Below are 64,245 nucleotides of genomic sequence, written 5' to 3'. Positions count from 1 at the left end.
CAGATCAAGTGTTTTGTGTGGCCAAAATTCATGCAAGATAAAAAGGAGAACTGAAATATTCATTTTAAGAACACTTAATATGTCTTCTGACATTTACCAATATGTGTGAAAGTATTCCTTGCACAGAAAGATGATTGAAAATGATTGCATAGCAAAGTGGTTGTACAGTGTATGAAAGGAAGATATAAGTAGATTTGTGTTATGTAAGCATAGTAAAATGAGAAAATGTATTAGATTATGCAGAGATCTTTTCAGCAGAGTACTGTAATTGTAAAACTTGTGTTCTGGAGAGTGGAATTGTTGGTTTTGTGGTCGAGAGTCCCCTACTAGAAGGCGTACTGCTTGTGTATGGGGAATTGAATAATGTAGAAACATTTTGGCTGGAGACTTGATAAACGACCTCAGAGCTGCTGGAGGAATGAACAAGATAGATGGGAGTAGGTTATCCAGAAGTTTAGAGCTTTGAAATATAGGGTTATAGTGAGAATCAGCATAGCCGTTTGTATTGACGTGTATTGGGGGTGGCATGGTTATATTCAAAGAATGCATAGTGAGGATGGGTCGGTTATAAGTGAGGATGAAGGTCCAGTTGAAAGTTAAACCATGTGTGTTAAAACAGACATGAAACTGCGTTGGTGAGAGGGACGAAGAGAAGGGTGTTAAGTGCTTTAGCAGGTTCCAAGAAGGATACTTTTAAATTGAAGAGTAATAAGAGAACCGGAGAAAAGGAGATTATGATCTTTAATATGAAAGATGAGTGGGCCTTGCTTGAAAGTGTTCTTTCCAACAGTAATATGGGTGACAATCTGTCTCTCTCACTCTCTCTTTCTCTTTCTCTCTGTGCATGTGTATTAGTAACCCATGGGGATGAAGTAAGGACCAGATGAAAGAATATTTTGAAAACCTGATGAATGGGAATAAACATGTAGAGTCACTGTAAATACAATTGGTTGAGGGGGTTTGCGGAGAAGGAATGCAGTGCCAGGAAACGTGACACTCGCACAAGTGAAGAATGCTATGAAGCGGCTGAAAAATGGGAAGGCAGGTGGGGTTGATGAGGTGTATGCAAAGATGCTTAAGTGTAGTGGTGAGAGCAGCATGAAGTTCTTGTTGGAGATATGTAAGAAGGCATTGGTGAATGAAACTGTCCCTGCAGAGTGGAAAAAGGCTGTGACTGTACCCATTAAAAAATAAAGTTGAGCGAAGTGGGTGCAAGAATCATCATGGCAGAAGTTTATTGAGTGTTGTAGGGATGGTATATGGAAAAATTATTATAGAGAAAGTAAGAGAGATATCAGAAGTCCTTGTGAATGATGAACAGGGTGGTTTTAGGAGTGGCAGAGGATGTATGGATCAGATATATGCAGTAAGACAGGTAGTGGAGAAGGCTTGTGAGAAGGACTATAAGGTATGTATGACATTCATGGATCTGGAAAAAGCATACAACAAAGTAGGCAGAGAAGGCTTGTGGAAGGTTTTGTGCATGGACAGTGTAGATGGTAAGATGCTAGGTGCCATCTGGTAGTGAAGCATATGTATGGGCAAATGGGCATCTAAGTGAATATTTCATGTTAAGTGTGGGCGTGCGACAAGGTTGTGTGATGTCCCCATGGTGATTCAATATACATATGGATCGGGTGATGAGAGAAGTAAAAACACAAGTAAAGGAGATGGCATTTGTAATGAATGGTGATGGATGGAATATCTCAAATTTGTTGTATGCTGATGATGCAGTACCACTTGCAAATACCGGACGAGAACTTGGTAGACAAGTGCAGAGTTTTGCTGATATCTGTGAGTGTTGTGCCTTGAGAGTTAATGTAGAAAAGAGTAAAGTTATGGTTATTGAGAGAGAAGGTGACTCCCAGTGTGATATTACAGTGAATGGAGAGAGACTGGAATTGGTGAACAAGTTCAGTGACCTGGGAACAGTGATAGAAAAGAGAGGAAAATGTGGAAAAGAAGTGTAAAATAGAGTGACAATGAAGGAAAGTACATGGTGCTATGAAAGTTAAGAAACAGAGGCTTGAGTGTTGCAGCTGCATGAGGCTTACCTGGAGGAATGTTAGTGCCAACTTTAACATATGGATGTGAGACTATGGTGTGGTATGAAAATGAAAAATCAAGAGCGAGAGCAGTGGAGATGGGACTCCTGAGGAATGTATGTGGAGTGCAGAGAGTGGACAGAATACAAAATAATGATTCTTGAAAGATGTGGAGTGAGGAAGTTTGTGGACACCAGAATCAAAGAGAGTGTTCTGAGATGGTATGGTCATGTGAAGAGAATGTTTAACAATACAGTGGTGAAAAAGGTATATCAGAAAGAATTTGAAGGAAGGAGGAGGCGAGATAGACCAAGGAGAACATGGAGGTATATGGTGGATGGCTGCGTGAGAAGACGTATGGAAGTCGGTGATGCTAGGGAACTGACGAGATCGAGCAGGCAGGATGAATGTTGTGAGAAGTGCATGATGAGCAATTTGGCACCCCTTTTTAATGTGGCAACGTTTGGATTGACTATTGGATACGTTTATGTGAAGAGATAGAATGTGGTGAATGTTTTTGATTTATCTTAGAGCCAGGATTCCAGGGGCTTGAATGATGAGTGAATGGAAGCATGGCCTATTGAATTGGGCAAATTAGGGCTGTTTGGACGTTGCTACACTTCACCCTGCCCTAGGGTGGGATGATGATGATATACTGGATGATGATGATATACTGTAAATTATATATGTGTATGTGTGTGTGTATCTTCATCATCATCATCATCACCTGGACCTTTCCCACCCTAGGGCAGGGTGAGGAGTAGCAATGTCCAGACTGGCTAGTTTGCCCAGTTCAATGTGCCACGCTTCCATTCGTTCATCATTCGAGCTCACAGAATCCTGGCCCCCATCAGATAGGCCAAAAACCTTTCACCATGCTCTGTAGCTTCACTTACTGGTATACCGGTATATAAAATCCATCCATCATCCATCATCCAGTCTTGTGCCTCCCCATTAGGAGTGTAGGAGCCCGGGGCTAGGCAAGTTGGTCCTGACATTTAAGATGAGAGTGGCCAGCCTCACTCATCCCCAAGTGGCATTACATGAGCAGTAAACCCCAACCACCCTTGGAAATCAACCTACGCAGGCTCAATCCGATTGGATCTCCTTAATTACCCAGCAAACCACCAGGCGCCATAATTTGGTTATATGGTTACCACCCAGCGTAGTAAATGGTTTCCTGGTGTATAGGAAACCATTTGGCTTGTCAATCAGTGTAGAGTCACCTATAGACAGAAGGAAGAGGAAAGAGTGAAGGAAACAAAGACAGAAGGGGGAGTGTAAACTCACCTCTAGGCAGGAGGAGGAAGAAAGAATGAGGGAAAGAAAAGGAAGGAAGAAAGGAAGAGATGAAAGGGCAGGCACCCAAAGCAACACTACATTGAGTGGATGATGAGCACCCCCACTTACCATAATCTGTATACCGATACACACACACACACACACACACACACACACACACACACACCACAAATTGACTTAGGACCTACAAACAGAATTGCTATGGGAGAGTTGTCTGTCTTTCCTTTGTGTTTCCGCCTCTACCAAGTGAATTTTTGGGGCAAGAAGTAACTTGCAACTCCTCTGGTGTTGGCGGGAGGTGGTCAAACACACAGCACGTCAGTGCTTGCCCAGAAATGAGAGTGGGAGTATACTGTTCTCATCGCTCCGAGCTTGCACCTCCCTCTTTTCTCATATGCTTTACTGTTTTCCCTGTTGTTTTCCAAGAGTTGAGTTGTCATTCCTGGAAAGTACTGCTCAAGGGATGAGAGGGTCCGTATCATTGCATGGAGGCAGGATATAATGTCCATCAACGTTATTTGTGAATGTACTGGATGCGCAAAGTCGACCGTCATGAAGATTCTTGCTGCAGCACGCAGCCTGCCACCTGATGTCGTACCAGAGCACAAACATGGCGGTGGAAAGAAGAGGACGACTTTCAGAGGTACAGATACACTTCTGAAGAGGGAAGTAATCAAGAATCCTCGACTGACAGTAGCAGAATTGAAAAGAATGCATCCCCAGCTGTTACAAGACGTCTCAATTCAAACTATCCTACGCTGCTTGCAGAAGAAGTTGGGTTTGCCAAGCCACACTGCAGCCAAGAAACTGCTTCTCACTGACTGCATGAAGAAGCAGCACATTCAGTTTGCCAAGAAATATGCACACTAGACTTCAGATGAGTGGAGAAAAGTTATGTTTTCCGATGAAAGCACATTTCAAGTGTTCCGGGTGCGAAAGCACATTTCAAGTGTTCCGGGTGCGTTCTGCCAAGGTTCGTCACCCTGCCTCCCATAGTCGATATGACCCAGCTTACAATGCCGACTGTTAAGCACCCACAATCAGTAATGGTATGTGGGTGTTTGTCAGGTGAAATGGGAAGGGGAGACCTCTACTTTCTTCCTAAGAACTTGATGATGAATGGTGGCTGGTACATTCAAGTTCTGAAAAATCATTTGTTAAACTTTTTTGCTATTCATGGGTGCAACTTTTTCATGCACGATTCAAGTCCATGTCACAGGTCAAGAAAGGTGACAAAATGGCTTCAGGATAATCGGATTGAGGTCTTCGACTGGCCTGGCAACAGTCTGGATCTAAATCCGATAGAAAACTGCTGGGCAAAGATGAAGAAAATCATGGCAGAAAAGAGACACCCAATGTGGACAACCTCAAGACTGAACTGACATATGTTTGGTGCAAAGAAATGTCCTTAGATTACTTTAGAGATCTAAGTGATTCCATGCCAAACTGGATCCAGCTGGTCCTGAAAAACAAGGGAAACATGATTTCATATTAATGAATGGCACTTCATGAACAAATATTGTGATATACCATGATTTCTGTGTTTTTTAATATCTTGTGGGGGGGAGGTTCTAAGCCAATTTACGGTAGCTCTGTGTATATATATATATATATATATATATATATACAGGTAAGCCCTTAATTCACGCGAGGGTTACGTTCCCAGACCCTTTGCGTATGTGGTAAATTCGCTCATATGTTCTGTCCTTGTGTGCACATAATTACGGATGTCTACTAATTTTATTACATCTGAATAATACTGTTTATGCACTACATACACCTTATAAACTAGCATAAAGTATGAAAAACAACAAAAATGTTATGAAATTTAACACTGAAACCTGACAAGCACAGGCGTAGGTGGAGACACTTCTGCAGTCTGGTGCACAAGCCCTCACTGCCTCCCATATGCTACATTCTGCATTCTTTATTGTCCAAACAGTTGACTCATTCACCCCAAACATACGGTTCCAAGCCAGTTCACAGGCACAGGTGGAGACACTTTAGCACAGTCTGGTACACTGGCCCTCACTGCCTCCGGTATGCTACGTTCCTCCTTCTTTATTGTTGGAACAGTTGACTCACCCCAAACACACGGTTCCAAGACAATTCACCATGAAGTCAATTCACCATCAAATCATGGACGATTCCCTGTCATTCTATAAATATAGTTATTATTGATTAAGTAATACTTTAATAACTAATTTTCAGGGGGATTTTATAACTCGTATAAGTAAAAAACTAGTTGTAGTATCCTTAGGGATTCTGTGGAGGGAGGGAAGCCACAAACACGCTTGCTCTTGGGAGAATTTATTCTGACTGTCTTGCTAACCACGAGCCTAAGTACATTATTGACTTAACAAGCCTAAACATATTCTCCTTGGTAAAAATAGCATAATCAATAAACATAATTAATGAAGGCAGAATGTAGCATATGGGAGGCAGTGAGGGCTTGTGCACCAGACTGCAGAAGTGTGTCCACCTACGCCTGTGCTTGTCAGGTTTCAGTGTTAAATTTCACAACATTTTTGTTGTTTTTCATACTTTATGCTAGTTTATAAGGTGTATGTAGTGCATAAACAGTATTATTCAGATGTAATATAATTAGTAGACATGCGTAATTATGTGCACACAAGGGCAGAACATATGCGCGAATTTACCACATACGCGAAGGGTCTTGGAACGTAACCCTTGCGTGAATTAAGGGCTTACCTGTATATATATATATATATATATATATATACACAGAGCTACCGTAAATTGGCTTAGAACCTCCCCCCCACAAGATATTAAAAAACACAGAAATCATGGTATATCACAATGTTTGTTCATGAAGTGCCATTCATTAATATGAAATCATGTTTCCCTTGTTTTTCAGGACCAGCTGGATCCAGTTTGGCATGGAATCACTTAGATCTCTAAAGTAATCTAAGGACATTTCTTTGCACCAAACATTTGTCAGTTCAGTCTTGAGGTTGTCCACATTGGGTGTCTCTTTTCTGCCATGATTTTCTTCATCTTTGCCCAGCAGTTTTCTATCGGATTTAGATCCAGACTGTTGCCAGGCCAGTCGAAGACCACAATCCGATTATCCTGAAGCCATTTTGTCACCTTTCTTGACCTGTGACATGGACTTGAATCGTGCATGAAAAAGTTGCACCCATGAATAGCAAAAAAGTTTAACAAATGATTTTTCAGACCTTGAATGTACCAGCCACCATTCATCATCAAGTTTTTAGGAAGAAAGTAGAGGTCTCCCCTTCCCATTTCACCAGACAAACACCCACATACCATTACTGATTGTGGGTGCTTAACAGTCGGCATTGTAAGCTGGGTCATATCGACTACCGGAGGCAGGGTGACGAACCTTGGCAGAACGCACCCGGAACACTTGAAATGTGCTTTCGCACCCGGAACACTTGAAATGTGCTTTCATCGGAAAACATAACTTTTCTCCACTCATCTGAAGTCTAGTGTGCATATTTCTTGGCAGACTGAACGTGCTGCTTCTTCATGCAGTCAGTGAGAAGCAGTTTCTTGGCTACAGTGTGGCTTGGCAAACCCAACTCCTTCTGCAAGCAGCGTAGGATAGTTTGAATTGAGACGTCTTGTAACAGCTGGGGTGTTGGGTCTGGTTAGTACTTGGATGGGTGACCGCCTGGGAACACCAGATGCTGTTGGCATCCCTACGTGTCAAGTGGGGTTGGTGGAGGATTAGTGCCCCTCCCTGTAAAACAATTAACTCTAAGCCCATGGCCACCCCGTTTGGGATACATGGCGTCTGGCAATGAATGAATGAATGAAAAAACTATACTATACACTTACATATCAATATATATATATAACACTAGTGTACTGTACTTGCTAAATAAACTGGTATGTAAATAAATGATGGGGAATCGTCCTGATGGAGAATTGTCGCCTGCATTCTTCCCTTAAGTTTGTCCAACGCAACTTTCTGTCAGCAACATCACGTTACAGTCCGTTTTGGTGTGTTACCACATGCATCACTAGCACTACGCTTAGGCCCCATGTTGCCAGACAAGTCAAGCAATCACTGGAAGGCAGAAAAATAAGCCACAAATAACGATTCACAAATCATGCATGGTTCGACCGTCGGATTCAAACTGACTGTGTGGTGCATTGGTAGACCGACCTCCCACACACACACACACACACACACACACACACACACACACACATATACATATATGTATGCACACAGGCAGCAGGTAGGCATTTTTATATTTTATTTATTTCTCTTGTATATTAAAATTATTTATTTGAATACTTTAATTTTGTTTTAATTATTGTACGAAAAATTCGTGGATAACCGAAATCGCGTGAAAAAAGTTCGCGTGAATTAAGGGCTTACCTGTATATATATATATATATATATATATATATATATATATATATATATACAAAGGTCACAGAAGTTGCTGTACCTTCTTCAGATGAGTTAGAGACAAGTGAGATGAATTTATAAGAATTTTGTGATGACAAGAAGGTGCTTTATGAGTGAAATGTGAGAGCCTTTTTACTTGATCCACGATTGTCTAATGTTTTTCAGCTACAGTCATTCTGCCAAAGAAAGTAGCCTTATGTGATCCTTCAGTACAATGGGCTACCGTAGCCTAGCCTCTTGAGTATCACGAAAAGGGGAATTGTAGATGGTTAATTTCTTTTTGCATTTACTGAGGATCATTTGGCTGTGCAATCTAATTCTTATGTACAGTGTTGTATGCAACTTCATGTAACATGTGGCTGAGGAGAAAGTTTGCTCAGAACTTCCTTGTTCGTTCAATTCATGTCCCATAAATTATAAACACATAGCACCTAATTTTGAGTATACTGCTGTTCCTGAAGATGCTTTTACAGATATCATTGTTGTGAAAAATATGAACATTGCAGCTAAGTACAATGGAGTCTCTTTTATCCGAAAATCATGGGACTTTCAATGTTTCGTTTAATTGATTTTTTTGGAGGAAAGATACTGTAATAATATGTAGGATACAAGCGAACAGTATTGTACTCACCCATCACCCATTGCTGGCGACGTCTTGTCCATCACCACCACCAGCACCCCAAAAGCCACTCAGCCATCACCAAAACACTTAATACACTGTAGTAACTATGTATGTAACTGCACTTTTGTAACTGTAATAGAAACTGTCAACTTAAAAAGATCTTCACTCAAATAAACTTAAATAAACCTTCACCAAAACAATTACGTCATTCACTATAAGCAAATAAAGTCTTAAACGCTGGCTCTAGTGACTAGCGGAGCAACCGTAAACTAACGCTAGTGGTGCGAAACAAGCCAGCCATGTTTGAATTTTTGGATAGATTTCAGATTTTTGCGGTTAATCAAAATGAGAACTTTTTAGTAAAACTTACGGTTAATGGCATATTACGGTTAAAAGAATTTTGGATAAAAGTGACTCCACTGTATATGACTAACATCACTTTTCTCATAGGTCTTGTGTGTACAGTAGGTGTTGAGCAGTTCCGGAATCTGATTGGATACACATTATGTAAGATATTGGTAAGTTCAACTGATTGAGTGTGAAATGTGCATGATGGAATTCCATACAGATCAAGTGGTTTGTGTGGTCAAAATTCATGCAAGATTATGTGGAGGGCAGCAATGTTCATTTTTAAGAACACTGATTTTCATGCTCTTCAACATTTACCAGTTACTCGGAACCCCCTCGCACATAATGACGCAGGTTGAGTCAAAGCAGTGTTAAGCTGAAGAGGAACTGATGACGCACTATGATGCACTTGTCATTGTTGGTCCAAAGGATGCCAATTAGGCAATTGTGGACAAGATATTCACCAAAAATTAAGTTTTAGCCTGAAGCACATCAATCGTTAGTCCATCATTGGGGAGGGTGTCTATTTCAAGGCCAACACTCTCATAGGGGAGGCGGTTGCTCAATTGGTAGAGAGTTGGCCTGCTGTTTTAACAGACCCTGGTTCAAATCCCGCTGGAGCAGGGAACAGTTTAAGGATTTGAATTTCATAAATATCAGACTTTACTGATCTACCAGAAGACCCACTGACATGTTGTAAAAATACCCCCGCTAATACCAATACACCAGTCCTGTATGAGACAGCCCTAGCATGTATTTAGTATGGATGGTGGGTGTTAGCGCTGAAATGGTGGCATGTAGAGGTGTATGGTACATAGGAGGACTATTGGGCCTAGAAAGCAGGCTGTGAAGCCTATGCCCAGAGTTGGTCATATTGTTTATTTAAAAAAAAAAAAAAAAAAAAAAATGCTTTCTCGACTTCGAGTAGGTGAGGGGTGCTCGCGCGACTTTTAGCAATTTACTCAAAACTATTGGTTGTATGAAAATTCCAAAGGCACCTCATGGAAGCTCATAGAATTCTGCATGTAGACATTTGCTTAGCTCATGCATGGTGCAGGCAAAATATTGTGGTAGGATGTTGGAAGTTATTTTCACTGTTGAACATTATTCTCACTCCATTTCAGTATTGTACTTTAACTTACCAGTTTTGTGTATTTTTATTAGCTTATTGGTTGCATCAAGTTAGTCAAACCGCTGATACCCGGTGGTTAGAGGTTAATGTGATATAGCATAAGGGCTATGTAACATAACAGTTGTTAACACCAGAATGGTAATGTCATTATTCCTCTGTCATATTCTGTGTATACTGGTGTACTGCTGTTTGCATTAATGCTAATTGGTGAAGCATTCATCTCAGTAACTTTCATTTCCATGAATGGACTTCAACATGGGTCAGTACATACCTGTATATCCATTGTTTTCTAATGTCTGTACAAAGAGTACAACTCTTTTGAGTCCTCCTGTTACTGTCATTTTCTGCATCATTCATACCTAATTTTAGGCTGCTTGTGTTTGGCACATGGTAATGGTACAGTATGGGATTATATGTTTGTCATCAGTGTGTCAACACATCCTTAAAGGTAGATCAGTACAATTTAACCCATTAACAGCGCAAAATTTTTGATATATGTCCCCCATGAAAAGGCAGAAATGTAACTGAAAACTGAGTTGCTTGAAAAGTGTCCCTACTGCCCTGAATAGGTGTGTAATTTGGACCTCCCCTCTCCCAGTCAAGTCTTGGGGTCCATATCTTGATTTAACTGATGTTAAGTATCAATGTAAGTGGTAGGTGGGGGCGCTCACCATCCACTCACTTAATGTAGTGCTGCTGTTGGGTGTCTGTCCTTTCCTCTCCTCCATCCTTCTTTCCTTCCATCCTCTTCTGTCTTTCCTTCATTCTTTCCTTGTCCTTCTGCCCACGGGTAACTTTACCTCTTCTGTCTGTCTTTCCTCTTCCTTCTGCCTGTGGGTGACTCTACACTGAGTGACTAGCCAAATGGTTTTCTGAACACCAGGAAACCATTTACTAAGCTGGGTAGTAACCATATAACCAAACTTTGGCGCCTGGTGGTTTAGTGGGTAATTATTGCTCTCCAATCGGATTAAGCCGGTGAAGGTTTATATCCAAGGGGTGGTTGGTGTTGATTGCTCATGTCATGCCACTCAGGGATGAATGAGGCTGGTCACTTTCATCTTCAATGTCGGGACCAACTGCCTAGCCCTGGGGTCCTATGCTCCTCATGGGGCAATGTAGGATTGGATGGTGGATGAATGGATGAAGTATCAGTGTAATATCTTCACCTTCTCCTTTGGATGTAATCACTTAAGTCATCTGGTTGACTTTTACTAGTTGTGGTGGTGGGCATGTTGGGAGAGCTTATTCCTACTTCAGTCTCTTGGCATGTGCTGTGAGAATTGAGACATGGAATTAGGGTTGCCAGAAGTAGCAAGCTTCATGATAACATCCATGCCATTTCAGCCACATCTGTTGTTATGTTGGAACAGATATAAGGGGAAATTAAAAATTTTATTTGAAAAATCAGTATAGTAGGTGTATAATCTTTAGAGTTTTACCATTGGTTAGGAAAAAAGTGATAAATGCACCTTCTTCAAATATGAAAGGCTGGCAAGATGACTGATTGTTCAGTGAGGTTAATTTTTTTCCCATCAGATTTTGATCGTTGATAGATGAGTTAGTTGGTAAGGGGTAAAGAACATCTCACGCTGGCAGTATGTCATTATTTAATTCCATGCACAGTATAGTGATTGTCGTATTTGCAATCAGTTTTATATACGAGTAAAATAGGAGGTTTGCTAGTATTAGCCTTCGTAGTTTACTTCACATACGGTTCGGAATCAGAAATGCCAACTGAATTGAGTTATCCTTATGTCATATAATTTCTCATCCTTGTACCTAGGAGTACAGATATTAGCATGTATACATGTGTATTGGCTGATGCAGTTATGTAATTGCTGAAATTGTTAAACCTTTTTATTTTCAGGCTATGACAAAGATGTTTCCTTATGGATTGGAATGGGTGGACAAATGTGAGTTTGACATACCTAAAATACCTGTTACAATAAAAGTCCTGTAATCCGAATCGCGGGGGACCAAGGGTATTTCGGACTTTTTTGTGTATGGGCGGGGGGGGGGCTATTTGAAAACATTGGAAACATGTACATGAATATTAAATATACAATAGATTATTGCTTTACTCTCTGGAAATCCATAGAAGTGTAGATGAATAGTTGCGGGCAGGTACGTCCAAGGGCAAGTCCAAACCAGATAAATCCTTATATAAAGCCGAGAAAATTTAAAAAACAAATGAATGAAAGCCCAGAAATTTAGAAAAATTTTGCCTTGACAGATTTGGAGTATTGGGGTTTTGGGGTTATTGGCAGCTGGATTAGAGGACTTTTACTGTAGTTGTTTAAGATGATGATTAGATTTTAAAAATGATAAATAAGGATTATATATATAGTGGGAATCTATCTGATATCATTTCACAGTTATGAAGATGTTCTTTTTTTTCTACAGACCATTGATGGTATTTGTCTTTTCCAGTGCATTGCAGATGAAACTTGCTGAAAATCCTGCCTGTCAATGGCGCCATTTCTGGTTGAATGACATGTTTAAGGAAGGAAGAAGTGATTAATATGTATCAAATGATCAAGAGATTTAAGAGAGACTTTGGTTGCACCAAGTAAGTCAAACCATCAAAAATTTAATGAACTTCATGTGTAATGTTATGATGAACTCTATCTTTATTTTGGTTAGACTCCTGAATTATTTCTGAGGATAAACTAGGGCGGTCTGATATTGTGGTAGAGAAATGAGTATGTGTTGTAAATTTCGATATTATAAAAGAAATATCTTCTTTTTATTTGCAGATGATGATGGTTTCAGATAATGGTACATCCTTTTGGTTGAGGGAGAGCATCATCAAAAGGTAAGTGCTCTGCTGTATGTGGATTATTCATTATTTAACCTAGGTAATAGAAGGAAAAATTTTTGCTGGGACTTTCAAGCTACTCCAAGTTGGTTTGTTATTGCTGGTGTCAGAGTAAATGGAGGTTTTCTAATCATGCAAAATGTGATTCCTTGAGAATGAAGTGAGACTGGCATTGGTGGTAGATTTCAGTAACCTCTGTATGGGGGTGGGGGGGGGAATGTAAAGGAAGTGGACAGACAAATTAAAGAAAGGTGACAGTTGCTTTGAATGCCATGATACAAAATAGGGTTGCAAAAGTGCCAGCTTTATTATGGGTCTGGGTGTTAACTGAGTAAGGGAAGATTTTGGAAGTGCAGACTGAATGGGGTAGAAGAATCTGAGAGTAAATGTGAATAAAACAAAAGTGATGATATCTAGGTCTGGTGGTGGTACTGTCAAAGCAGTAGGGATGTGACTATGTGGAGTTTGCCTCAAGGGTTTGGGAAGTAGCTCCATGTTATCCAGTGATTGTGATAAGTGGGTGCATAAGAGATGTAGTGGTATTGAGGTAGACTGTAAAATAATGCTGAGTGCAGTGTATTGGGGAGAGCATGCAAAGATTGACAGGTTTGAAAGGATTGACCTTGTTGGAGAGTCTCTTGAGAGTGTGTGGAGTTTAGTTAATTGGGGGACAAAATATGTGCTGGAGGTGGGACCAGAGCTAGCTCTGTGGCTAGGGTAAGAAGCGGTTGGAGGAAGTTCAAGGAGCCTGTTGCCCCTCCGAACATATTCGGAGGGCTATCCCATCATGCTAAGAGATCCATATATGTTGCATGTGGTAGAAGTGTAATGCTTTAAGATGGTGAAACCTGGGCTGTAATGAAAGATGTTTGTAGGCTCAAACATATAGAAATGACTCATTACATGAATGTGTAGCGCTACCTTGAGTACAACACGTGGGGTGCTAGGATGTAACTGAAGAGTTGAGACGAAGGATGGAGCTTGAATGTATTGGTATTGTGATGAGGAAGGGTAGATTGAGATAGTTTGGGCAAGTTGAGAGGATGAGGATGACAGTTGGGTGCTGTATGTGAGAGGTGTGAACATCAAGGGTAGGGTTATGAGAGGCAGACCAAAAAAGACATGAGATGAGGTTGTGGAGCGTCACCTCAGGGATATTAGACAAAATAAGGAGGCTGCCAGAGCTCAGGCAGCATGGAGAAATGCCATTAGGTGACCAAGGCCAACGCATACTTAACGATACAGTAGTTGGAGACATTGCCCTCTTGGCTAGTGCCACATTTTCTCTTTGATGCTGTCAGTCATTTTGAGTTTGGGGTTCTATATTCAGAATTGCTGAAATTGGTTGACTTTTACTAGTTGTGGTGGTGGGCATGTTGGGAGAGCTTATTCCTACTTCAGTCTCTTGGCATGTGCTGTGAGAATTGAGACATGGAATTAGGGTTGCCAGAAGTAGCAAGCTTCATGATAACATCCATGCCATTTCAGCCACATCTGTTGTTATGTTGGAACAGATATAAGGGGAAATTAAAATGATTTTATTTGAAAAATCAGTATAGTAGGTGTATAATCTTTAAGAGTTTTACCATTGGTTAGGAAAAGAGTGATAAATGCACCTTCTTCAAATATGAAAGGCTGGCAAGATGACTGATTGTTCAGTGAGGTTAATTTTTTCCCCATCAGATTTTGATCGTTGATAGATGAGTTAGTTGGTAAGGGGTAAAGAACATCTCACTCTGGCAGTATGTCATTATTTAATTCCATGCACAGTATAGTGATTGTCGTATTTGCAGTCAGTTTTATATAAGAGTTAAATAGGAGGTTTGCTAGTATTAGCCTTCATATTTAACTTCATATACAGTTCGGAATCAGAAATGTCAACTGAATTGAATTATCCTTATGTCATATAATTTCCCATCCTTGTACCTAGGAGTACAGATATTAGCATGTATACATGTGTATTGGCTGATGCAGTTATGTAATTGCTGAAATTGTTAAACCTTTTTATTTTCAGGCTGTGACAAAGATGTTTCCTTATGGATTGGAATGGGTGGACAAATGTGAGTTTGACATACCTAAAATACCTGTTACAATAAAAGTCCTGTAATCCGAATCGCGGGGGACCAACGGTATTTCAGACTTTTGTGTGTGTATGGGGGGGGGGCTATTTGAAAACATTGGAAATATGTACATGAATATTAAATAAACAATAGATTATTGCTTTACTCTCTGGAAATCCATAGAAGTGTAGATGAATAGTTGCAGGCAGGTACGTCCAAGGGCAAGTCCAAACCAGATAAATCCTTATATAAAGCCGAGAAAATTTAAAAAACATATGAATGAAAACCCAGAAATTTAGAAAAATTTTGCCTTGACAGATTCGGAGTATTGGGATTTTTGGATTATTGGTAGCTGGATTAGAGGACTTTTACTGTAGTTGTTTAAGATGATGATTAGATTTTAAAAATGATAAATAAGGATTATATATATAGTGGGAATCTATCTGATATCATTTCACAGTTATGAAGATGTTCTTTTTTTTCTCCATACCTTTGATGGTATTTGTCTTTTCCAGTGCATTGCAGATGAAACTTGCTGAAAATCCTGCCTGTCAATGGCGCCATTTCTGGTTGAATGACATGTTTAAGGAAGGAAGAAGAGGTGATTAATATGTATCAAATGATCAAGAGATTTAAGAGAGACTTTGGTTGCATCAAGTAAGTCAAACCATCAAAAATTTAATGAACTTCATGTGTAATGTTATGATGAACTCTATCTTTATTTTGGTTAGACTCCTGAATTATTTCTGAGGATAAACTAGGGCGGTCTGATATTGTGGTAGAGAAATGAGTATGTGTTGTAAATTTCGATATTATAAAAGAAATATCTTCTTTTTATTTGCAGATGATGATGGTTTGAGATAATGGTACATCCTTTTGGTTGAGGGAGAGCATCATCAAGAGGTAAGTGCTCTGTTGTATGTGGACTATTCATTATTTAACCTAGGTAATAGAGGGAAAAATTTTTGCTGGGACTTTCAAGCTACTCCAAGTTGGTTTGTTATTGCTGGTGTCAGAGTAAATGGAGGTTTGCTAATCATGCAAAATGTGATGTCCTTGAGAATGAAGTAATGGAGGTTTTCTAATCATGCTAAATGTGATGTCCTTGAGAATGAAGTGAGACTGGCATTGGTGGTAGATTTCAGTAACCTCTGTATGGGGGTGGGGGGGGGGAATGTAAAGGAAGTGGACAGACAAATTAAAGAAAGGTGACAGTTGCTTTGAATGCCATGATACAAAATAGGGTTGCAAAAGTGCCAGCTTTATTATGGGTCTGGGTGTTAACTGAGTAAGGGAAGATTTTGGAAGTGCAGACTGAATGGGGTAGAAGAATCTGAGAGTAAATGTGAATAAAACAAAAGTGATGATATCTAGGTCTGGTGGTGGTACTGTCAAAGCAGTAGGGATGTGACTATGTGGAGTTTGCCTCAAGGGTTTGGGAAGTAGCTCCATGTTATCCAGTGATTGTGATAAGTGGGTGCATAAGAGATGTAGTGGTATTGAGGTAGACTGTAAAATAATGCTGAGTGCAGTGTATTGGGGAGAGCATGCAAAGATTGACAGGTTTGAAAGGATTGACCTTGTTGGAGAGTCTCTTGAGAGTGTGTGGAGTTTTGTTAATTGGGGGACAAAATATGTGCTGGAGGTGGGACCAGAGCTAGCTCTGTGGCTAGGGTAAGAAGCGGTTGGAGGAAGTTCAAGAAGCCTGTTGCCCCTCCGAACATATTCGGAGGGCTATCCCATCATGCTAAGCGATCCATATATGTTGCATGTGGTAGAAGTGTAATGCTTTAAGATGGTGAAACCTGGGCTGTAATGAAAGATGTTTGTAGGCTCAAACATATAGAAATGACTCATTACATGAATGTGTAGCGCTACCTTGAGTACAACACCTTGGGTGCTAGGATGTAACTGAAGAGTTGAGACGAAGGATGGAGCTTGAATGTATTGGTATTGTGATGAGGAAGGGTAGATTGAGATAGTTTGGGCAAGTTGAGAGGATGAGGATGACAGTTGGGTGCTGTACGTGAGAGGTGTGAACATCAAGGTTAGGGTTATGAGAGGCAGACCAAAAAAGACATGAGATGAGGTTGTGGAGCGTCACCTCAGGGATATTAGACAAAATAAGGTGGCTTCCTTAGCTCAGGCAGCATGGAGAAATGCCATTAGGTGACCAAGGCCAACTCATACTTAACGATACAATAGTTGGAGACATTGCCCTCTTGGCTAGTGCCACATTTTCTCTTTGATGCTCTGTCAGTCATTTTGAGTTTGGGGTTCTATATTCAGAATTGCTGAAATTGGTTGACTTTTACTAGTTGTGGTGGTGGGCATGTTGGGAGAGCTTATTCCTACTTCAGTCTCTTGGCATGTGCTGTGAGAATTGAGACATGGAATTAGGGTTGCCAGAAGTAGCAAGCTTCATGATAACATCCATGCCATTTCAGCCACATCTGTTGTTATGTTGGAACAGATATAAGGGGGAAATTAAAATGATTTTATTTGAAAAATCAGTATAGTAGGTGTATAATCTTTAAGAGTTTTACCATTGGTTAGGAAAAGAGTGATAAATGCACCTTCTTCAAATATGAAAGGCTGGCAAGATGACTGATTGTTCAGTGAGGTTAATTTTTTCCCCATCAGATTTTGATCGTTGATAGATGAGTTAGTTGGTAAGGGGTAAAGAACATCTCACGCTGGCAGTATGTCATTATTTAATTCCATGCACAGTATAGTGATTGTCGTATTTGCAATCAGTTTTATATAAGAGTAAAATAGGAGGTTTGCTAGTATTAGCCTTCATAGTTAACTTCACGTACAGTTCGGAATCAGAAATGCCAACTGAATTGAATTATCCTTATGTCATATAATTTCCCATCCTTGTACCTAGGAGTACAGATATTAGCATGTATACATGTGTATTGGATGATGCAGTTATGTAATTGCTGAAATTGTTAAACCTTTTTATTTTCAGGCTGTGACAAAGATGTTTCCTTATGGATTGGAATGGGTGGACAAATGTGAGTTTGACATACCTAAAATACCTGTTACAATAAAAGTCCTGTAATCCGAATCGCGGGGGACCAAGGGTATTTCAGACTTTTTTGTGCGTATGGGTGGGGGGGGGCTATTTGAAAACATTGGAAATATGTACATGAATATTAAATAAACAATAGATTATTGCTTTACTCTCTGGAAATCCATAGAAGTGTAGATGAATAGTTGCAGGCAGGTACGTCCAAGGGCAAGTCCAAACCAGATAAATCCTTATATAAAGCTGAGAAAATTTAAAAAACATGAATAAAAGCCCAGAAATTTAGAAAAATTTTGCCTTGACAGATTTGGAGTATTGGGGTTTTTGGGTTATTGGCAGCTGGATTAGAGGACTTTTACTGTAGTTGTTTAAGATGATGATTAGATTATAAAAATGATAAATAAGGATTATATATATAGTGGGAATCTATCTGATATCATTTCACAGTTATGAAGATGTTCTTTTTTTTCTCCATACCTTTGATGGTATTTGTCTTTTCCAGTGCATTGCAGATGAAACTTGCTGAAAATCCTGCCTGTCAATGGCGCCATTTCTGGTTGAATGACATGTTTAAGGAAGGAAGAAGAGGTGATTAATATGTATCAAATGATCAAGAGATTTAAGAGAGACTTTGGTTGCATCAAGTAAGTCAAACCATCAAAAATTTAATGAACTTCATGTGTAATGTTATGATGAACTCTATCTTTATTTTGGTTAGACTCCTGAATTATTTCTGAGGATAAACTAGGGCGGTCTGATATTGTGGTAGAGAAATGAGTATGTGTTGTAAATTTCGATATTATAAAAGAAATATCTTCTTTTTATTTGCAGATGATGATGGTTTGAGATAATGGTACATCCTTTTGGTTGAGGGAGAGCATCATCAAGAGGTAAGTGCTCTGTTGTATGTGGACTATTCATTATTTAACCTAGGTAATAGAGGGAAAAATTTTTGCTGGGACTTTCAAGCTACTCCAAGTTGGTTTGTTATTGCTGGTGTCAGAGTAAATGGAGGTTTGCTAATCATGCAAAATGTGATGTCCTTGAGAATGAAGTAATGGAGGTTTTCTAATCATGCTAAATGTGATGTCCTTGAGAATGAAGTGAGACTGGTATTGGTGGTAGATTTCAGTAACCTCTGTATGGGGGTGGGGGGAATGTAAAGGAAGTGGACAGACAAATTAAAGAAAGGTGACAGTTGCTTTGAATGCCATGATACAAAATAGGGTTGCAAAAGTGCCAGCTTTATTATGGGTCTGGGTGTTAACTGAGTAAGGGAAGATTTTGGAAGTGCAGACTGAATGGGGTAGAAGAATCTGAGAGTAAATGTGAATAAAACAAAAGTGATGATATCTAGGTCTGGTGGTGGTACTGTCAAAGCAGTAGGGATGTGACTATGTGGAGTTTGCCTCAAGGGTTTGGGAAGTAGCTCCATGTTATCCAGTGATTGTGATAAGTGGGTGCATAAGAGATGTAGTGGTATTGAGGTAGACTGTAAAATAATGCTGAGTGCAGTGTATTGGGGAGAGCATGCAAAGATTGACAGGTTTGAAAGGATTGACCTTGTTGGAGAGTCTCTTGAGAGTGTGTGGAGTTTAGTTAATTGGGGGACAAAATATGTGCTGGAGGTGGGACCAGAGCTAGCTCTGTGGCTAGGGTAAGAAGCGGTTGGAGGAAGTTCAAGGAGCCTGTTGCCCCTCCGAACATATTCGGAGGGCTATCCCATCATGCTAAGAGATCCATATATGTTGCATGTGGTAGAAGTGTAATGCTTTAAGATGGTGAAACCTGGGCTGTAATGAAAGATGTTTGTAGGCTCAAACATATAGAAATGACTCATTACATGAATGTGTAGCGCTACCTTGAGTACAACACCTGGGGTGCTAGGATGTAACTGAAGAGTTGAGACGAAGGATGGAGCTTGAATGTATTGGTATTGTGATGAGGAAGGGTAGATTGAGATAGTTTGGGCAAGTTGAGAGGATGAGGATGACAGTTGGGTGCTGTATGTGAGAGGTGTGAACATCAAGGGTAGGGTTATGAGAGGCAGACCAAAAAAGACATGAGATGAGGTTGTGGAGCGTCACCTCAGGGATATTAGACAAAATAAGGAGGCTGCCAGAGCTCAGGCAGCATGGAGAAATGCCATTAGGTGACCAAGGCCAACGCATACTTAACGATACAGTAGTTGGAGACATTGCCCTCTTGGCTAGTGCCACATTTTCTCTTTGATGCTGTCAGTCATTTTGAGTTTGGGGTTCTATATTCAGAATTGCTGAAATTGGTTGACTTTTACTAGTTGTGGTGGTGGGCATGTTGGGAGAGCTTATTCCTACTTCAGTCTCTTGGCATGTGCTGTGAGAATTGAGACATGGAATTAGGGTTGCCAGAAGTAGCAAGCTTCATGATAACATCCATGCCATTTCAGCCACATCTGTTGTTATGTTGGAACAGATATAAGGGGGAAATTAAAATGATTTTATTTGAAAAATCAGTATAGTAGGTGTATAATCTTTAAGAGTTTTACCATTGGTTAGGAAAAGAGTGATAAATGCACCTTCTTCAAATATGAAAGGCTGGCAAGATGACTGATTGTTCAGTGAGGTTAATTTTTTCCCCATCAGATTTTGATCTTTGATAGATGAGTTAGTTGGTAAGGGGTAAAGAACATCTCACTCTGGCAGTATGTCATTATTTAATTCCATGCACAGTATAGTGATTGTCGTATTTGCAGTCAGTTTTATAGAAGAGTTAAATAGGAGGTTTGCTAGTATTAGCCTTGATATTTAACTTCATATACAGTTCGGAATCAGAAATGTCAACTGAATTGAATTATCCTTATGTCATATAATTTCCCATCCTTGTACCTAGGAGTACAGATATTAGCATGTATACATGTGTATTGGCTGATGCAGTTATGTAATTGCTGAAATTGTTAAACCTTTTTATTTTCAGGCTGTGACAAAGATGTTTCCTTATGGATTGGAATGGGTGGACAAATGTGAGTTTGACATACCTAAAATACCTGTTACAATAAAAGTCCTGTAATCCGAATCGCGGGGGACCAAGGGTATTTCAGACTTTTTTGTGTGTATGGGGGGGGGGGGCTATTTTAAAACATTGGAAATATGTACATGAATATTAAATAAACAATAGAGTATTGCTTTACTCTCTGGAAATCCATAGAAGTGTAGATGAATAGTTGCGGGCAGGTACGTCCAAGGGCAAGTCCAAACCAGATAAATCCTTATATAAAGCCGAGAAAATTTAAAAAACATGAATAAAAGCCCAGAAATTTAGAAAAATTTTGCCTTGACAGATTTGGAGTATTGGGGTTTTTGGGTTATTGGCAGCTGGATTAGAGGACTTTTACTGTAGTTGTTTAAGATGATGATTAGATTTTAAAAATGATAAATAAGGATTATATATATAGTGGGAATCTATCTGATATCATTTCACAGTTATGAAGATGTTCTTTTTTTTCTCCATACCTTTGATGGTATTTGTCTTTTCCAGTGCATTGCAGATGAAACTTGCTGAAAATCCTGCCTGTCAATGGCGCCATTTCTGGTTGAATGACATGTTTAAGGAAGGAAGAAGAGGTGATTAATATGTATCAAATGATCAAGAGATTTAAGAGAGACTTTGGTTGCATCAAGTAAGTCAAACCATCAAAAATTTAATGAACTTCATGTGTAATGTTATGATGAACTCTATCTTTATTTTGGTTAGACTCCTGAATTATTTCTGAGGATAAACTAGGGCGGTCTGATATTGTGGTAGAGAAATGAGTATGTGTTGTAAATTTCGATATTATAAAAGAAATATCTTCTTTTTATTTGCAGATGATGATGGTTTGAGATAATGGTACATCCTTTTGGTTGAGGGAGAGCATCATCAAGAGGTAAGTGCTCTGTTGTATGTGGACTATTCATTATTTAACCTAGGTAATAGAAGGAAAAATTTTTGCTGGGACTTTCAAGCTACTCCAAGTTGGTTTGTTATTGCTGGTGTCAGAGTAAATGGAGGTTTGCTAATCATGCAAAATGTGATGTCCTTGAGAATGAAATAATGGAGGTTTTCTAATCATGCAAAATGTGATGTCCTTGAGAATGAAATAATGGAGGTTTTCTAATCATGCAAAATGTGATGTCCTTGAGAATGAAGTGAGACTGGCATTGGTGGTAGATTTCAGTAACCTCTGTATGGGGGTGGGGGGGGGGGAATGTAAAGGAAGTGGACAGACAAATTAAAGAAAGGTGACAGTTGCTTTGAATGCCATGATACAAAATAGGGTTGCAAAAGTGCCAGCTTTATTATGGGTCTGGGTGTTAACTGAGTAAGGGAAGATTTTGAAAGTGCAGACTGAATGGGGTAGAAGAATCTGAGAGTAAATGTGAATAAAACAAAAGTGATGATATCTAGGTCTGGTGGTGGTACTGTCAAAGCAGTAGGGATGTGACTATGTGGAGTTTGCCTCAAGGGTTTGGGAAGTAGCTCCATGTTATCCAGTGATTGTGATAAGTGGGTGCATAAGAGATGTAGTGGTATTGAGGTAGACTGTAAAATAATGCTGAGTGCAGTGTATTGGGGAGAGCATGCAAAGATTGACAGGTTTGAAAGGATTGACCTTGTTGGAGAGTCTCTTGAGAGTGTGTGGAGTTTTGTTAATTGGGGGACAAAATATGTGCTGGAGGTGGGACCAGAGCTAGCTCTGTGGCTAGGATAAGAAGCGGTTGGAGGAAGTTCAAGGAGCCTGTTGCCCCTCCGAACATATTCGGAGGGCTATCCCATCATGCTAAGCGATCCATATATGTTGCATGTGGTAGAAGTGTAATGCTTTAAGATGGTGAAACCTGGGCTGTAATGAAAGATGTTTGTAGGCTCAAACATATAGAAATGACTCATTACATGAATGTGTAGCGCTACCTTGAGTACAACACCTTGGGTGCTAGGATGTAACTGAAGAGTTGAGACGAAGGATGGAGCTTGAATGTATTGGTATTGTGATGAGGAAGGGTAGATTGAGATAGTTTGGGCAAGTTGAGAGGATGAGGATGACAGTTGGATGCTGTATGTGAGAGGTGTTAACATCAAGGGTAGGGTTATGAGAGGCAGACCAAAAAAGACATGAGATGAGGTTGTGGAGCGTCACCTCAGGGATATTAGACAAAATAAGGAGGCTGCCAGAGCTCAGGCAGCATGGAGAAATGCCATTAGGTGACCAAGGCCAACGCATACTTAACGATACAGTAGTTGGAGACATTGCCCTCTTGGCTAGTGCCACATTTTCTCTTTGATGCTCTGTCAGTCATTTTGAGTTTGGGGTTCTATATTCAGAATTGCTGAAATTGGTTGACTTTTACTAGTTGTGGTGGTGGGCATGTTGGGAGAGCTTATTCCTACTTCAGTCTCTTGGCATGTGCTGTGAGAATTGAGACATGGAATTAGGGTTGCCAGAAGTAGCAAGCTTCATGATAACATCCATGCCATTTCAGCCACATCTGTTGTTATGTTGGAACAGATATAAGGGGAAATTAAAATGATTTTATTTGAAAAATCAGTATAGTAGGTGTATAATCTTCAAGAGTTTTACCATTGGTTAGGAAAAGAGTGATAAATGCACCTTCTTCAAATATGAAAGGCTGGCAAGATGACTGATTGTTCAGTGAGGTTAATTTTTTCCCCATCAGATTTTGATCGTTGATAGATGAGTTAGTTGGTAAGGGGTAAAGAACATCTCACTCGGGCAGTATGTCATTATTTAATTCCATGCACAGTATAGTGATTGTCGTATTTGCAGTCAGTTTTATATAAGAGTTAAATAGGAGGTTTGCTAGTATTAGCCTTGATATTTAACTTCGTATACAGTTCGGAATCAGAAATGTCAACTGAATTGAATTATCCTTATGTCATATAATTTCCCATCCTTGTACCTAGGAGTACAGATATTAGCATGTATACATGTGTATTGGCTGATGCAGTTATGTAATTGCTGAAATTGTTAAACCCCCCTACCCCTGGGGGTAGGGGGGTTTCAAGAATACTCCCCCAGTATCCCTGCTTATCGTACGAGGCGACTAAAAGGGTTGGTGGTGGGTTACTGCCCCACCCCGTAAAAAGAACTAACTAAAAAAGCAAATAAAGCGCCTCGGACCCGGACGGACCATACGTTGACGACTAAGGAACGGACAAAGGACATTCTTAGGGTAGGAACGTGGAATGTGAGAGGAGTGAATGATGAAGTGAAAGAGAGAGAGATTGTCCAGGTGCTTGAGGATGCAAAAGTGGATATATGTGGATTGACTGAAACTAAATGGAAAGGTGAAAGGATGAGAGAATGGGAATACGGTGTAGGTATATGTGCGGGAGTCAGTGAGAATGAGAGGGCAAGAGAGGGAGTATGTCTGATGATAAGCAAGAAGTGGAAGGAGAATATAAGAGAGTATGGAACAGTGGGTGCAAGGATTGTATGGGTGAGGATGAAAGTAGGTATACAAGCATGGGCGATTGTATGTGTGCATGCTCCAACAGAGGATCGAGTGGCAAGAGTGAAAGATGAGTTTTGGGAGAGAGTAGAAGCATATATGGACAAGTTTGAGAGGAGCGAGAGAGTGCTGTTGATTGGAGACATGAATGGCAAAGTCGGGAATGTACGAGTGGATGGAGTGGTTGGTCAGTGGGGTGTGCCAGCTGAAGTAGATGGGAATGGTAGTGCTTTGGTGGACATCTGTGCTGGTAAGGGGTTGGCAATAGCCAACACCTACTTTCGTCATAAGATGATCCACCGGTATACATGGAGAGTAATGAGGAGGATGGATGGTGAACTTGTTGAACGAAAGGCAATGATAGACTACGTGTGTGTGGATGAGCGAATGAGAAGACAAGTGTTGGATGCAAGGGTGTGGAGAGGGTGGGGGAATGGAGTCTCGGACCATCACTTAGTGATGGCCAAGGTAGAGCTGCAAAGAAAGTGGTTGAGGAGACGAAGGGGAAGACAGGAGGAAGCAGCTCCTGTGAGAAGAGTGAAATTGCAAGATAGTGAGAAAAGGACAGAGTATAAGAGCATAGTGGAAGAACGATTGGGAAGGTATGAGCTAGTGCAGATGGAAGGGGTGGAAGACGTATGTAAGATATTCACGGAAGAGATAAGCGCAGCGTGTGAGGCGGTTTGTGGAGTGAGGAGGAGATGCAAGGGTGTGCAAGGGACAGCATGGTGGAATGATGAGGTGAAACGAGCTGTGGAACAAAAGAAGAAGACATATGGTGAATGGTTGGCGAGTAGAGGTAGGGGAGAAGATGAGAGAGAGAAGAGAGAGGTATATGTGAGCAGGAGAAGGGAGGTTAAGAGACTGGTGAAGGAGAGTTAGAAGAAAGTGGATGAAGAGTTTGGGAGGAATCTGAGTGTGAAATGGAGGGAGAGTAAGAAATTGTTTTGGAAGGAGGTAAAGAAAGTAAGGCAGTGTGAAAGGGGAAATAGTAGGGGAGTGAAAGATAGGAATAATAGATTGTTGGTGGAGAAGAGAGAGAAATTGAGGAGATGGAAGGAGCACTTTGAGGATTTGTTGAATGTAGAGAGTGACTGCAGTGTGAGTATAAGTGGTTGGGGAATGGCTGGGAGAAGAAGAGATGAGAGGAGGGAGGAAGAGATCAGTAGGTCGGAAGTAGTGGAAGCGATGAAGAAGATTAAGCTGGGAAAGGCCCCAGGAATTGATGGAGTGTGTGGTGAAATGCTTAGGTATGGGGGTGAGATTGTTGTGGAGTGGATATGGAAGTTGTGTAGATTGGCTTGGGAAGAGGGAAGGGTTCCAGAGGACTGGAAATCAGGTATAATTGTTCCTCTGTACAAAGGAAAAGGGGAGAGAGAAGTATGTGGTAACCATAGGGGTATTTGCCTTCTTAGTGTGACTGGTAAAATATATGGTAGAATACTCATTGATAGGGTTAGGCATATGACAGAGGAGCTAGTTGGAGAAGAACAAGGGAGATTTAGGAAGGGAAAAGGGTGTTTAGATCAGATATTTGTTCTAAGATGTTTAGTGGAGAAGTATCTAGAGAAGGGAAGGAAAGTGTATGCTGCCTTCATGGACTTGGAGAAAGCTTATGACAGAATAGATAGGCAAGGTATGTGGAAGGTATTAAGAATATATGGAGTGGAGGGGAAACTGTTGAGTGCTGTGAAGAGTATGTACGAGGGAGCTAGGGCTACGGTGCGAGTGGATGGTGAGCTGAGTGAGTTCTTTGATCTCAATGTGGGACTGAAACAGGGGTGTGTAATGTCTCCATGGCTGTTTAATATATATATGGATGGGGTTGTAAAGGAGGTACAAGGTAGGGCAGTGGATGTGGGGGTGTCCCTAATGAATGAGGGTGAGATTTGGAAGCTTCCGGTGTTGCTGTTTGCTGATGATACAGTATTGTTGAGTGAAGATGAATGGGAGTTGCAAGGTTTGGTGAATGAATTTGGGACAGTGTGTAGAAGGAGGAAGCTGAAAGTTAATGTAAACAAAAGTAAAGTTATGGTGTTTGAGAGGAATGAAGTCACAGAGTGTGCAGTGAGGTTGGATGGTGAGGATATGGAGAATGTGAGTGCATTCAAGTACTTGGGTAGTGTGATGAGTAAGGATGGAACTTTGAGGGATGAAGTACGTGAAAGGGTACAGCAGGGAAGAAAGGTTGTTGGTACACTGAAAGCAGTGATGAGAAATAGGGAGGTGAGTATGGAAGTTAAGAAGTCACTGCATGATGGTATTGTGATCCCTACCTTGACGTATGGAAGCGAGGCGTGGACATTGCAAGAGGGGAACAAGTCAAGAGTGAGAGCAGTGGAAATGAGTTACTTGAGAGGAGCATGTGGAGTGACGTGGAGGGACAGGTTGACGAATGAAGAAGTGAAGGAACGTTGTGGGGTAGAAGTGGATGTGATTGAAAAGATTAGGAGAAATACACTGAGGTGGTTTGGACATGTGGAGAGAATGGAGAATGAAAGACTGACTAAGAGGGTGTATGTAGGTGAGGTGGAGGGAGGGAGAGGGAGGGGTAGACCGAGGATGAGGTGGAGGGATGGAGTTGAGAGGTATATGAGGGAGGGAGGGGTGAGTTGGGGGGAGGGGAGTCAAATGGTGGGTGACAGAGTGACTTGGAGGCGTTTTGTCTGTGGCCACCCTTTGCGGGATTAGGGCATCGGGCTATAGATAGATAGATAGATAGACAAAGATGCTTCCTTATGGATTGGAATGGGTGGACAAATGTGAGTTTGACATACCTAAAATACCTGTTACAATAAAAGTCCTGTAATCCGAATCGCGGGGGACCAAGGGTATTTCAGACTTTTTTGTGTGTATGGGGGGGGTGGCTATTTGAAAACATTGGAAATATGTACATGAATATTAAATAAACAATAGAGTATTGCTTTACTCTCTGGAAATCCATAGAAGTGTAGATGAATAGTTGCGGGCAGGTACGTCCAAGGGCAAGTCCAAACCAGATAAATCCTTATATAAAGCCGAGAAAATTTAAAAAACATGAATAAAAGCCCAGAAATTTAGAAAAATTTTGCCTTGACAGATTTGGAGTATTGGGATTTTTGGGTTATTGGCAGCTGGATTAGAGGACTTTTACTGTAGTTGTTTAAGATGATGATTAGATTTTAAAAATGATAAATAAGGATTATATATATAGTGGGAATCTATCTGATATCATTTCACAGTTATGAAGATGTTCTTTTTTTTCTCCAGACCTTTGATGGTATTTGTCTTTTCCAGTGCATTGCAGATGAAACTTGCTGAAAATCCTGCCTATCAATGGCGCCATTTCTGGTTGAATGACATGTTTAAGGAAGGAAGAAGAAGTGATTGAAATGTATCAAATGATCAAGAGATTTAAGAGAGACTTTGGTTGCATCAAGTAAGTCAAACCATCAAAAATTTAATGAACTTCATGTGTAATGGTATGATGAACTTTATTTTGGTTAGACTCCTAAATTATTTCTGAGGATAAACTAGGGCGGTCTGATATTGTGGTAGAGAAATGAGTATGTGTTGTAAATTTCGATATTATAAAAGAAATATCTTCTTTTTATTTGCAGATGATGATGGTTTGAGATAATGGTACATCCTTTTGGTTGAGGGAGAGCATCATCAAGAGGTAAGTGCTCTGCTGTATGTGGATTATTCATTATTTAACCTAGGTAATAGAAGGAAAAATTTTTGCTGGGACTTTCAAGCTACTCCAAGTTGGTTTGTTATTGCTGGTGTCAGAGTAAATGGAGGTTTGCTAATCATGCAAAATGTGATGTCCTTGAGAATGAAGTAATGGAGGTTTTCTAATCATGCAAAATGTGATGTCCTTGAGAATGAAGTGAGACTGGCATTGGTGGTAGATTTCAGTAACCTCTGTATGGGGGTGGGGGGGGGGAATGTAAAGGAAGTGGACAGACAAATTAAAGAAAGGTGACAGTTGCTTTGAATGCCATGATACAAAATAGGGTTGCAAAAGTGCCAGCTTTATTATGGGTCTGGGTATTAACTGAGTAAGGGAAGATTTTGGAAGTGCAGACTGAATGAGGTAGAAGAATCTGAGAGTAAATGTGAATAAAACAAAAGTGATGATATCTAGGTCTGGTGGTGGTACTGTCAAAGCAGTAGGGATGTGACTATGTGGAGTTTGCCTCAAGGGTTTGGGAAGTAGCTCCATGTTATCCAGTGATTGTGATAAGTGAGTGCATAAGAGATGTAGTGGTATTGAGGTAGACTGTAAAATAATGCTGAGTGCAGTGTATTGGGGAGAGCATGCAAAGATTGACAGGTTTGAAAGGATTGACCTTGTTGGAGAGTCTCTTGAGAGTGTGTGGAGTTTTGTTAATTGGGGGACAAAATATGTGCTGGAGGTGGGACCAGAGCTAGCTGTATGGCTAGGGTAAGAAGTGGTTGGAGGAAGTTCAAGGAGCCTGTTGCCCCTCCGAACATATTCAGAGGGCTATCCCATCAGCTAAGAGATCTATATATGTTGCATGTGGTAGAAGTGTAATGCTTTTAGATGGTGATACCTGGGCTGTAATGAAAGATGTTTGTAGGCTCAAACATATAGAAATGACTCATTACATGAATGTGTAGCGCTACCTTGAGTACAACACCTGGGGTGCTAGGATGTAACTGAAGAGTTGAGACGAAGGATGGAGCTTGAATGTATTGGTATTGTGATGAGGAAGGGTAGATTGAGATAGTTTGGGCAAGTTGAGAGGATGAGGATGACAGTTGGGTGCTGTATGTGAGAGGTGTTAACATCAAGGGTAGGGTTATGAGAGGCAGACCAAAAAAGACATGAGATGAGGTTGTGGAGCGTCACCTCAGGGATATTAGACAAAATAAGGAGGCTGCCAGAGCTCAGGCAGCATGGAGAAATGCCATTAGGTGACCAAGGCCAACGCATACTTAACGATACAATAGTTGGAGACATTGCCCTCTTGGCTAGTGCCACATTTTCTCTTTGATGCTCTGTCAGTCATTTTGAGTTTGGGGTTCTATATTCAGCCAAGAGTATAACCAGGATCAAAGTATCTCATGAGACCTTAGTTAGTGAGGCCTTCAGTACCTGGCACACCTTCTATCTGGCCTGGATGATTACTACGTCTTTAGAGTGAATGGCTGTTGAATTTTCACATGGTTACAGTGATTCCTTGATTATTCAACTCTCTTAAGTCCCTGGATTAGTCCACATGTAACCATGTACATTATAGTTTGTCCTGTTCATTTGTAAACTGCATGAGTGGGAAAGATGTCTGTGTGTGTTTTGTGGGAGGTGTAATTATATAATTACTGTACTCATTTGAACTTTTGTTTTATTTCAGGGTTGTCATAAAGGGGATATTTTGGCAGTGTAATGGGATTGGACTGTGGTGAGTAGCGACATAAAACATTTAAATTATTTGTTAGCCTTTGATATGATGAAACAAGGATAAATGCATGAGAAATAAGGATTATTTATCAAGTGGGAATCTATCTGATATATGACAGAAACGGCAGGGTAATTTACTTTGTTTTCAAACTTGTATTACTGTATAATTTTTTGCCTTTCCATTGTTGCAGAGATGAAGCTCATAAAGTATGTCCGACAGTGACAAGGTCCCAATAGGGCAGGCTTCAATGGGATGATACTTCCAACTGGTGGTGTTGGGTGTGGACCCCAAAACAGTGACCTGGCACCCTGGGGAACAACTCCATCAGAAGGGATATTGGAGTGTATCAGGTAAGAATCATCCCTTTGTTAATTGTAAAGTTGGAGAAGGTTTAAAGTTATGTTGCTTAGGAATGTTAGAAATGAATCCAAACCAATCATTGGATGCAAATCCCTATGGGCCACATCTGTTTGAGGGCCTTAGTAAAATAGAACACAAGTCACTGGTTTATATGGTTGCCACCCAATGTAATTATTTCTTTGGTTGCAGAAAGCAGTTTGGCTTGTCTCAGTAAAGAATTGCTAGAAGAGTACTACAGTAAACCCTCTCTAATTCGAACCCAAATAATTCGGAAATATGTTAATTTGGATCTTTTTTTACCACTAGGCAAATAATTTTAATTCAGATAGAAATTCAAATTGAGACAAGCCCGAAAAGGGTTCCAGTGACAAGTGGACGTGAACATCCAGATTGACTCAGTCAGATATGTTTATGTGAAGTTACAGAATGTGGTGAATGTTTTTGGCATATCAGATAGAGCCAGGATTCCAGGGGCTTGAATGATGAGTGAATGGAAGCGTGGCCCCTTGGATTTAGCAAATTTGGACTGTCTGGACATTGCTACTCCTTACCCTGCCCCAGGGTGGCAAAGGAGGTCCGGATGATGATATTTCTGATAGTACCCCTTAGTAAGTATGCACTGCAAGACATCAGTAGACTGTTGTTACTCTTATTTTGTCAGTACAGGTGCTAGAAAATTGCTGTGAGGTTGGTTGTGGACATCACTGGTTGTTCATCTCGTCTTAACATACTGTTTTTGTCCTTAGTAATTTGTGGGAAAATCTGAAATATTACAGTACTTTTAACTCATACAAAGCTTTTCAAAATGAAGCAGTTGCAGCTAGAACTAACACAAATTATCTCCCAAGTTGAAGGTAATTTGAAAATATTAAAGGTCTATTCAGTGAGTCCCCAACTTACATAGGATCATCTTATGAAAAATCCACAGATACAAAAAAAATTGTGTGGGGGGGTGGGGGGGGAGGCAGGTCAGTCACAGCAAGGAAGGATGGGGTAAGGTGAAGACACTGACAAGGAGGTGAGGTGAAATAGCAGTTCAGGGAAGGGTAGGGGATAAGTGGAGTGGAGAAAATAATGAGCTTCAATCTGAGAGAGAGAGAGCACAGAGTTGGTATGGAGTAGAAGGGGATGGGGTAGAGGAAAAGAACTTTGTGACCTCAGTAATTATGGGATTAGGGTTGGTTTGGAGGGGGAGAGCTTAAGAATGAGAGATGGACTTAAGAAAGACCTTTAAGAACCAATTATTTTTGTAGTTGGGGACTGCCTGTACATGATTTTTTGGTAGGTTATGTAATTGTTATTATTGAAATTACACCATTTGTGTGTGTGTGTGTGGAAGCTGGGCTCTGGCACTGTCATGAGATTAGATAGTGGTATGTTAACCCCTTAACTGATACGTTCCTTCAGAGCGGACCTATCAACAGACTGACATTCCTTTTAAAATTCACAGTTCAGATTCAAAAGTTGTATTCTGCATTCTGCCCTGAGAACTTAGTGTATTCATCTACTCACACTTTGGGTTGCTAGTTCCATCATTTTGGCTTCCTGCTATGTCTGCATGGACACAAGCAGGCTTGAACAAGTACGAAGGAAAGTGACTGCATGGTGCCCAGAATGTCAGGTTGCTTACGTCTTGGAGACTGCTACTGTGACTTTCACACTCATCAACTTTTAGACAAGTGACTCATAAAATGTAAATAAGTGAAAGAAACTAATTGTAAGTGAATAAAACATTTGGAAAATGAAAGTGCCTAGTGTAAGCTGTATAAATATACAGTGACTTGTTTAGTGGTGCATGGTGATGAAGTGAAGGGTGGTGGGTGACAATGGGAGTCATTGAGGATGACAGACACCTACAGCGATGCACAAAAACACCAAAAATGATGTTGCTTCTACTTATTTCTATGGTAGTGTAGGAGCATTTAGACGTTCATTGAAGTGTTCATAGGTAAGTAGAAGGGTTTAGCTTTCTCGTGCATGTAATTTTGTTTGTGTGTGAAAATTATTGAATAGAAAATGGGAAACTTTTGGGTGGATTGCTGCAACAGGGGGCTTCACTTTCACCACCTTAGCTGCAGTCAGGGGGTTAAATGTGACCCAGATGTAATAGTATATTTGACATGGTGATAACTAATAAAAACATGACAAATAAGGAGCAGGGTAGTGAAATGGTGGGGGACAGGGTGATGTGGAGGCGATTTGTTTGTGGCCGTCCCGTATAAGGGATTAAGGTGTCTGGCAATAGTTAGATAGATAGATAAGGATTATATATAAATCGTGGGAATCCGTCTCATATTTGACAGTGCTATCAGAGATAAACATGTATTTTTCAGATTGTAATGCAGAATTGTGTAACATTTATGTGAAGCTACAGAACGTGGTGAATGTTTTTGGCATATCCGATAGAGCCAGGATTCTGGGGGCTTGAATGATGAGTGAATGGAAGTGTAGCCCATTGGATTGGGCAAATTTGGGCTGTCTGGACATTGCTACTCCTCACCCTGACCTAGGGTGGGAAAGAAGATCCGGATGATGATGATTCAATGTTTAAAAGACAAAGTGGTGTGAATCCTGCTGAATGGTGATACTGTTGATGGTGACATACAGTATGCCACTTGATAGGTGGTACCACTGTGTTGGTTCTGCCTGGTCTTGGGTAGCCAGACCCCAAAACAGTGACCTGGCTTCTGGAGAAGCAGGGTCATGAGAACATATTAGGTAAGAATTTTCTATCAGTATGTCATGATAGGTAGATAAATAGATATTTCCATCAGGAGCTCATGGGCCCAGTGTTAGGCTACCATACTTAATTCAGATCTGTAAGGTGAAAGTGACAGCCAGTAACCCTTGGGCTGCAGACTCTTAGGCCACATCTGTTTGGAATTCTCTAGCCTGTGGATCATCCTAAAGTTGGGGAAATTATAAAGGCACTTGTACTGGGAAAAGATGTGCTTGGAGAGTTTCAGCATTATTGAAAACCTGATGGATGTATGGCCATAAGCATGGAAAGATAAAGTGAGAGTTATGGGCATGCCCAGTGAAATAGATCAGATAGTCATTCACATCATCATCATCATCATCATCATCTAATTCTCTGTTGCCCCATGAGGAACATAGGAGCCAGGGGTTAGTCAAGTTGATCCTGACATACATACGAGATGAGAGTGACCAGTCTCACTCATCCCTGAGTGGCACTATGTGAGCAGTAAACCCCAACCACTCGATGGATATAAACCTACAAAAGCTCAGTCTGGCTTGAGTGCTTTAATTTGCCCACAAAACCACCAGGTGCCACAGTTTGGTTATATGGTTACCACCCAGCATAGTAAATGGTTTCCTGGTGTACAGGATACCATTTGACTTGTCACTCAGTGTAGAGTCATCCATAGTAAATGGTTTCCTGGTGTACAGGATACCATTTGACTTGTCACTCAGTGTAGAGTCACCTGCAGACAGAAGAGGAAAGAAAGGAGGACAAGAGGAGGGAAGAGGGGAGAGGACAGTTACCCTAGAGCAGCAATACGGTACATCGAGTGAGGGGATGGCGAATGCCCTCACCGTACCCATTCACACATCATTCGAGTCCCTGGAATCATGGCTCCACCACACAGAATAATCCATCTGGACACATTTATTGGGTATTTTCATAGTTACACTTCACACACTGTACATGTGCCAGATAATCAGTCTGTCATATCCTTCAAATAATCCTGTTTGACAGATGTGTCCTTGAATTCTGGACAGCCTTAGTCCTCATTTAAAAGTTTTCTTAATAAGTTTCAGTGACTGCACTGCAAGACACAGGTAGAGTATTGTTACTCTTTATTTTGTCCATGCAGGTGCCAGAGTATAGTTGTGAGGTTGGTTGTGGGCATCATTTTATGTGGTGGCCCATCTCACCTCGGCATACATTGTGTTAGCGTCATTACTTACAGTGTATTTAAAAAATATTATTGTTTTGTAACAGTTTTCCTTTTTCCAGGCATTACAGATGGCTGCTTGGCAGTGCAGTTTGGTTAATTGTGAGTGTATTGTAGTTTAATACATCCTGTAATATATCTTTTAAGGATGAGGAAAAAGATTGATATAAATGACCAAATGGATTACCAGTACTCTTGTAAGGGAAACATCTTTGTTATAACTTAAACATTATTGAATGTTCAGTTTCTTATTAAAGATTTGTATTGTCTTTTACAGTTGCAGAATTATACTGCAGCAAGAGCACGAGCCCACTGATGAATCAGGTAAGTAATGTGAGTCACGTACAGTAGTGTAAGTAGACTCCCTTTCTTTGTATAAAAAAGATGTCCCAAATTATTCACCCCTTCTATCATGAAGAAGTTGATAGTTTGACATATTTGGGTTTGTGGGATGGTTAAAGGAGACTTTCTGATCCTATCACATTAGATGGTCTCCAGAATTTAACAATCATATGGAGATATAAAAAATAAGAGATTATATTGTGGTGATGTAATTAAAATGATCAGTAATTAAGGAATGATGGAGTTAGTAATTAAGGAATGATGGAGTTAAGGGGATCAGTCATTAATGGAGCATTGTGTTCTATACTAACATTTTGATTTCTTGGGGATCCAGTGAAATACTTGTTATTCTATTCTTAGTATCATCAGATAGTTCTGTTGGTATATCTGTTTGTACTGGAGGGGTTGGATGCACCTGTAACCATCTTTAACATCCAAAACTGAATGTAATCACCTGATAACAACAAAAATTAACTGCAGTATAGGTAGACATCCCCATACTGGAGGCCTTTACATCAAGAAATTGTGGTTGGAAACATTGCCCCCTTGGCTAGTGCCATGTGTTCTCTTTGACTGACGTTCTGTCAGTCATTTTGACTTTGGGGTTCTATATTCAACCAAGAATATAACCAGGATCATAGTGTCTCATGAAACCCTAGTTAGTGAGGCCTCCAATACCTGGCACAGTATCTTTCATTTGGTATTAGTCCATTCACTGTGAAACCTCTTGTGAAATCATTCAGTCTGTGGTGACTTGTGAAGGATTTTTCAGTCCTTTGGTTTTGAAGTTTGTGGTCTGCAGTTATTGATTTTGGGCGGACATACCCATACTATGCATCAGTAATAGAAATCTCATAATCCATCCATGATGTATAGTCTGCAGTTGTTGTTGTAGAGATATTAGATTAGACCTGCATGAGAAGCCAAGCAGGAGAGAATTCCATGGGATCATCATTTTGAGGCTGTTGCAAAATTGATGCAATTAATGATTGAGAAGTTAAACATTTGCTGAATGGAGTTTTTGTCACTAGACAGTTAACAACAATAATAATTTTTTCTTTTTATGTCAGACAGAAATCCAGCATAGACAGATATAATAATCTGTTTGTAGATGGTATTTTATATAGGATGTATGTAGATAGGGAAACTGGTATAATGAGTGACTCTGAAGGTGTTGTAGACCAACATGGTGATGTGTTTTTTAGAAAGTGATATATTGAAATGGAAGGGACTCAGGAACCTGTGTAGGTTTATATTCAAGGGGTGCTTGGGGTGTATTGCACACATAATGCCACTGAGGGATGAATGAGGCTGGTCACTCTCACCTTAAATGTCACGACCGACTTGCCTAACCCCAGGTTCCTGCCCTCCTCATAGGGCAACATGGATTGGATGATGGATGGATGGAAATATGTAACTGAGATGTTCTGACACAAAGTTGATATTGGATCGAATGATATGAGGTCTGTCAGTAAAAACAAATGTTCTCATGATTAAGCCTGCATGTTGGAGCTAGAGTTTTATGGCCTTGAATGATTGTGGGACTTATTGCACTGGGCATACTTCTATCTTCATCATCATCCAGACCCTCTTTCCCACCTTAGGGCAGGGTGAGGAGTAGCAACATCTAGACAGCCTAAGTTTGCCCAGTCCAATGGGCCTTGCTTCCATTTGTGCATCACTCAAGCTCCTGGAATCATGGCTCTATCTGATACATCAAAAAAAAAAAACATTCACCTTATATTGTAGCTTCACATAAATGTATCAGATTGAGTCAGTCCAGACTTTTTTACTATTATTTATTGTATCAAAACATGATTACTTGATTTTAGATAGGGGAGTCTGGGGGACACTTAACCTGGGAAAAAATCCTGGTTATATAGTTACCACCCAGCATAATAAATAGTTTCCTGGGTACAGGAAACCATTTGGCTCTTCACTTGGTAGAGACCATAAGGCCTCCCTATATTGAGTAAGTGGATGGTGGGTGCCCCCATCTATCAGATAGAGCCAGGATTCCAGGGGCTGGAATGGTGAGAGAATAGAAGAGTGGCCTATTGGATTGGGCAATTTTGGGCTGGCTGGATGTTGCTACTCCTCACCCCACCCTAGGGTGGGAAAGGAGGTCTGGATGGTGATGATGATGATGGTTATTATTATATCATCTCATTTTGATAGGGAGATAAAGGATCAAGTTTATAATTACGATAGCGACATATCCACAGTTAGTGTCCAGTACATATTGGTAGGACTGGACTGAGTAGTGTAATCCCATGCTCTTGTGTTCCTGAAGGGGTAGCAGAAGAGTTGATGATAGACAGGTTGTTAAGAAGTGAATGTCAACTCGTTAGCCTGTTGCGATTAAAAAAAAAAAATTGCTGAGTGTTGGTTGCATGGAAATTCAACTTTTTGTTTCCTTTTCAGGTCACAAAAACTGAATACAGTAACATGATACTGAACAAACAGCACTGACTGAAGTTGCTGGACTGAAAAGAGTTGAGGTTAGTTATGTCATAGTTCTTTGTTCACTATGTTTGAAATGTCATGATGAACCTAATGTTTATTTTGGTTAGACTACTGATACAAGTGAGGATAAACTAGGGCGGTCTGAGAGTGTGCCAGAAAGATGAACATATATGCTAATTTAGGGTTCCATAATGTTATAGCCTAATTATTTACAGATGTTCAGCACGTCCAGTTAAGTGGCCGGGTCTCATCAAAAGGTTTGTTTCATCTTTATGCGGATTGTCAGTTTAACCTTCTAGTGCTGGACCACAGTTGTAGTTCTTTAGTGACTCTGTGCTCTTGAGTCTGTAATCTTAAAAGGAAGCAGTAGAATGTTAGTTGGTAGAAGGAACATGATGTTCCTAAGGTTAATTTATTTTTTCAAAAGGCATGGTAGTTGTGATTGAAGAAATTCAAGTATATTTTGGTTAAAATTCTGATATACAGTACTGTATTGTGTAGACTTGATTTGAAAAAGGGCAGTCCTAGCTTAGAGCTGTCGGAATAGGAGCGTTCGTGCGAAGAGGAAAATCTTCCAGACACCGCCAGAAACCATGTCTCGTTTTCGTTTTGACGGGCTAAGGGGGTCTTAGTTAAACTTCAGTGTTCTTTTTCTGATCGATATTTACGATATTGGTTAAGCAAATACCTTTTAAAAAATGTAAATTACTCTTACTTGTGCTATTTCACCCAAAATATCGCCTAAAAATTCGTATATTAATATATTCTTCCCTAAGAAGGTTAGGACACTATCTGTCAATAAGACTGTTTTTGGACTGTATGAAGCAAAAAAGGCGTATGAATAATGACATTCGTATATAATCTGACGTACAAAAAATGGCAAATATGGTTTATCCATAGTTTAACATTTATTAGACTCTAAAATGTTATGGCATATCGAAGCCTGGCGCTGCCAGACATACGAAGCAAGCCAGCTGATGGAGTAGGTACAGAGTGAAGAAAGACACAACTGTTTTGGTTTGCTTGGAAAACTTGTTGTACCGGAGGCAGCAACTAAATATCGACATGCTTTCTTGAAGTGAATTAAATTTTTTCCTTACTCACAGGGAGTTTAATGTGGTACTATTATTGTTGGTTAAAGATATACATATATATTTCTATGCATGCATAAACCAGGCTGCAACTGCTGTGAAATATTTTTTATATTACTATATTTTTTCAAGCTGCATTGACAAAGCACTGTTTTATAGAGAAGAAATAGAATATTTACGTATTTTTACAATATATAAGATGCATGAAAAAGGCCATTCAATCATTGCCCGACGTGTGATTTTTTTTCCATCCGAAAAATTAAAATACCAGTGACATCTGGCATTTCTCCGGTCGCGTGAATGCTCCTATTACCAGGCATCTTGAATCTGCTTGAACAGCTTTTCTTTGCAGTTGCAGAGTGATTCCTTTTCATTATCACAGTGGAGGTTGTGGCAGTGGCAAGACGATGAAGAAAGTACAGTAATCCTCTTTTTCATCAAATTAATTTTTCACTCTGTAGTTGCTAGTCAACAGGGGAACTTTTTATAACGTACCATTGTTCATAAGTGATCAGGGCTGGGCAGACAATAATTTATTGTGAGATTATTGCATTGTATGGATTTGAAGCTGTCTAGCCAAAAGGAGTGATAGGCACAAAAGCATTCAAAATGATCATGTCTGTACTGGAAATACACATGCACACTCGCTTGCTCGCATGCACCCCCCCCCCCCACACACACACACACAATAAATCTGACTAGCTCTGTAGTATTGTTTAACAGATTTGCTCTGTGTCAGTTCCAGTTACAGTATATCTTTTTCAGTCATAACCCTAAGGATACCCATGCTCATGAATAACAACAAATTTAATCAAATTCTCCATTGGTAACCCCTAAACCGCAGGGTTGTTTTGGCGCTCCGTGTGTGTCCCGCTAGGATATTTGCACTCTGACAGACTTTGTTAAAATATTTGCCAAAAATCAGTTATTGGTCCTAGAATATTATAATTACATATGCATATGGCACATACCTTCAGCTTTCTTCTGGGATGTTTGTCGAGCTTTCGTCGATTACCGTAGGACTTTTGGAGACTTCTGAAGTTGGGTAACGAAGTCTCCACTTTACACTTCCCAACACTCTGTAATATGATTACCACAGCCTGATATTATCACTAGAAACACTATTCTATGATTTTCAAATAGTTTGGAATCCATACTCCAAAAAAAGAACACTGTGATAGCATTGAAAATTACGAGCGCGTACGAGCTTCCCATTTGCTCTCGTTCCCCGCTGGTATTCTGTCATTTATTGTTCATAAAAATACTCTCACTTTATATTCCTATTACTATATAACACTTGTATATAGCTGCAGTCTTTATCCATAAGTTTTCTTCTGTAATAGTAGTTTATTGTCACTGTAGGCATTCAGTTTCTCTTTCAGTAAAATATGTAGCATTCACTTTCTCGTCCTGTATACAAGCGTGAACGAATCTGGCACTTTCACTTTCATAACTCATAGAATTCATACATGCTACTGTAGAGTGAAATTTTCACTTTCATTACTCCTACAGTAGTATATATACTCGTATTCTTATATTACTACGTATTTATGTTTCTGTTTACATTCTCTATTTTATTTACACTATGTTATGCACTGTCACTTGCAGTAACTTATGCAACTATTTTCCACTTCAGTTATATTTATATTCATTGCTTTCACATGCTGTTTACACATTATTTACATTTCCACTTGCACTGTTTTAGAGTCACCAGAAAGATTGTAGTCACTGTCCATCATTAACGTTGATAAATTAGCCAGTTCACGTTCCACAGCAGTCACTTAGCCATTTACCCCTTTCCACACGAGGTTTAGTAGAGATAGAGGTTACTGGGCCCTTTGCATGGGGCTAAAAAGTGGCGGAATTGGACAGGCGCGAATCCGACGTGGTTTCACCTTGAAAGACGACAGTAAACTGAATGCTCTTGCTTAGGGGCAGTGAAGGGCTGCCAATGTCAGCGTGGTGACTGCTGCTAATATATACGCTATGAAATGATTGGCAGGAAATCTAGACAATACATAATAAATTAGGTAGTTTCAGGTGAATGTAAATGTCACTTAGGCTTCTCCCTTCCTTTCTTATATATATATTTTTATTATGAGAACAGGTCATACGGCATATTTCAACGGGAAATAAACAGGGAAAATTAGCAAACGAGTGCACGTGAGGTGTTGCCAGGTGATAAGTAGCCCATTCCAGATGTATGGCAGTATCAATTATCTTTTCTTTCTTTTATATTTTGTATAAGAATAGGGCAAAGGCCACATTTCAGTGGATAAAATGAGTGGAAAAATCTGTCGAGCATTTGTGTAGCGCAGCTGGTCAGGTGGGAGGAGAGGGTAATGGAGGGGAGGTAAGGAGGGAGGGAGTCAAGGACAGGAGAAAAATGGCTAAATTGTCAACAGTGGATGGGAGTACAGGTGAGTATAGCTGGACACTGGTAGTACTGATAGATGACACAAGCCACCACTTGAAATCCCAGGCGAATTAGAAATAACACAGAATCACAAATGTGATGCCCCGCGGTATGATCCCTTGCTCCCGAGCGTCACGAAAGTGACACCCCGCAGTTAAGGGGTTAATGTAATTATACTGAATTGTGTTTATTTGAAATGACTGTACTTACAATATTTGTAAATTAGTTACCAGATGTAGAAATGACAATCCAAGTGAAGCAATTTGGTCTCCATTTTTTAACAACTCAACCAAGGTTTCACAGTCAAGATTTGCATCACAAGGTTTATATCGTTTTTCATGATGAACAAGATAGGGACAAATGAAGTCAGTGATTATTTTATCTGTTTCTGATAGTATTTTTGAGATTATTGTAAGTTTGCTGGAATTCCTTTCATTTATTATGTGTATTCCTTTATAGGCACGACTGATGTACGTGAAGTAGTGCAGCAGTGATGATGGTGCCTTTGGTTACTTACATGTCATCAAGTTGTTCAGGTATGTCAAGCAGATCTACATGTCAAAGTTTACATATCCTATTTTGTGTATTGATAAACGGAGATTATGATGCCCTTTTTGTGTGTGTGTGTGTATTGATAAGCGGAGATTATGATGCCCTTTTTGCGCGCGTGTGTGTGTATTGATAAGCGGAGATTATGATGCCCTTTTTGTGTGTGTGTGTATTGATAAGCGGAGATTATGATGCCCTTTTTGCGTGTGTGTGTGTGTATTGATAAACGGAGATTATGATGCCCTTTTTGTGTATTGATAAGCGGAGATTATGATGCCCCCCCTCCCCAAGTTCTAGTAGATTTTTTCCAACTCCCCCTTCCCCCGTTGTTGTTTTTTTTTTTTTTTTTTCCCAGGTAGCTCATTTATTTGTGTTTCTATATTTACTATCTAATTTCAGTGTATGAGAAACTAATATGAATACACGTATGAGCTATTTATATTAGCCGTGCACTCCATCTCACAAGATTATGATGATTTAATATGGTTCCCTGAGGACAAACAATATCTCACAGCGTTCTGACATAGTAACTGACTTGCAGAAATGCATTGTAGGTGGGTTGCATCATATTGTGAGTGTATGAATTTTGTTACAGATTGGTGACCCAGGATTTTGGATACCTGCCCCTTGGCTGCCTCTAGCTGTCATGAGGTTAGGTGATTATGACTGTCTTTTGTATGAGTGATAATCCGGGGCTAAGAGATATGATGCAGTGTCATCACAGTATTGAAAGGAATATGAGCTCTTTGTTTGTTAAAATATTTGTTTGGCATTACCTTTATTTGTCCCCAAACTGGTGCAGTATTGACAAGGGTTGTAACAAATGATTTATGCCCCTTGCTTTATGTGGCTATTACTCGGTTTTCATAGTTAATTCACAACGGACGAATAATGCATTGTTTCCTCCATTGTACATACCCCTCTGTGCTTGTGTGTGTTGGTTTAGAGGCGGACAATAATTTATTGTGAGATTATTGCATTGTATGGATTTGAAGCTGTCTAGCCAAAAGGAGTGATAGGCACAAAAGCATTCAAAATGATCATGTCGGTACTGGAAATACATATGTACACACATCTATGCACACATGGACACTTGCTTGCTCGCATGCACCCCCCCCCACACACACACACAATAAATCTCACTAACTTGTAGTTTTATTTAACAGATTTTCTCTGTGTCAGATCCAATTACAGTATATCTTTTTCAGTCATAACCCTAAGGATACCAATGCTCATGAATAACAACAAATTTAATCAAATTCTCCTTTGTTAATGTAATTGTACTGAATCGTGTTTATTTGAAATGACTGTACTTACAATATATGTAAATTAGTTACGAGATGCAGAAATGACATAATCCAAGTGAAGCAATTTGGCCTCGATTTTTTAAAAACTCAGCCAAGGTGTCACAGTCAAGACTTGCATCACAAGGTTTATATAATTTATAATGATGAACGAGATAGGGACAAATGAAGTCAGTGATTATTTTATCTGTTTCTGATAGTCTTTTTGAGATTATTGTAAGTTTACTGGAATTCCATTCATTTATTATGTGTATTCCTTTATAGGCACGACTGATGTATGTGAAGTAGCGCAGCAGTGATGATGGTGCCTTTGGTTACTTACATGTCATCAAGTTGTTTTGGTATGTCAAGCAGATCTACCTGTCAAAGCTTACATATGTATCCTATTTTGTGTAGTGATAAGTGGATTTTATGATGCTTCCCCCCCCCCCCCAATCATCCAGACCTCCTTTCCCACCCAAGGACAGGGTGAGGAGTAGCAGTGTCCAGACAGCCCAAATTTGCCCAATCCTGTGGGCCACGCTTCCATTCACTCATCATTCAAGCCCCCGGAATCCTGGCTCTGTTGGATACGCCAAAAGACATTCACCAAATTCTATAGTGTCACATAAACATGTTTATTTTTTTCACATTTATTTTTTCCAAAGTGCTGCTGTATATATATATATATATATATATATATATATATTTTTAAGCCAGCACTTCAGTTTCTTTTATACTTTACATTTTGTATATATATTCACTATCTAATTTCAGTGTATGAGAAACTAATATGTTATGAATACATATATAAACATATTTATATTAGTCATACACTCTATCTCACTAGATTATGATGATTTAATATGGTTGCCTGAGGACTGAGGACAAGCAATATCTCACAGCGTTCTGATATAGTAACTGACTTGTAGAAATGCACTGTAGGTGAGTTGCATCATATCATTAGTGTATGAATTTTGTTACAGATTGGTGACCCAGGATTTGAATACCTGTCCCTTGGCCACCTCTAGCTGTCATGAGATTAGGTGATTATGACTGTCTTTTGTATGAGTGATAATCCTGGGCTAAGAGATGTGATGCAATGTTTTCTCTGTATTGAAAGGAATACAAACTCTTTGATTGTTAAAGTATTTGTTTGGCATTTATCATCATTCCTCCACAAACTGGTGCATTATTGACAAGGTTGTAACAGGTAATTTATGCCGCTTCCCTTACATGGCTATTACTGGATTTTCATAGTTAATTCGCAACAGAAGAATAATGCATTATATCCTCCATTGTACATACCCCTCTGTAATTGTGTTGGTTTAGAGGCGGACAATAATTTATTGTGAGATTATTGCATTGTATGGATTTGAAGCTGTCTAGCCAAAAGGAGTGATAGGCACAAAAGCATTCAAAATGATCATGTCGGTACCGGAAATACACATGTACACACATCTATGCTCACATGGACACTTGCTTGCTCGCATGCACCCCCTCCCCCCAATATACAATAAATCTGACTAACTTTGTAGTTTTATTTAACAGATTTTCTCTGTGTCAGATCCAGTTACAGTATATCTTTTTCAGTCATAACCCTAAGGATACCAATGCTCATGAATAACAACAAATTTAATCAAATTCACCTTTGTTAATGTAATTGTACTGAATCGTGTTTATTTGAAATGACTGTACTTACAATATATGTAAATTAGTTACGAGATGCAGAAATGACATAATCCAAGTGAAGCAATTTGGCCTCCATTTTTTAAAAACTCAGCCAAGGTGTCACAGGCAAGACTTGCATCACAAGGTTTATATAATTTATAATGATGAACGAGATAGGGACAAATGAAGTCAGTGATTATTTTATCTGTTTCTGATAGTCTTTTTGAGATTATTGTAAGTTTACTGTAATTACCTTTCATTTATAATGTGTATTCCTTTATAGGCACGACTGATGTATGTGAAGTAGTGCAGCAGTGATGATGGTGCCTTTGGTTACTTACATGTCATCAAGTTGTTCAGGTATGTCAAGCAGATCTACCTGTCAAAGCTTACATTATGTATCCTATGTTGTGTATTAATAAGCGGAGGTCATGCTGCTCCCCCACCAAGTTCTGGTGGATTTTTTTTTTTTTTTTTTTTTTTTTTTTTTTTCAAAGGAGCTACTCAATTTCTTTTATTATACTATACTTTTTGTGTTTGTATATTTCCTATCTAAGTTCATTGTATGAGATACTAATATGAATACATACATGAACATATTTATATCAGCCGTACACTCCATCTAGCAAGATTATGATGATTTAATATGGTTCCCTGAGGACTGAGGACAAGCAATATCTCACAGCGTTCTGATATAGTATCTGACTTGTAGAAATGCACTGTAGGTGAGTTGCATCATATCATTAGTGTATGAATTTTGTTACAGATTGGTGACCCAGGTTTTGGATACCTGCCCCTTGGCCACCTCTAGCTGTCATGAGATTAGGTGATTATGACTTTCTTTTGTATGAGTGATAATCCTGGGCTAAGAGATGTGATGCAATGTTTTCTCTGTATTGAAAGGAATACAAACTCTTTGATTGTTAAAGTATTTGTTTGGCATTTATCATCATTCCTCCCCAAACTGGTGCATTATTGACAAGGGTTGTAACAGGTAATTTATGCCGCTTCCCTTACATGGCTATTACTGGATTTTCATAGTTAATTCGCAACAGAAGAATTATGCATTATATCCTCCATTGTACATACCCCTCTGTGCTTGTTTGTGTTGGTTTAGAGGCGTACAATAATTTATTGTGAGATTATTGCATTGTACGGATTTGAAGCTGTCTAGCCAAAAGGAGTGATAGGCACAAAAGCATTCAAAATGATCGTGTCTGTACTGGAAATACACATGTACGCACATCTATGCTCACATGGACACTTGCTTGCTCGCATGCACCCCCCCCCACACACACACACAATAAATCTGACTAACGTGTAGTTTTATTTAACAGATTTTCTCTGTGTTAGATCCAATTACAGTATATCTTTTTCAGTCATAACCCTAAGGATACCAATGCTCATGAATAACAACAAATTTAATCGAATTCACCTTCGTTAATGCAATTGTACTGAATCGTGTTTATTTGAAATGACTGTACTTACAATATATGTAAATTAGTTACGAGATGCAGAAATGACATAATCCAAGTGAAGCAATTTGGCCTCCATTTTTTAAAAACTCAGCCAAGGTGTCACAGGCAAGACTTGCATCACAAGGTTTATATAATTTATAATGATGAACGAGATAGGGACAAATGAAGTCAGTGATTATTTTATCTGTTTCTGATAGTCTTTTTGAGATTATTGTAAGTTTACTGTAATTACCTTTCATTTATAATGTGTATTCCTTTATAGGCACGACTGATGTATGTGAAGTAGTGCAGCAGTGATGATGGTGCCTTTGGTTACTTACATGTCATCAAGTTGTTCAGGTATGTCAAGCAGATCTACCTGTCAAAGCTTACATTATGTATCCTATGTTGTGTATTAATAAGCGGAGGTCATGCTGCTCCCTCACCAAGTTCTGGTGGATTTTTTTTTTTTTTTAGGGAGCTACTCAATTTCTTTTATTATACTATACTTTTTGTGTTTGTATATTTCCTATCTAAGTTCATTGTATGAGAAACTAATATGAATACATACATGAACATATTTATATCAGCCGTACACTCCATCTAGCAAGATTATGATGATTTAATATGGTTCCCTGAGGACTGAGGACAAGCAATATCTCACAGCGTTCTGATATAGTAACTGACTTGTAGAAATGCACTGTAGGTGAGTTGCATCATATCATTAGTGTATGAATTTTGTTACAGATTGGTGACCCAGGTTTTGGATACCTGCCCCTTTGCCACCTCTAGCTGTCATGAGATTAGGTGATTATGACTGTCTTTTGTATGAGTGATAATCCTGGGCTAAGAGATGTGATGCAATGTTTTCTCTGTATTGAAAGGAATACAAACTCTTTGATTGTTAAAGTATTTGTTTGGCATTTATCATCATTCCTCCCCAAACTGGTGCATTATTGACAAGGGTTGTAACAGGTAATTTATGCCGCTTCCCTTACATGGCTATTACTGGATTTTCATAGTTAATTCGCAACAGAAGAATTATGCATTATATCCTCCATTGTACATACCCCTCTGTGCTTGTTTGTGTTGGTTTAGAGGCGTACAATAATTTATTGTGAGATTATTGCATTGTACGGATTTGAAGCTGTCTAGCCAAAAGGAGTGATAGGCACAAAAGCATTCAAAATGATCGTGTCTGTACTGGAAATACACATGTACGCACATCTATGCTCACATGGACACTTGCTTGCTCGCATGCACCCCCCCCCACACACACACACAATAAATCTGACTAACGTGTAGTTTTATTTAATAGATTTTCTCTGTGTTAGATCCAATTACAGTATATCTTTTTCAGTCATAACCCTAAGGATACCAATGCTCATGAATAACAACAAATTTAATCGAATTCACCTTCGTTAATGCAATTGAACTGAATCGTGTTTATTTGAAATGACTGTACTTACAATATATGTAAATTAGTTACGAGATGCAGAAATGACATAATCCAAGTGAAGCAATTTGGTCTCCATTTTTTAAAAATTCAACCAAGGTGTCACAGGCAAGACTTGCATCACAAGGTTTATATAATTTATAATGATGAACGAGATAGGGACAAATGAAGTCAGTGATTATTTTATCTGTTTCTGATAGTCTTTTTGAGATTATTGTAAGTTTACTGGAATTACCTTTCATTTATTATGTGTATTCCTTTATAGGCACGACTGATGTATGTGAAGTAGTGCAGCAGTGATGATGGTGCCTTTGGTTACTTACATGTCATCAAGTTGTTCAGGTATGTCAAGCAGATCTACCTGTCAAAGCTTACATTATGTATCCTATGTTGTGTATTAATAAGCGGAGATCATGCTGCTCCCCCACCAAGTTCTGGTAGATTCCCCCCCCCCCCCTCAAAGGAGCTACTCGATTTCTTTTATTATACTATACTTTTTGTGTTTGTATATTTCCTATCTAAGTTCATTGTATGAGAAACTAATATGAATACATACATGAACATATTTAAATCAGCCGTACACTCCATCTACCAAGATTATGATGATTTAATATGGTTCCCTGAGGACTGAGGACAAGCAATATCTCACAGCGTTCTGATATAGTAACTGACTTGTAGAAATGCACTGTAGGTGGGTTGCATTATATCGTGAGTGTATGAATTTTGTTACAGATTGGTGACCCAGGATTTGGATACCTGCCCCTTGGCCGCCTCTAGCCTGTCATGAGATTAGGTGATTATGACTGTCTTTTGTATGAGTGATAATCCGGGGCTAAGAGATGTGATGCAATGTTTTCTCTGTATTGAAAGGAATACAAACTCTTTGATTGTTAAAGTATTTGTTTGGCATTTATCATCATTCCTCTCCAAACTGGTGCATTATTGACAAGGGTTGTAACAGGTAATTTATGCCGCTTCCCTTACATGGCTGTTACTGGGTTTTCATAGTTAATTTGCAACAGAAGAATAATGCATTATATCCTCCATTGTACATACCCCTCTGTAATTGTTTGTGTTGGTTTAGAGGCGTACAATAATTTATTGTGAGATTATTGAATTGTATGGATTTGAAGCTGTCTAGCCAAAAGGAGTGATAGGCACAAAAGCATTCAAAATGATCATGTCGGTACTGGAAATACACAGGTACGCACATCTGTGCACACATGGACACCTGCTTGCTCGCATGCACCCCCCCCCACACACACACACAATGTATCTAACATGCACAGTAGTTTTATTTAACAGATTTTCTCTGTGTTAGATCCAATTACAGTATATCTTTTTCAGTCATAACCCTAAGGATACCAATGCTCATGAATAACAATAAATTTAATCGAATTCACCTTTGTTAATGTAATTGTACTGAATCGTGTTTATTTGAAATGACTGTACTTACAATATATGTAAATTAGTTACGAGATGCAGAAATGACATAATCCAAGTGAAGCAATTTGGCCTCCATTTTTTAAAAACTCAGCCAAGGTGTCACAGGCAAGACTTGCATCACAAGGTTTATATAATTTATAATGATGAACGAGATAGGGACAAATGAAGTCAGTGATTATTTTATCTGTTTCTGATAGTCTTTTTGAGATTATTGTAAGTTTACTGGAATTACCTTTCATTTATTATGTGTATTCCTTTATAGGCACGACTGATATATGTGAAGTAGTGCAGCAGTGATGATGGTGCCTTTGGTTACTTACATGTCAAGTTGTTCAGGTATGTCAAGCAGATCTACCTGTCAAAGCTTACATTATGTATCCTATGTTGTGTATTAATAAGCGGAGGTCATGCTGCTCCCCCACCAAGTTCTGGTGGATTTTTTTTTTTTTTTTTTTTTTTTTTTCTCCAAAGGAGCTACTCAGTTTCTTTTATTATACTATACTTTTTGTGTTTGTATATTTCCTATCTAAGTTCATTTTTATGAGAAACTAATATGAATACATACATGAACATATTTAAATCAGCCGTACACTCCATCTAGCAAGATTATGATGATTTAATATGGTTCCCTGAGGACTGAGGACAAGCAATATCTCACAGCGTTCTGATATAGTAACTGACTTGTAGAAATGCACTGTAGGTGAGTTGCATCATATCATTAGTGTATGAATTTTGTTACAGATTGGTGACCCAGGTTTTGGATACCTGCCCCTTGGCCACCTCTAGCTGTCATGAGATTAGGTGATTATGACTGTCTTTTGTATGAGTGATAATCCTGGGCTAAGAGATGTGATGCAATGTTTTCTCTGTATTGAAAGGAATACAAACTCTTTGATTGTTAAAGTATTTGTTTGGAATTTATCATTATTCCTCCCCAAACTGGTGCATTATTGACAAGGGTTGTAACAGGGAATTTATGCCGCTTCCCTTACATGGCTATTACTGGATTTTCATAGTTAATTCGCAACAGAAGAATAATGCATTATATCCTCCATTGTACATACCCCTCTGTACTTGTTTGTGTTGGTTTAGAGGCGGACAATAATTTATTGTGAGATTATTGCATTGTACGGATTTGAAGCTGTCTAGCCAAAAGGAGTGATAGGCACAAAAGCATTCAAAATGATCATGTCAGTACTGGAAATACACATGTACACACATCTATGCTCACATGGACACTTGCTTGCTCGCATGCACCCCCCTCCCCCCAACATACACACAATAAATCTGACTAACTTTGTAGTTTTATTTAACAGATTTTCTCTGTGTCAGATCCAGTTACAGTATATCTTTTTCAGTCATAACCCTAAGGATACCAATGCTCATGAATAACAACAAATTTAATCGAATTCACCTTTGTTAATGTAATTGTACTGAATCGTGTTTATTTGAAATGACTGTACTTACAATATATGTAAATTAGTTACGAGATGCAGAAATGACATAATCCAAGTGAAGCAATTTGGCCTCCATTTTTTAAAAACTCAACCAAGGTGTCACAGGCAAGACTTGCATCACAAGGTTTATATAATTTATAATGATGAACGAGATAGGGACAAATGAAGTCAGTGATTATTTTATCTGTTTCTGATAGTCTTTTTGAGATTATTGTAAGTTTACTGTAATTACCTTTCATTTATTATGTGTATTCCTTTATAGGCACGACTGATGTATGTGAAGTAGTGCAGCAGTGATGATGGTGCCTTTGGTTACTTACATGTCATCAAGTTGTTCAGGTATGTCAAGCAGATCTACCTGTCAAAGCTTACATTATGTATCCTATGTTGTGTATTAATAAGCGGAGGTCATGCTGCTCCCCCACCAAGTTCTGGTGGATTTTTTTTTTTTTTTTTTTTTTTTTTTTCCAAAGGAGCTACTCAATTTCTTTTATTATACTATACTTTTTGTGTTTGTATATTTCCTATCTAAGTTCATTTTATGAGAAACTAATATGAATACATACATGAACATATTTAAATCAGCCGTACACTCCATCTAGCAAGATTATGATGATTTAATATGGTTCCCTGAGGACTGAGGACAAGCAATATCTCACAGCGTTCTGATATAGTAACTGACTTGTAGAAATGCACTGTAGGTGAGTTGCATCATATCATTAGTGTATGAATTTTGTTACAGATTGGTGACCTAGGATTTGGATACCTGCCCCTTGGCCGCCTCTAGCTGTCATGAGATTAGGTGATTATGACTGTCTTTTGTATGAGTGATAATCCGGGGCTAAGAGATGTGATGCAATGTTTTCTCTGTATTGAAAGGAATACAAACTCTTTGATTGTTAAAGTATTTGTTTGGCATTTATCATCATTCCTCCCCAAACTGGTGCATTATTGACAAGGGTTGTAACAGGCAATTTATGCAGCTTCCTTTACATGGCTATTACTGGGTTTTCATAGTTAATTTGCAACAGAAGAATAATGCATTATTTCCTCCATGGTACAACTGTACAGAAAAGTATCATTAACTCGGGGGTCCGATAGATACGTAACGAACACTGCACTGGCTGCTGTTTCCGAAGGGTTGATATATTCATATCACCGCATTTATTACTGCAAACACAGGAAATGCCTCTTGTATCCCATGCATAACCAACATTGTTGGATATACAGGGGTACCAACAGATTCCTAGCCCCCTGCCTGTTTTTCATAAACTATCATCGTTTGTCGTACTGTTTAGCACAGAGTCGTAACGATACGTTTTTATACAATTGTACGTACCCCTTAGCAATTGTTTGTGTTGGTTTAGAGGCAGACAGTAATTTATTGTGAGTTTTTCATAAACCATCGTCGTTTGTCGTACTGTTTAGCACAGTCGTAACGATACTTTTTTATACAATTGTACATACCCCTTAGCAATTGTGTGTGTTGGTTTAGAGGCAGACAATAATTTATTGTGAGATTATTGCATTGTATGAATTTGAAGCTGTCTAGCCAAAAGGAGTGATAGGCACAAAAGCATTCAAAATGATTGTGTCGGTACTGGAAATACACATGCACACACGCATGCTCACTCGCTCTCATGCGCACCCCCCCCCCCACACACACACACACACAATAAATCTGACTAACTTTGTAGTTTTTTTTAACAGATTTTCTCTGTGTCAGATCCAATTACAGTATATCTTTTTCATTCATAACCCTAAAGATACCATTGCTTATGAATAACAACAAATTTAATTGAATTCTCCATTGTTAATGTAATTACAGTTGAACCCCGGAATTCGTACGCCTCTCTGCTTGTACAACTCGGTTTTTGTACAGCTTTTTTTGCCCAATAATCACTCCAGTTTTTGGACGGTGACCTGTTATTCTCACTAAGAGATGCGATGTCATAGGTGCCACATGGTCACCAGTCTGGCTTTGTCTTCCCAAAGCTATGCATCAGTCATACAGGCTCGATTAAACTTTGTGATGAATTACGTATTTTCGTTAGAAAATTGTACATAATCATGGCCCCAAGAGATTAGTGAGTTAGCTGGAGCTAAAAGTAAAGCAATGAGAACAACAACTGAGGTGAAAAAAGAACTCATTGCAAAGTTTGAAAGTGGAACCCCTGTCTCCGATCTTGCCATTCATTATAGTATGGCGAAATCTACGGTTTCATCCATACTAAAGAACGGATTAATGCAAATTACATTGTTTCTTACGGAAAAAAGGTATTTGATTTTCAAACAATTCGCAACTCGTATAGCCTCCAGGAACGAATTGTGTATGACTTCCGGGGTTCTACTGTAGACTGAATTGTGTTTATTTGAAATGACCATACTTACAATATTTGTTACCAGATGCAGAAATGACATAATCTAAGTGAAGCAATTTGGTCTCCATTTTTTAACAACTCAACCAAGGTTTCACAGTCAAGACTTGCATCCCAAGGTTTATATCATTTATCATGATGAACAAGATAGGGACAAATGAAGTCAGTGATTATTTCATCTGTTTCTGATAGTATTTTTGAGATTATTGTAAGTTTGCTGGAATTCCTTTCATTTATTATGTGTATTCCTTTATAGGCACGACTGATGTATGTGAAGTAGTGCAGCAGTGATGATGGTGCCTTTGGTTACTTACATGTCATCAAATTGTTCAAGTATGTCAAGTAGATCTACCTGTTAAAGCTTACTCATATATCTTATCTTATTATGTGTAGTGATAAGTGGAGATCATGATTCCCCCCCCCCTCTTTTTTTTTTTTTTTTTTTTTTTTTTTTTTTTTTTCTCAGATGGTAGAGTTTTCCCCCAACTTTTTTTTCTTTAAATTCCAGGCAGCTTCTCATTTGCATTTATTATACTATCTTTTTTGTGTTTGTATATTTTCTAATTTCATTGTATGAGAAACTACTGTAATATGTTATAAATACCGGTGTATATATATGAACATATTTATTTTTGCCATATACTCCGTCTGGCCAGATTATGATGATTTAACATGGTTCCCTGAGGACTGAGGACAAACAATATCTCACAGCGTTCTGATATAGTAACTGACTTGCAGAAACGCACTGTAGGTGAGTTGCATCATATCATTAGTGTATGAATTTTGTTACAGATTGGTGACCCAGGATTTTGGTTACCTGCCCCTTGGTTGCCTCTGGTTGTCATGAGGTTAGTTGATTATGACTGTCTTTTGTATGAGTGGTTTGGTCAAGTGGAGAGGATGGAGAGTGAGGGACTAATGAAGAGAGTGTATTGAGTGAGGTGGAGGGGGTGAGAGGGAGGGGGAGGCAAAGGATAAGGTGGAGAGATGGAATGGAGAGGTTTATGAGAGAGAGGGTTGTGAGCAGGGAGCAGGGCAAAGAAATGGTGGGGGACGGGGCGACATGGAGGTGAATTGTTTGTGGTCACCTGTTACAAGATTAAGGCGTCTGGCAATAGATGGATAGATAGAGATGGAAAATTGTGGGCTAATAGATGTGATGCAATCTTCTCATTGTGTTGAAAGAAATATGAGGGTTGTTAAACTTCGTTAAAATGTTTGTTTTGGTAGTTATCATTTTTCCCTAAACAGATGCAGTATTGGCAAGGATAATAATAGATCAGCAGTATTGGCAAGGATAATAATAGATCATTTATGCCCCTTCCTGTACTTATCTACAACTAGGTTTTCATAGTGAATTTACAACAGAAGTATTCTTCTTTATTTACAACGTGGTATATACCCCCTCGGTAATTGCTCATGTTGGTGAAAGTGATTTAGAGGCAGACAGTAATTTATTGAGTTTATTGATCTGTATGGATTTGAAGTCGTATAGCCAAAAGGAGGGATAGATACAAAATCATTCAAAATGATCACATCATGACTGGAAATATGCACACACACACACACACACACACACTATAAATTTGTAGTATAAATTTTTGTAGTACTGTTTAACAGATTTTCTCCATGTCTGATCCAATTTTGTCTTTTCCAGTCATAACCCAAAGGATACCAGTGCTTATAAATACCTGTAACAACAAATTTAATCTAATTCTCCATTGTTAATGTAATTGTGCTAGATCTTGTTTATTTGAAAATACTTACAATATTTGTAAGTTAGTTACCAGTTGCATAAATGGCGTAATCCCAGTGAAGCAACAGTTCTCCATTTTTTAACAGCTCAGCCAAGGTGTCACAAGTTAAAACTTGCATACGAAGATTTATATCATTTAACATGATGAAAGCAGATAGGAACAAATGAAGCTAGTGATTATTTTGTTTGTTTCTGATAGTTTTATTGAGATTATTGTAAGTTTACTGCAATTTCATTCATTTAGTATGTCTTAAATGTTAGGACCAACTGCCTAGCCCCGGGCTCCTACGCTCCTCATAGGGCAACGTAGGATTGGATGATGGATGGATGGATGGATTCCTTTGTAGGCATAACTGATTTATGTGCAGTAGTGCAGCAGTCATGATGGTGCCTTTGGGTACATACATGTCATCAGGTTGTTTAGGTATGTCAAGCATATCTACCCTTCAAAGCTTACAGGAATATCCTGCTTTTTGTAAGGACATGATGATTTTTATATATTTTTTCCTGTGTGTTTGTGTGTTTTCCAAACATACATATTTTTCTTTATTTCCGGCAGCTTCTCATTTTGTTTTGTTGTACTATACTTGGGAGGGTGTAAAGTGTGTGAAGTTGGGCTTGAATGGGCGAGGAAGATGCAAGGAAGGAGTTGGTTTGTTGATGAATGAAGTGTGGCAGAGTGGAATGAGAGATTGCACATGTGTCAGCTCGAGATGTATGTGTCATGTTCAAGTTTGAGACGGTGAAAGTGGCTGTGATTGTAGTATATGCATCGTTTGATGACAGGAGTGAGAGAGAGAGAAAGAAAGGTTGTGGGATGAGTTGGATGAAGCAATTGGAGAAATATCCAGGAGCCATAAAGTGAGGGTAATGGGCGATAAGTAGGCATAGGTCGTGAGGATAACATAATGGGTTGTAATGGAGTGCCGGGAGAAAATTATATATGGGAAGCGACTGAAAAATATGCGTCAAGAAAGGAGGTTGTGCATTTATAACCCATATTCCACATTTCAAACAAAGTGGTATTTTATGTTATTAACTCATGGGGGTGAAGTAAGGACCAGATAGAAAGAATATTTTGTGATGAATGGGAATAGAGAGAGCAGAGCTGCTGTAAACATGATAGGTTTTGGGGGTGTGCAGAGAAGGAATGCAGTGGCAGGAAACTTGACATTCACACAGGTGATGAACACTGTGAAGCGAGATAAATGGGAAAGCAGCTGGGGTTGATGAGGTTTATGCAGAGATGATTAAGTGTGGTAGAGAGGGTGGAATGAAGTTCTTCTTGGAGATACGTAAGGAGGCATGGATGGGTGAAACTGTGTCGTCGGAGTGGAAGAAGGCTGTGATTGTACCCCGATACGAAAATAAAGGTGAGCGAAGTGAATGCAAGAATTATCATGACATAAATTTATTTTGGTAGGTAAGGTGTATAGAAGAATTATCGTAAAGAAAGTAAGCAAGATATCAGAAGTCCTGCTGAGTGAAGAGGAGGGTGGCTTTAGGAGTGGCAGAGGATGTGTGGATCATATATTTGTGGTAAGACAGATAGTGGAGAAGGCTTGTGAGAAGGACTATAAGGTGTTTATGGCATTCATGGATATGGAAAAAATGTATGACAAAGTAGATAGAGAAAGATTGTGGAAGGTTTTGTGCATGTACGGTGTAAATGGTAAGCTGCTAGGTGCCGTCAAGAGTTTTTATGATGGTAGTGAAGGATATGTAAGGGTAAATGGGCATGTAAGCAAATGGTTCATGATTGGTGTGGGTGTGCAACAGAGTTGTATGATGTCCCCGTGGTTGTTCAATGTATATATGGATGGGGTGATGAGAGAAGTAAAAACACGATTAATGGAGAGAGGGATGGTGTTGGTAATGAATGGTGATCGATGGAATATCTCAGATTTGTTGAATGCTGATGATGCAGTACTACTTTCAAGTACTGCACAAGAACTTGGTAGACTAGTGCAGAATTTTGCTGATGTTTGTGAGCATCATACCTTGAGAGTAAATGTAGAAAAAACTAAAGTGATGGTTATTGAGAGAAGGTGAGTCCCAGTGTGATGTTACAGTGAATGGAGAGAGACTAGAATTGGTGAGAGAGTCAAATACCTGAGTATAGTGATAGAAAAGTGAGGAAAATATGGAAAAGAAATGGAAAGTAGAGTAACCCAAGAAAGGCAAGTAGCTGGTGCTTGGAGAGAGACTAGAATTGGTGAGAGAGTCAAATACCTGAGTATAGTGATAGAAAAGTGAGGAAAATATGGAAAAGAAATGGAAAGTAGAGTAACCCAAGAAAGGCAAGTAGCTGGTGCTATGAAGACCTTGATAAGAAACAGAGGCTTGAGTGTTGCAGCTGCATGAGGCTAACATGATGGAGTGTTAGTGCGAACTTTAACAAATGGATATGAGACTCGCTGAAACGACTGCCATGATTAAGTGATTTTGGATAGGGGAATCTGGGAGACACAACCCTGCCGAATCCCCGGTTATATGGTTACCACCCAGCGTAGTAAATGGTTTCCTGGGTACAGGGAACCATTTGGCTTGTCACGCAGTGTAGAGATCATATGGCACCTCTACATTGAGTGAGTGGATGATGGGCGCCCCCACCTACCACAATGACGAGAGATTGACTCTGTCGGATACGATTATGTGAAACTACAGAACGTGGTGAATGTTTTTGGCGTATCCGATAGAGCCAGGATTCCGGGGGCTTGAATGATGAGTGAATGGAAGCGTGGCCCATTGGATTGGGCAATTTTGGGCTGTTTGGACTTTGCTACTTCTCACCCTGCCCTTGGGTGGGAAAGGAGGTCCGGATGATGATGATATGAGACTCTTGTTTGGCATGCAAATGAAAAGTCAAGAGTAAGAGCAGTAGAGATTGGACTGCTGTCTGAAATGAATGTGGAGTACAGAGAGTGGATGTGATACGAAGTAATGTGATTTGTGAAAGATGTGGAGTGTGGAAGTCTGTGGACACCAGAATCAGAGAGAGTGCACTGAGATGGTATGGTTATATGGAGAAAATGGATAACAACAGAGTTGTGAACAAGGTATATCTGAGCGAATTTGAAGGAGGAAGGTGGTGAGGTAGGCCAAGGAAAAGGTGGAGGGATATGGTGGATGAGTGTGTGAGGAAGAGAGTTTTGTAAGTTGGTGAGGCTAGGGAACTGACAAGAGATCGAGCTGGCTGGATGAATAGTGGGAGGAGAGGTGCAAGATCAGGGATTTGGCACCCCTTTTTAACATGACAGTGTCTGGATTGACTCTATCAGGTATGTTTATATAAAACTACAGAGTGTGGTGAATGTTTTTGACGTATCAGATAGAGCCAGGATGTTGAGGGCTTGAATGGTTAGTGAATGGAATCATGGCCCAATGGATTGGGCAGATTTGGGTTGTCTGGACAGTGCTACTCCTCACCCTGCCCTAGGGTGGGAATGGAGGTCTGGATGATCATGAATGATGATGACCTGTGGATGATCATGAATGATGATGAGCTTAATGTACTTTTGTATTTGTAGATTTACTATCTAGTTTAGGGAAACTACAGTATACCTAATCCCAATTATCTGGTTACCAGGGAACCAGAATTATCAGACAAACGGGAAAATTCTCGGACTGGCAAGTATACTGTATAAGTAATATAACGGTGTGTGCCACTTTGATTGGCCACCCCTGCACAGGTTAGTCACGTGAGACTGGGTGAAGTCGGGAGATGTGAGGTGAATGCATTTCCGGTCAAGGTCTTTTCCAACTCCCCCCCCCCTTCTCCCCTCCTCTAGTTTAATCACCTTTACATCCACAGATCACCAGTCAGCTTTCTGTTGTCAGTCAGTAAACAAGCTCTCTCGCTGGTGTGTTACTTTGTGTTGTCATGTCGTGATTAGTGATTTGTACTGTCAAGCCTAAAGTGCAAACTAATCTTAACACATTGTGGTCACCTTGAAACAAAAGCTGGACAAATGCAACAGTCTTAAAAATGGTGAACATTGTAAGACACTGACCCATTGTCCATCCATCATCCTGTCCTATGTTGCCCCATGAGGAGTGTAGATCAGGGCTAGGCAGGTTGGTCCTGACACTTAATATGAGAGTGACGACGCTGATAACAGAATTTAACGTATTAAATTCTACGAGTTATACGAAGTACCAGGGACTCAAGATAATTTGTGTGTGTGTGTGTCCCTGAAATATCAAAGATTTCTTGAAACTATTCACCAAAGAGATTGGACAAATGAGAGGGGTGGGTGTAGGGGAGTGAGGAGGAGAGAGGGTTGGAGGGGGGGGGGGGAGCAATTGAGGCGGCATGCTTTTCAGGGAGGAGGGATGGGGGATGGAGGAAGCATGCTTTTAAGGGAGGAGGGATGGGGGATGAAGGAAACATGCCTTTCAGGGGGGAGGACGAGGTGGAAGGAAGAAGGATGATAAGAGGTGGAAAGGAGGAAAAAAAAAAAAAGGAGAGAGAGAGAGAGAGGTGAAGGAAAGATGTGCTGTAAGGAGAGGAAGGTGGTGGGGGGAGGGAGAACTAGTGGGGGTGGAGGGAAAGGAGGATGTAAAGAGGGAGGGGGGATGGAGGACACATACTTTTCAGGGAAGGGGAAGAGGTGGAAGGAAGAAGGATGACAGGAGGTGGAAAGACAAGGAAGGAAAGAAGGAAGAGAAAGAAGAGGAGGAAAGAGGGGCCATGAAGGGAGGGAGGTGGTGGAAGGGGGGGAGAACTACTGTAGTGGGGCCAGGGAGGGAGGGAAGGAAAGAATGTTGGGGGTAAGTGGAATTCGCTGGCTTTGGTGGTCAGTCTGGCTTGATCAGTGACTGGTGAAGGCTCTGTGATTTTGGTAAGACATTTTTTGTTTATCTCTCCAGTAATTGCTTCTGTGATGATATTGATTTTAAATTGTACTTTATAATTTGCCAAAGTAATTGTTAAGCTTAGATAATTGAATTTGTAATAAAATAATTATAACAGCTGGGTGTGGACTTTGGAATGTGTGTGTGTGATTTTTTTTTTTTTTTTTTTTTTAATGGAGTTTTTAATGTGATGACTTATAAAAATTTTTTTTTTTCAGGGGTGCGAGTTTGGGGAAAGGGCAGCATGATAGCGAAGAAAAGAAAGACTTCATGTAATTTGTGGGCACTCCTTCCGGGATCAAGGCATTTAGCTGCGGAGGACTACCACAACTACCACCACCACGACCATCACTTTGGAGGGGACATTTATTCCATCCATCATCCAATCCTCCATTGCCCCATGAGGAGTGTAGGAGGCTGGGGCTAGGCAAGTTCGTCCTGACATTTAAGATGAGTGACCAGCCTCACTCATCCCTGAGTGGCATTACGTGAGCAACAACCCCAACCACCCCTCGGATATAAACCTTCACCGGCTTAATCCGATTGGAGCACTGCAATTACCCACTAAACCACCAGGTGCTGTAATTTGGTAATATGGTTAGCATCCAGCATAGTAAATGGTTTCCTAGTGTACAGGAAATTATTTGGTTTGCCACTCAGTGTAGAGTCACCCATATGCAGAAGGAAGAGGAAAGAATGAAGAAAGGAAAGACAGAAGAGGAAGTGTAAAGTCACCTGTAGGCAGAAGGACGAGGAAAGAATGAAGTAAAGAAAGACAAGAAGGGAGGAGAGGAGAGGGCAGACATCCATGAGCAGCACTGCATCAACTGAGTGGGTGGTGAGTGCCCCCACCTACCACCAAAGTAGCATTATACTGTATAGGAAAAGATACATTGGTTACTAGGAACATTTGGATGTGAATATTCAGTGAGAAATCATATTTACTAGAGCATTTACTCAGTTATGGATTCGTGCTTATCTGCACATAAATCTGAGACGAGAGGCTGAAATTACTCTTCTGCAGTCCACCATCCACCTTTTGAGAGATAGGTACATAGCTTACTCTATGGCAAGGACAGCTTATTCTATGGCAAGGACATTAACTGAGCTTCTTGAAATGGATGGGTTCGATAGAGCATTCAATTATGTCCTTCAGCATAAAATTTAACTACTGTTGAGGTAGCACTGTCATTGTAGTTCAAGGGTTGAGTTGTAAAGCATATTAATTTTGTACTTGTGGCAGTTGGATGAGGGCAGCTTAACCCGCGCTGTCCCGGCGACGTGAATTAATGTGGCAACATTGCAAGGTCCCTAATTTGCACAATATTCAATTTTCGCGAGTGATTTTTGGCACGTATACACAGGACACCTTCCTCTATTCCTCTACAAGATGCCAAGCAGGAACAATGCCTTACACCGCATAACCTCTCCCCCCCCCTGCACGCCATTGTCTCGACAATTCACCTGTTACCAGTGACCTGGCCAATAAAGACATTCAGGGCCAGAGTGATTCCCCAATCGATGACAATGTGGAGGACAAAGTTTAGAGGAAGAAACAGTCAGAAATGATGATCAGGTAATGTGGGAAAAAAAAGGTCATGAATGGTGATGAGTTAGTGAGTGAAACAATGCTTATAATGCCTATATTACTGTTTGAAAACCAATATACTCTTGTACTACATATAAATTCGTACCAAGTAAATAAATAAATACTGTTTATGAGTGGATAAAATAGTTACCCTCCCATAGAACTCATTTTCTTTGGTGCCAGCCTGTTAGAAACCCAGTCAAGTAAGGAAGTACTGGCACCTAAATCCGGTATTTTAAACCTCAGGTGAGCGATTTCTCTATGAATTTTCGATGTTTCTTACCAAAAGCGGATGTTTGAGCAAAAAAAAAAAAAAAAAAAGGTCCAAAAACGTCGGGATGGGGCGGGTTAATAGCAGAGGAGGCCACCCTTGTTGTGAAAGTGTCTGGTGACAGACATCCACCACAACCACCACCACCTGTGGTGTAGGGGAGCATCATGGCTGGATACTAAAAAGATGAGTACTTATAAAAAGTTATATCACTTAGATGCCAGTCTGTTGAAATAATCATGGAAGGGCCTTGTGGATTGTATTATACATCAGCTTGTATATTTTTCTTTAAATCTTTATGTGGTACCAGTTGGTTGCAAACTTGCTTAGATAGGTGTTTGTCAAAATGCACTCAGACGTGTGCTATAGCTGAGGAAGCTAAATTTGCAAGTATCTTGAATGTTAAAAGCTCACTCTTGCCAAGTGGATTCATGTGCAGTAGGTGTGCAGCAGTTAAATTGGCAGTGCCAACAGCCATATCCCAGGAAATGATAATTTTCACCTCTTCTGCCTTAGATTTCATTCTTAACTTATCCATATAGTTTTAATAAGCTTTGGAGACTTAGAACAGAAGTCAGATAGCCATTATCTGGTATTACCCATTCACTAAAGAAAATATCCCCAAAGCTTGATAAAACAATTGGGTGTAGGGTAGGAGTGAATTAAAACAAGTATTGTAAAAGGAAGCCCCCTAGCATCTCTCCTGTAATGATTTATTTTGGGGGTTGAACCTAAGGCAGTTGGGAGACCCATGCATTTAAAAGGAAACTCACTAACACCTAGCTATTTATGTAGGGAAATCAGTGTTATGATTGTAAAGCCATGTCTTGTGTGCGCTTGTATGCATTTCTGAGTTCTATTGGTATTCTTAAATTTTTCTCTTAGATAGCTTGATTTTATTTTTGATGGAGAATGACAGTTGGGTGTGGAAGGTGATAAGTGTTGGCATCAAGGGTAGGGTTGAGAGACTCAGACTGAAAAAGACCTGAGATGATATTATAGGTGTGACCTTAGGGATAAAGGACTGAATTGGGAGGCTACCAGAGATTGAACAGTGTGGAGAACTGCCATTAGGTTACAAAGGCAGACACATTGAGGCACGTTAGAGGCTTTACATATGATATGATAGATATTTCCAGAGTCTATGTAAATAATACAGAAGGAATATTTCCTGATTCTATTAATCTTGTACTTTTTGAACTGGAAGTTACAGGCTTATTAACCCCATCAGAGCTGTAAGTCCTTCCTAAGTTGTAAAATGCCTGGTGGTGGCAAGAATAAAACCAAAGATTAATCAATAAGGAAGAGGTGCGAGCGGAGCTGCCTCAAGAATACCAGCCCCTCAGAGCCATAGGTTCTCAAAGTTGTGAAATTGCTTGTTGGTAGGAAGAATAAAGGCCAAAATTAATCAGTAAGATCAAGGGGTGCTAGGGGAAGTTAAGGAATTAGTATACCTTAGTTTGCATGTAGCCCTGTGACTTTTTCATTCTGCCTGTGACTGTTTTTCATTCTGCCTATGACTGTTTTCCTTTTGCCTGTGACTGTTTTTCATTCTGCCTGTGATTGGTTCTCTTTCTGCCAGTGACTGTTACTTTTGCCAGTGACTAAATACTGGTTTCCTTCTGCCAGTAACTTTCCCTGGGGATGGGGTGGAATGAATACTTCCTCAGTATCCCTGCTTGTTAGAGTAGACAGAAAGGGAAGTTTTTCTTTAATCTTCCTCTCCTTACTGTGCTTTTCTTTACTGTCCCACGTCTTCTTGATATTTCCTTATTTCTTTTGACCTTTTATTTTTCCACTACTAGAATCAGGTTAGATACTGGTATTATGACATGGATAGTTTAAAGACGTGCCATTAACACCGACCCATCCTCCCTTCCTCACTCCTCTTTAACACCAAATTGCTTCATCACCAAATGTCTTCATGGCTAAAGCTGCATCCATGCCAGTCTTGGTGTCATGTACCCAGTTTGACTTGGTGCCTTGTACCTAGTTTGACTTGGTGCTGGTTCGTTTGTCCTTTCTTCTGCCAGTGACACGCTCTTAAATGCAGTGGCCTTGCATCTTTCACTGAATGGTTCTTGACTTTGTTCAGTTCGTGTTTGGGAAGATTTTTTAAAACTGTTCTAGCTTTCTTGTGTAATGCAAACTTCATTGAAATAGTCTCCAAAATTACTTCAGTAGATATAGATAGATGGATAGATAGATATAGATGGATAAGTAAAGCACAGAAGGAGTATTGTGAATTATCTTCAGGTGTAATAGCAGTGGTTACAATTTTTGCTGTCTGTAAAAATTTGGGGAACCGACATTTAGTGGGTTAAGTTGCTGTTGGCTGATGCTTTGTTAGGTGGTTGTTTGCTACTGTATTTACTGTAGATGCCTAGTGGTCTAGTGGGTTAATGTGGTTGAGGAAGATGTGCTTTGGAATATTAATAGGTCTTTCACCTGTGGCAAAGGCAACAGGTCTAGAAGTGGTACTTTTTTCTCTCTCCAAGGAAAGTTTAAATATCTGCTCTTGGAGAGCTCTGCGTGATTTTCTCATAAAATACAAAGCTGCTCAGCCAGAAATTTTGTTAATTTATCATGTCAGCTGTTGCCTAAGCTGACTATTAGGTGCATTTCAATTTGACTTTACGGAGGCATTGTAGTGACTTATGATATACAAAGTTGCTCAGCTTGAAATTTTGAGTTGATCTGATATGTCAGCTGTTGCATCAGCTTCTTATTAAGCAGTTATCAATTTTGGCCATAAGGAGGCATTTTAATACAAGTTTCACATTCTGAGTTTCAAAGAGAAATGTAAAAATTGGCTGCAGTTTGTGCAGATAGTCTCTTGTTGTTTAGGTACAGAATGTAAACTTGTGATTTTGTTTTTAGATAATCCAGTTGGCTGGTGTTTGCATGTTAGGTGTGTGTGTGTTTTACTGGGTGTGTAGATAAGGTTAGTGGGTTTGGGTGTAGATCAGGTTAGTGGGTTTGGGTGTAGATCAGGGTTTGGGTACTGTATGCCTCACCAACCCCATATATTTCAGTTTTGGGAGTGGTTCAGTTCCATCACATGAAAAATGATCAGCTAATGTGTTCTTGTATTTGCAGGAACAGATGGCATCTAGCAAGATTTGTGAAGATATCAAGACAGAAAAATCAAGCCTTGTGTGTAAATGCGTTTTTCCAAGAACATTGGTAATATGTTAAAACTACATCTCTCTCATTTTGCTTTAACTTGGCCTAAAAATGCCTTGCTAGTCATGAAGTCCTGTGATATAAGTTTAACTTTGTCCAAAAATAACCATCTTTGAATTGTGTTTAGCTGTACTGTATTAGATCAAAATTAGTGATGTTATAATGAAGTGCTGTGGAATGGTTTTAGAGCCAATGCTGTTTTTGTTTTTGCCACTGAACTAAGTGAAGTAAGCTGTCAAAAGGTAAATCTTGGCCAAGTTAAAGTGAAAGAACTGTAGTTGTGCATACAGAAAGTCCTCATTTGTGCTAGTCATGAAGAAGTACTGTTGAGTGTTTATTAAATTTTTTGTAAACTCCAAGTAGTTTATTCATTTTGTCCTCAGGCTCGTCATTATGGTAGTTATGAAGTACTGAATTATTTTGTGCCCAGGCGTGTCTGGGCATAACATGGTGGTCTGCACGCTGAATGTGGTCTTATCCTGTTTTTCACCATTATCTTTTGGGAAGATAGGGAGATCTGTGACTTGTAACAAAGGAGACTCATGTAATCCACCATTATCCTTAGTGAGGATAGTGGGGGAACTGAGGGATGTTTTGTTTGCTGGGATTGTGAATTGAAGGACGTTG

General features: G+C 39.6%; 1 long non-coding RNA gene across 2 annotated transcripts; it reads left to right on the top strand.

Moving 5' to 3' along the window:
• Window positions 1-27,876: 27,876 nt before the first annotated feature.
• Window positions 27,877-63,911, top strand: LOC145412113 (uncharacterized). Of its 2 annotated transcripts, XR_013899530.1 has the most exons (7): window positions 48,884-48,926; window positions 49,845-49,921; window positions 50,325-50,384; window positions 52,217-52,293; window positions 52,753-52,808; window positions 58,792-59,149; window positions 63,532-63,911. It is a non-coding gene; the product is annotated as an uncharacterized LOC145412113 (long non-coding RNA). The 2 variants fall into 2 exon arrangements; XR_013899529.1 differs by lacking the exons at window positions 48,884-48,926; window positions 49,845-49,921; window positions 52,217-52,293; ... (1 more) ...; window positions 58,792-59,149; window positions 63,532-63,911 and adding exons at window positions 27,877-27,918; window positions 29,621-29,668; window positions 29,859-30,018; window positions 34,011-34,050; window positions 34,226-34,272 and having other exon boundaries at window positions 50,325-50,636.
• The last annotated feature ends 334 nt before the right edge of the window (window positions 63,912-64,245 follow it).

Source organism: Coenobita brevimanus, chromosome 92 (assembly GCF_032717465.1).
Source record: "Coenobita brevimanus isolate Jiangsu-jjx chromosome 92, ASM3271746v2, whole genome shotgun sequence".
NCBI classification, from domain to species: Eukaryota; Metazoa; Arthropoda; class Malacostraca; order Decapoda; family Coenobitidae; genus Coenobita; species Coenobita brevimanus.
This window is presented reverse-complemented; position numbering and strand designations above follow the sequence as displayed.